The sequence below is a fragment of the Patagioenas fasciata genome, chromosome 19 (genome assembly GCF_037038585.1).
Source record: "Patagioenas fasciata isolate bPatFas1 chromosome 19, bPatFas1.hap1, whole genome shotgun sequence".
Classification (NCBI taxonomy): domain Eukaryota; kingdom Metazoa; phylum Chordata; class Aves; order Columbiformes; family Columbidae; genus Patagioenas; species Patagioenas fasciata.
In genome coordinates, this window is record NC_092538.1 from 12,721,283 (window position 1) to 12,790,245 (window position 68,963).

A 68,963-nucleotide genomic window follows, 5' to 3' on the forward strand; every position below is an offset into this window, starting at 1 on the left:
GTGGAAACTGAATCCACAGTCATTCCACAAGGCCATAATGAAGTTCCCTTATAGTCTATACGGATGAACCCACACAACCAGTGCACTGACGTGCTTATATTCACAAAAAGATGTCCTAGACCTGCAGTTATTCTTTACTAAGCAAACACGTCAAATAAAGCATGTACCTGATTGACTTATAGAACTTTGGGAAAGGCTATTTTAGGAAAACTTTCTATGGCCTCAGTGACTTGTTGGCAGCTGCCCCGTGGTCTGCGCCCGTGTCGCAGCGCAGCCATCAGCAGTGCCAGCGACCTCCGGAGCCGCTCACCCCCAGACTCCAGCCCCAAGGCTCTGGCTGGGCCATGGCTGTAGACCACCCCACCCGGAAAGGAACAGGGGCACTGAACACGTGTGACACCATTTTTATGCTGTTTTTAACCTCTGGACTTCCAGGCCCTTGTGGGATTTTAGTGTCTGCAGACACACAGATGGTTCTGGCTGTGTCACATTGCACATGGCGCCCTTTCCAGCGCCAAAATGTGCGAGGGGCTTGGCCGGAACCCTCATGCACAGCGAGGGGCTGCACCCACCAGCCGGGCCCTCACACCTCCCGGGGACCGGCCAAGCCCAGCACTGCCCCTGGCCCTTCTTCCTCCAGCGGACCGGAGCCGGGGGCTGCTCCAAGTTCCGACGTACCTGTGGGAGGGCTGAGAGGCGCCGACAGTGGGCCGCTGAGGTGGGCTGAGGCGGCAGTGGGGCCGCTGAGGTGGGCTGAGGCGGCAGTGGGGCCGCTGAGGCGGGCTGAGGCGGCAGTGGGGCGCTGGCGCGGACTGAGGCGGCAATGGGGCGCTGAGGGGGCCTGAGGCGGCAGTGGGGCGCTGAGGTGGGCTGAGGCGGCAGTGGGGCGCTGAGGTGGGCTGAGGCGGCAGTGGGGCGCTGAGGTGGGCTGAGGCGGCAGTGGGGGGCTGAGGCGGCAGTGGGGCGCTGGGGGGGGCGCTGGGGCGGGCGCTGGGGCGGCGGGGAGGAGCGGCCGCCGCGCCCCCTCGCGGAGCGGCCGCCGCCTGCGCGGAGCGGCCGCGGTGCCTCCCGCCCCGCGTCTCCCCGCCGTGCATGTTAACGCGCGGTAATTGCCCCGAGCGGGGAGGCGGGGCGAACCGCCGGCTGCCCGCCCTCGCTCGCTGCTGCTCCCCCCGCCGCCGCCTCTCCTCCCCGGCCTCCCTGATGCCGAGGAATGGATAGAGCGGCTGCCCTGCGAGCCGCCGGCATGCTGGAGAGGAAGGAGCGGAGCGGCGAGGCGGCGGGCGCGGGGCCCCGGGCGGCGCGGGGCTTGCCGGCCGTGCGGAGCACACTGCAGCAGTGCGGGCTGCTGCAGGACCTCATCGACATCTCGCTCTCCAACCTGCGCGGGCTCCGCACCAAGTGCGCCGCGTCCAACGACCTCACGCAGCAGGAGATCCGCACCCTGGAGGTACGGGGCTGGGCAGCTGCGGCGGGGCCGGACGGGAGCCCCGCTCGCCGTTCCTCACAGCGGGGGGCGGGCCTGCCCCTCCCGGGGCCCGCCGGGGCCTGCCCGTGCCCCCCGGTGCCGGGCCGTGGTGGGAGGGGCCGGGCGGAGGGGGATGCGGGGAGGAGGGAAGGAGCCCCGGCCGCGCCGCAGCCCTGGCAGCCGGGGCTCGGCCCCGTCCCCGGCCGGGCTGGCTGTCGCAGCCCCCGGCCCGCCCTCGCCGCTGGGCGGGAGCGCGGTGCTCACGGAGCGGGGAGCGCGCAGGTGCGGGGGAACCCCCGGTGCCGCGTCCCGGGGTCGCCCCGGGCGGCCGCGCTCCGCCGCCCCCGCCCCGCGGCCGTAGGTGTCAGAGCCCGGCTGCTGCTGTCAGTGCCGGGGTGGATGCGCTGTGAGCTGGGGACCAGCGGTGCCCGGGGGTCCCCAGCAGACGGTGGTCGCCGCACGGTGTGTGCCGGGAGGGGGCACAGACTCAGGCTCTCCCTCCGGTCTGTGGTGTTGCTGGTGGTTCCTGCCCTCCGCTCCAGGCCCGTCTCTCTATTCCTGGCTCAGTTTCGCTGATCTAATCTGCTCCTCCTTTTCGCTCCGTTGGTGTGCTGGACAAACGGCATCGCGGTCCAGGCTGGAGAGGTGTTTTGCTCTTTAGAAAGATTACTTGAAACTCTTTGAGCACCAAACGTGCTGTCATGATGCTTTCGAAGAAGGGCTGAACCTGTACACGAGTCTGCATAAGTATTTAGAAAGGGAATGTGGAATTATTTTTGCTTAGTTCATTTGACCTTTAGATACTTTAATGGTTCCTTTACCCTGTGTGCAGGTAGCGTTGCTCTGAGCAGTAACCAGCTCCCAATGCCCCTTGTCTGACAGAAGGTTCACGCGAGGGCTCATGGTCCTTTGGTCTGATACCGGAGGCTGTGGGGCCAGAGCACTGGGCCTTTAGTAAGAAAGCTCATTACAACACTGTAACTGTAGCAAACATTTATGCTGCAAAATCCATCAGATGAGACATGAAGGTTGGGAAAAAAATTGTGAAACAATAGATGGTAGGTAGCTTTGGCACAACCTCTTGGAAATCTATCCTTCCTTTTTTCTTCCTCTGCCTTTTTTGTGGGGTTTGTTTATTTGTTTTCTTTGGCGGGGCTTTTTATTTCTTTTTTTTTTTTCAAATTTGTAGCACTCATTTTCCTCCTGCCATCTCCAAATAGCATTCAAAGGGCTCTTCTTTATCAAAAATATTTGCATAGGCTTTTGGCAGCCCTACTGACAGTTTTTTTAATGCTCAAACAATGTCAATCAGCATCATTTTGGAAAATGATCGTCTGTATTTTGCTGGTGGACCTGGTCTAAAAGGAAACCTTTATTCACCAGGGATGAAGGCCTGCTACCATCCTCGGGTTTTTCTTAAAGCAACAAAAGCTGTTTCTAGTGATAGTTGTTGAGTGTGTGTGTGCATTCCTCTTAAACACATATCTGCTTAAAGAAATGGGTACCACATTCACTTGTGATAATAAAATTTATGATCAGAAAAAAATCTTAGCTGAAAAAATTCTCTTTGATGCACAGTCTGCTGTATGATTTCTCTGGGAATTCAACCAAGTAGTGGATCTGTGCCAGCACATGAAGCGATGGGCATGGATGTAGACTGTGCCCTTTGCTCTGTTCAGTTGCCTGCACCAAAATACGTGTTGTCAGGCAGGGCCTGGGCCCTGTGCTGAACGGTGCCAGGCTGCAGCGGGTTAGTCTGTCTGGTGCTGAACAGTGCCAGGCTGCAGCGGGTTAGTCTGGTGCTGAACGGTGCCAGGCTGCAGCGGGTTAGTCTGTCTGGTGCTGAACGGTGCCAGGCTGCAGCGGGTTAGTCTGGTGCTGAACGGTGCCAGGCTGCAGCGGGTTAGTCTGTCTGGTGCTGAACGGTGCCAGGCTGCAGCGGGTTAGTCTGTCTGGTGCTGAACAGTGCCAGGCTGCAGCGGGTTAGTCTGGTGCTGAACGGTGCCAGGCTGCAGCGGGTTAGTCTGTCTGGTGCTGAACAGTGCCAGGCTGCAGCGGGTTAGTCTGTGGTGCTGAACGGTGCCAGGCTGCAGCGGGTTAGTCTGTCTGGTGCTGAACGGTGCCAGGCTGCAGCGGGTTAGTCTGTGGTGCTGAACGGTGCCAGGCTGCAGCGGGTTAGTCTGTCTGGTGCTGAACGGTGCCAGGCTGCAGCGGGTTAGTCTGGTGCTGAACGGTGCCAGGCTGCAGTGGGTTGGTCTGAGCAGCCTGCAGGGTCTGTGTGCTCCCCCCGGTGTCGTTCCTGCGGTGCAGCAGGGGCTGGTGGGCTCCAGCGCTGTCTCAAGTACCAGGTGGCCTTGCCTGTGGCATTGCACGCTGTAATTGCTGTGCCTTGCATAATGTGTCAGAAATGCACGTGTGGTCGTACGCGTTTGCCTATCAGATCGCACCCGCAGAGGCAGGTGCTCCGGTGTTGCAGAGCCGGCGTTCCTGCTGGTTCCACAGCTCTGTGCAGACTGCAGGCAGCTCCTCAGGGCTGTCACTTCACCAGGAGCTGGACATCAGCAGTGCCTGCTGGGGTGCTCCGGGTGACCTGGGCAAGTCACCAAATGGCTCCGTGGATCCTGACGGTGGCTGCTAGTGGTATCGCTGCTGGGCCCGCAAGCCTCATCTGTACTCGAATCTAGATGTGTCTTTGCTTCTCATGCAGAAGCTTCTTCGTGGCAAAAGAATGACGAAAGCTCAGCTGCATCAGTATAACTGGTAAACTGTGTGACAAAACCACAAGGAAATTATAGAACGTGAGGTAGATAAAAGCAGCAAACTGGAAGCAGGAAGTACTAGTTTGGGAAGGGACGGGACCTGACTCTGGATGTTGAAGAAGTAGCTCCTGAGACCAAGTGTGAGGCGGCAGGTGTGGGATTTGAAGACAGTCAAAAAGTCAAAAATCAGTTTATTGACTTCACTTTTTGTTTGTATTCAAAGGGACGAGAAAGCAGGGAAGCTTCCATAATGCAGTTAGCACATAGCTCCTACATCTCTGAAAGTTCCCTGATGTCTGGTTTTGGTGTCAAAACCATGGACTCGGCAGGTGAGGGAGATGTCCCTGAGGACCGTGCTCTGAACGAGCGCAGCGCCGCCCGAGCTCCGCGGCAGCGCAGCAGCGCGTGCTCGTTGCTATTGCCAATCCCACGGGTAGCACGGCCCTGAAGTAAAGCTCGGAAGGTAGTTGTGATGTGAATGGAATCAATAGCCTAAAACACCAGTGCAAATTCATCTAAATGCTTCTGTTATTTTACTTTTTTACCCTAGACATACTAACTCGGTCCTTTTGGCACCACTCTCCTCTGTGCCTGCTCAGAGCTCGGCAGCTGTCAGGTACACCGCGTGATTCATGGTGTGTGTTTCAAAGTCAAGAACGTCAGCCTCACTGAAGGTACTGGAGTACAAGCTTTTGTCCCTCCCATTTCACTGAAGTGTTTTAAGTCCTTCCTCATTCCTCTTGTGTATGAGGTCTTCTCAGAATAAAGCACGTGATAGATAAGGATTTAAAAACGGACCTTGACAGGTAAAGATAAGCACTTGTGGTAGCTCAAATGGTGCAGGAGAACTGGAACACAGAGAGACGGGGAAAGGAAGGCAGTGGGAATTGCTCGCCACTCATGCGCCGAGTGTGGCTGTTACGTGAGCTGACCCTGTTTCACATGTGGGAAGGCCGCTTCTTAGAAGGGCAGGGAGTTTCCCTGTTGTGGAAAGTAGATGGTGTTAGTTTGGTTATTAGCAGAGCAGGTTTTCTGATGCCACAAGGTCTTGTGCTTTTTTAAAAAAGTTTTGTATGTTCTGCCAAATAAGCGCTTGAGTGTTTCTCTTTGTAGCCAATGCTTTGGTGTGTGGCTTGCTTTCAGTTCTGTCCTAGCAGGTTTACTCACTTCTCAAGTCGAGTACAAAACTGAAATGGAAAATAACGGTAGTTTTAACCTATACGTAAGAGAGCAAAACCTGGGTTGCCATGTGGTGAGCATCCAATGCTGCTGCAAGCATCCTTGGAAGGAAGCTACTCTGTCTATCTTTAGCACTGTCCCTACACTAATCCCTTGCATGACTCCTAAATTGGTTTTGCAAAGTTAGCAGCGTATTATTTGTAGCCATATATCTTCGTAAAAGCGGTGCCTTGCTGGATTCATTTCTTTGGAAGGAAGCTGATAATGGGGCTAGAGCTGACATCTGTAGTGAAGCACATGGAGCTCGTAACACGGCGGCTGGAGGGAGGAGAGCGCGGCCCGTGCGCCGGCACGGCCAGCATCCCTATGGTTCCTGAGTCTCCTCTGCTGCACACAGCGCAGCTGCTTTGGTGAACTGCAGGAGTCACCAGGCACAGTGGGCACCCTCTCCCCGCCACTTTTCACTGCAGCAGCGATGAGGCAAGACCAGGCTGAGCTGACCTGCGGTGCGTTCAGGTTGCAGATGCATTTTCTTTCGGTTCCTACATCACAAGAGCTCGCTGCGGTGCTTCTGGCGTGGAACCTGCCTCCCAGCTGGTTATGGTGGGAGTGTCAGGGTGGGGCGGTGGCACACACTGCTCAGATCTGCCTGCTCTTTAAGAAAACCCGTCCTTGTTGCTCCGTGGCTGGATGGTGACAGAGCCACTCTGGGCCCCGTGTGCACAGATCGCTTGGACCTTTTCCTCGGGCATGCCTTCTGTTCAGCCCCTCCAGAAAACACGCGCCGGAGCGGGAGGCCTGACCGGCTGTGCGTGTCTGCATCAGTAAGTCTGCTGCTCCACCAGTCAGTCTTTCACATTGGCTGAGTGATATCTCTGGATTAAATATGTTTGAACTTGCTTTAGCATTATCTTGATTCATTTGGCAATTTGGCTAGAAAAGGCTTATCTCTTACCAGGGAATCTCTAAGCAGAAACAAATGCTTTGAGAACGGGGGGGGGAGGCGTGAAAGGAGAGGAAGAGGCATTGCAGTCGCCCAGACTTGCACACTGGGAGCTGCCCGTGTGGTACGCGAGGGAAGGGAGGCCCTGTGTTCCTAAACTGGAAGTAGTGGGAGCAGTGAATTTTTCAGGCCAAACTGCAACCTGTATCCACATGTTCATGAGCCTTGTTCAGCTGAAAAGACTTCCTTTTCCAGCAGGTCTTATGCAAGACCTTATTTTCTTAAAGGTGTCTTCTTTTTTTGTAGAACTCTCTTTTTTTCCTAAATTTGCACCCATTTGTGTAAGGCAGGCTTCAACAGGGATTCTGTTTGACTTGGAAGGAGAACCACGTGTCATTATCAGGCCGACAGACTTCTTTTCTTTGTGACAATGTGTGTGTGTGATCAAAATTTGCACATCATAATGGAATTTAGCTCATCTCCTGCCGTTGATTTTGTGTAAGTGTTGACACCAATGTCAGCAGCAGTGTTCTAACTCACCTGCGGTTTCCAGGACAAGCTCTGATGGGTAGGTTATCATCAGGATGAAGATACAAGGGGCTCTCTTCACTTGTCTGTCATGGTCTGTATGTACTTCTCGCCTTGGGCTGGATTCTCCGATGCGCTGACTGGAAAGTAAGCAAGGAGGTGTCAGAGTAAAGCTCTGCGCTGCCTTTGTCTCCCTAAGGCTGCTTGTGTGACCACTGGATTGTGTTAAACCAGAATTATTCCTGCTCCTCTTCATGCAGAGTCAGCTTGGAGACCCTTCCCAGCAATTAAACCCCAGTGAAGAGGTCCAGCAGAGCTCGGAGCTGGGAGCTCTGTCCGTGCGTGCACACAGCGGAACCACGGTCTGTCCTGCCAGGGGAGCCTCAGCCTCTGCATACGGGTTCTGAGTCAACTGCATGTTCAGAACGGACCTAATCGGTCAAGCAGCCCAACGTGAACCTCAGCCTGGAAGAGGCATTGCGGTGTTCGGCGTGGTGGACAAAGCACACGATAGCAGAAAAATATCAGTGCTAGTGTGGCAAAGACTAAAACAGAACTCAAAGCCAGAATATTTACCCACTGTGTGTTTTAAAGGACTAACTCCAAGTCTGCTGAGACTCACCGCTGGGCTACACCGTGGCTGCAGTGACTGCCCGGGAGGCAGCTAAACAGTAGTGATTCTTTTAATGTCAGTGTAAGTGGAATTACAGATACCCTCTGCAGGACCTCCCTGGCCATGTGCTGGTAAGACTCAAGAACAGTTGCAGTGAAGCTGGGTGCCCATTAGCCACCCCGTCTGCCTCCAGGGCTCTGCACGCAGAGTTGGACCCGCTGCCTGTGTCTTGCTTTTGCTACCTTTGAAGTTAAAATATAGCTGTCTTTTCAGAATATATTCTAAAGTGAACAGAGGCTAGGTCTCTGTCATTCCTTTTCTGCCTAGAACAAAAGTCTAATTTGTAGTGTGTTCATCTTGGGGAAGCAGAACAACACTTACTCAGTAGGATAAGGAATCACGCTTTGATCAGGGCTGTCATCTGATCCGATGGTTGTTAGTTATCCCAAATGGAAGAGCTCTAATAGCAGGAGCTGTGAGATCCACGTCAGACGGGGAATGTCCGGGGGTGCGGCAGAGCCGGGCTCTGAGCCGGGCCGAGCTGGTGCTGCCGGCACAGGGCGCTGAGCAGGGCGCTCAGAACGAGCCGGGCGCCTGGGGGCTGAGCCCCTGCGCATCTTAAGGAGCCTTCTGCACATAAGCAAAGCACTTTCCTGCCCAGCTCTACTCTCCTTATGTGCTTCTAGAACACGGGTTTGTTGATTTATCAAAGAACTTTCACTTCTGTTTGAAGCAATCTAAATTTAGAGAGGAAGTCTCGAGCTGCTCGTTGCTGCTGTGTGGGGGCTCTGGTCGAGGCTTGCAGATTCCAGTGTGAGGCTTTATTTTTAGTTGGTAATGATACTGGATAAATTGGAAAGAAGAAACAATATGTTGCAGATTGAGAACCTGAAGCAGGCATCACCACTAAAGCTGTTCGGTGGGGAGGTAAAGGGACCTAAGTACGGTGTCAGTGCCCTTGGGCTGTCTGACAGTCCAGGAGAACCTCTCCAAACCCGTGTCCTCCCTGGCCTTACAGCACAGAGTTTTCTAGCAACAATTCCAGTCTTCCAGAGCCGTGTTTTCTTGTTTCACCTTTAGAGTAAGCTAGAGGACTAAATCCTGCTCTAGGACACGATTGCATAGCTGCACTGAAATAAGCAGAAGTAATATGTTGTTGTTGCTTAAAGCTTCCTGACTTTTTAAGACATCTCCCTCTTAAAAACTGTTTTTCATCTGCCAAGCAAAACATTTCCATTTACGGGCCTTTTGTCTTTCTGAGCAAACCGAAACTTTCCACAAAGTAAAGCATTTCTTATCAAGACTTTTAACTCTCCCACAATTTCTACAGCCGCAGTTCCGAGGGCCCGAGCCCAGCGCCAGCCAGCAGCATCACGCTCCCGTACCGCGTGTGCTGAGCAGATGCAGAAGTTTTTCCCCTCATTTTAGTGAATTCTGGAGGCGATGCCCTTGCCTGTTCTCCCTTGTTTGAAGGAGCCAACTGACTAAAATACACAGGTATTGTTATTGGGAGACTGATCCATCTGCATCGTCCTTCAGCCTGTTCCCTTTGGAAGAATCAAGCTAGTTGTTGGTTTTGTTGGGCTCGGTGTGTGTGTTTGTTTCCCGTTGGGCCAGGAAGGCTGTCTGTGTGTGCCCTGGAAGAGGAGCGAGCTCACGGTGGAGCGAGCCAGGCGAGCACGAACACCCGAGCCTGAGCCTTTCCTCACCAGCTGAGCCGGGAGGAACCCCAGGGTCGATATCAAAGGGCTTGTCAGCCCCGGTTGTACTATGTGTGTTAAAACTGGTTTGCTCTTGCTTTGTGGGTCAAGCATAATATCAGTGGAAGCACTGGCTGCGTGCTGCAGCCGCGATGGAAGCGCTGCTGTGCTGGCGGCGTTTGGTGCGGGAATAACGAGGCAGAGAGCTGTGGGACGCCTCTCGGCACACGCCGAATTCCCGGGCCATTCCAGTCATGGCCAGTGACTGGATTGGGGTCTGTGGAAGCAGGTTTGGATGGAGAAAAGAGCTGCCGTAAGCCCAGGCCGTTCGTACTGCACTGAAACGCTGGCTGGGTTTGTGCTGAGACCGCGGTTGTAGGAAATACAATCCTACTTTGGGGGAAGATGGGTTCTGTCCTGCTGGGCTCGCTGCCTTAGGCCGGGTTTGTCCTGCTCGGCTCGCTGCCTTAGGCTGGGTCTGTCTGGGCTGGCGCTGCCGCAGCCTCTGGGAGCCTCCCAGCGCCAGCCTGACTCAGCGGTTCTGTACAGCTCTGTTGCTCCTTCCTGCAGCTGTGAAACCGAGGTGCAGGGGAAGGGGAAACACGTGAGGAAACGCATGCTCTGGTCCTGCCCCTCCGCGCCTCGTGGATCCTCTACATAAACAGGCTGGCTCAGCCTTTTCTGTCTTCCTATATTCCTGTGAGGTCTCTTCCATACCGGGCAGGGCCCCTTTATGGTGCAAAGGATGAAGTCTCCGCATTCAGACTGTGTTTTGCAGGCTGAGTTAGCGGCGTGGCCGTTGTCAGCTCTCCCGACAGAGCCGTGTGCTGTGGGAGCGGTCTGGGCGAGCGCTGCCGTCTCCGCATTGCTGGGATTCTTGAGAGCTCTGACTGCTGAGCCCTCTGCCCCTCAGTGCAAGCAGCCGTGGCTCTGGGGTTGCACCGGCCCCAGACGTCGGGGCAGAGGACGTGGGGATGGTTGGAGAACCACCCTCGTGGGTGAGGGACTTTGAAATTTAGCAGTAAGAAAGGCTCGTTTCTTTGGGAAAAATTATTCTTCTGGGTGTCCGCTTTGCTAACTTTTTAAAAAGTACTGAGGGTTATATTGGAGCAGTGTCCGCTCAACTTTAGCTCTCAGCCCAGTCCCTACATTTACAATAACTCTGTTCTACTGCTCAAAAAGTCAGGTCCATTTAATTGTGCGCAGTGACAGGGACCCAGCCTGGAGGTGTCCATCAGTTCAGCCCAGACAGAAATAAGCCTGACTTGTAGGCCAGGGAACTTGTCCCATCAGAAGCTGCAGAGCACGTCTGCTGCTGCCTGGCTGAGTCTGCCCTATTTGTAGAGCAGGGTTTAGGGCCTGCCTTGTGACACAGCAGTAGTGCAGTCTGCTATAGTCTGCAACGTGCTGCAGTCTGTATTTATTAAGATTATAACATCACTCCTCTTTAATGGCAGCTGAGAGACTCGTTCAGACGTGAGGATGAGGAGAGGCACGTCTCGAAGAGATGAGCCTTGGTTCTACCCCGGGCTGCCCGTCAGCTGATGAAGAGGAAATGCCTTATTTTTTGGGTGGACCTCGCTGGCAATAGACAGTGGTGGGGAAGCACCATGCACGTGGTTCATGCCCTTCTTATGAATTGTACTTCATTGTACAGAGTACAAAGGTCTATTTTCTTCAGTAAGTTCTTAGTTTCCAAGCAAAACCTTGAACTGGGTGATACACATTTGAACTTTGGGGCCACTGTAGATTGATACTTAACTTCCTGATGTTGACGTACGTGTCTTCTGTCCTTAGCTGAGGTAGGAAATGGAACTCTTCTTCCTCAAAGGCTGAAAAGCATGGAGAACATTGCTGTCAGCTGTGTTCCTTTATCTAAAAGCACATATAATTTGCAGCAAGGTAGTTATTATGTTCCTGTAATGCGTTTTCCAACTATTCTTTGATCCGTAAGACATACCTTCCACAGTACAGCAGATACACAGCTGGAAAACTGATGGTCTTGCAAGGTTTTATAGCACTGGCCACCAAGCACTGGACTCACTAATGGCTCGATTGCTACCCAGAGTCCTCTCCAGCCTTTGGAAGAAGAGAGCCGTGTCTGTGCGTCCTGCAGGCCCTGACCTCCCTGTGCCTGATGCTCATGACTAAATGATGCACTGAACACTTTACAGCCTGGTTACCTAGGAGATCAGGGGCTTGCTGTCCGGGTGGCCCAGTGCCACTGCCGAGGACAGCCCGTGCCCCCGCTGTCACTGCAGGGCCAACCTGTGCCCCCGCTGTCACTACAGGGCCAGCCCGTGTCACTGCAGGGCCAGCCCGTGCCCCCGCTGTCACTGCAGGGCCAACCTGTGCCCCCACTGTCACTGCAGGGCCAGCCCGTGTCACTGCAGGGCCAGCCCGTGTCACTACAGGGCCAGCCCGTGTCACTGCAGGGACAGCCCGTGCCCCCACTGTCACTGCAGGGCCAGCCCATGTCACTGGAGGGGCAGCCCATGCCCCCGCTGTCACTGCAGGGCCAGCCCGTGTCACTGCAGGGCCAGCCCGTGCCCCCGCTGTCACTACAGGGCCAGCCCGTGTCACTGCAGGGCCAGCCCGTGCCCCCACTGTCACTGCAGGGCCAGCCCGTGTCACTGCAGGGCCAGCCCGTGTCACTGCAGGGCCAGCCCGTGCCCCTGCTGTCACTGCAGGGCCAGCCCGTGTCACTGGAGGGCCAGCCCCTGCCCCCGCTGTCACTGCAGGGCCAGCCCGTGTCACTGGAGGGCCAGCCCGTGCCCCCGCTGTCACTACAGGGCCAGCCCATGCCCCCGCTGTCACTGCAGGGCCAGCCCGTGCCCCTGCAGGGCCAGCCCGTGTCACTGCAGGGCCAGCCCGTGTCACTGGAGGGCCAGCCCCTGCCCCCGCTGTCACTGCAGGGCCAGCCCGTGTCACTGCAGGGCCAGCCCGTGCCCCCGCTGTCACTGCAGGGCCAGCCCGTGTCACTGCAGGGCCAAGGCACCGCGCAGGGGTGACCTCCAGGACAGCCGGCGTCAGACAGGTGGGCATCACCACAGCTCAGTACACAGAAGGGTACCTTTCTGCAAATTATTTTCTCGTGTTCTGATGAGCTTCTACTTGCCATCTGCCCTTTACACACTTGTCATATAATTATCTGGTCTTTCAGAGACAATTCAATTAGATCTTCTTTCAGTAGGTTTTAATCAAGCGTTATGGGGTTGCTGGTGAATTATTTACAGCTGTATCACCTGATGGAACACTTGCTCTGCTGAAGGTATCACGTAAGTGACGTGTCTGTAGCAAAACGCACAGCTGGCTTTAACTGGCGCCTCCTCTGTGTTCCTTGGGGTTATCCAGTTGACGTCAGACGAATGCTGGGTTATGCGAGCCCACTCTTTTACAGTAGTAGAAACTGAATGTGACTTGTGCTGAAAACAAGGAGTTGAAGCAGTTTAAAAACTAGGCCAAGAGCTGAATTTAGCTCTAGTCTCTGCTGGCTCACTTCTTTTCTAAGTGCCTTTCAAGGCTGAATACCTTGAACAGTGTGGCCTTGACCCTCCTTGAAGCTCCCGCTATTCAGCCAGCGTGCTGCTGTCTTCAGGCGTGCTCTGAGGTAGCGGGAGTGGGTCTGGAGTGGGCAAGGTAGTGAAAAACAACACTCAAATAGCCAAGGATAATGAACTGAGAAACTGCGTAATTTTAGCATACAGAAAGATCCTTTGCCTTATTTCACCTGCCCTTCAGGGTGGTGAAATTGAACAGCTCTAAGATGTCCTTTCTTCCTTTGTATAAAGATTCCATTTGTTCACACCTAGCTTTAAAATCACTGCCACTGAAAAGATTACAGGAATGCTTTAAATTCCAGTTACTCTTAAGTTCTTTCTCTGCATTTTTAAGAGCTTGAAGCTTTTCCTGAGGCTGATAATGCACTATTAGTATGGTTAGGAATCAAGAATAGCATGTGGAAAGTGACTGAGTGCAGATGTTTGACTTTAGGAAATGGTGTTGAGGGAGATCCTGGAAACCCCCCAAGAGACCAACAGGCAATTTAGCAGGTCATTGTATCTCATTGGAGATCATCATTTGTCGTGAGCCTTTTGTGGAGGAAAAGACTAATTTACAATCTTATTGTGTAGATTTACTGGATGTGTCAGCATGTTTTGAAAGGCTCCTCAGAGCGAACAATTGGGGTGAGAAATTGTGTACTCTACACCCCCGCCTTGCAATAAGAGGGACGCGGCCCACACTCAACCCATCCTCTTTATCCTTACTGCTCTCCAGAGTGACCAGGGACAAGGAGGGAGGTGTTTACCCACACTCAGCCCGTCCTCTTTATCCTTATTGCTCCAGAGTGACCGGAGACAGGAGGGAGGTGTTTGCGCTCTGAGTGGGAGCGGAGCCGGTCTGGTCTGTGCGAAGGGGCTGCCGCAGTCCGGCTGCCGGGAGAGCGGTGCTGCTGGCCCGTGGTGCTGAGCTCTCCGGGCCAGTCGCTGGGACAGACCCCTCGGAGAGAAGGTGCTTGTCGTGCTGACGGTGGCTGGTGTTGGGAGACGGGGCAGTGCGGCAGTCGGGATAACAAGGGACGTAGTGCAATGAAAGCGCAGTCGTGCTGGCTGTTCCAGATGGCGCGGATGTGAGACAAACGGAGCGCTGGCTTCGCTTATCTGGGTTGAGAGGCTGTCTGCTGGTCTCAAGGTTCAAGCTCAGGTGAAACTCTCATAGTTGGCTGTAGAGCCTGGTCCCTTTATGCTGCTGTGTACCCCACAAGGTTTTCCCTCTCTCCTCGCATTGTGTTTGTTCCATGTGCACGGTCAGTGCTCGGACGGTCCGTGCAGCCCCTGCAGCGTTTCCCTTGCAGCAGAAGGCAGGGTGCTCGTGTCACCGGCTCTTCCCCTCCCCCAGACTTGGCCATTATTTGTGCAGCGTGATCCAACCCCGCGTGGCTGGGAGCCGACGGTCCGGAGTTCATTTGCAGTTATTACTGTAGCACAGAATCAGTCTGGTTGGAGGTACTCATTTCCAGCACAGAGCGTATACCCTTTGAAAGCATAAACAAACTCCAGGTCACTTTTACTCAGCTTCATACACAAGTGTTTCAGCTAAACAGGAAGAACCAGCTGGAGTCGAGGCACTGCAAGGAGCTGGTTCAGGACTCGTCCGTACTAAACCAAGTGAGGTCCCTTCCACTGCGCCAGGAGCACTGAGCTCCAAACCAGCAGTGGATCCTTCCCTTGCTGGGCTCTGGAGATGTGTTAAGTACAGTTCTTAGCTTTGCCTCAGTCTGTGTTTGAACTGCTGAGCTAGGGCATAGCTGAATGAAACATGCAGAGCTGCCTTGCTCGGTCAGGCCAGACTTGAGCCAAACTCCAGCGTTGGAGCTGTGGCTATTCTGACTTCAATGGCCTGAGCAATTACAGCTGCGTCACAACCCTTGTGGTATGTGGGTGTAGCTACTGGAGTGCAGTCATCGCAGCTACCACTGACCGAGCTGGTCATCTGAACTGCGCTGCTTTATTCTCTTATTATCTAGGATGCCACCAGGAATCCTCCGCAGACAAGATCACCCCAGGCCCTGCCTTTGAAGACAGGCAGGTTCAGAAGTTGGCGTGGCCTTCTAGAGCGGAGACTAAAGAGGCTGCATTAGGTCAATGACTACACTCAAAATATGAACTTCTAGGACTGGAGTACCATCTTTGGTGTTTGTACAGTGCCAACAACAGTAATCCGGTTGTAACTACAGCCAGCGCAGCAGTGCTGAGTTAGCAAGGGTGCTTGGCTGCTAGCAGCGCGTTGTCCCTCGGCTGTGCTTTGTGCTAATACAGCGGGTTTTTAGATTTGAGGCTGGAAAGACGCTTTGTACAGCGCAGTGTCTGTGCTTGGAGGTGAGACGGTAATTCACCCTCCTTGCCTCGTTCCAGCAGGGATGTGCACGCCGCGCTGGGCCCAGGGGCAGGCGGCTCATGGAGGCAGTGGCTGTGAAATTCCAAGGCCAGGTTTATGGGGCAGCCCAGCCTGCGTGGGGCAGGGCTGCCTGGGAGCTGGGCAGACAGGTCACGCAGGTTTCAGACGCTGTCCCATGTGAGCGGAGCCCCGCGGGGCCACGATGCTCTCGGGTAGGAGCCACGATGCTCTCGGGTAGGAGCCACGATGCTCTCGGGTAGGAGCCACGATGCTCTCGGGTAGGAGCCGCGCCAACACTCCGTAAAATCAAAGTTTAGCAGAGTTGAGGCTCCAGCAAGTACTGGAGTGTTAAGCTTTGTTTAGAAAGAGTCCATCAGAATAGTCACTAATTTAAGTTCTTTACAGTTAATTAAATTCCTCCTACAAAGCACCACTGCTGTTATTAAGTCCACAGTTTCTAACCCAAGATTAACAGCTTCACTTTGCTCCTTGCTATAGTCTTTCCTTGAGAGAGACACCAGCCTGGATATCGTGATCTGACCGTTTCTGCCGATTTGGGGAACAGAGGTCACATCCTGCTCGGTGTCCATAGAGCCGGCTCCTGCTCTTCCTGTTGCCTCACTCCCTGTTGGTGTCCCTGCAGGACAGCAGGGAGCAGGAAGGAAGGAGAACTAACCCAGTACAAAACCCCGTTCAGCACACGGTCAGAGGAACCCGGCGCCTGAGCCGCGGTTCTGCGGCAGGGGCAGCAGTTCGCCTGCACACAGGGCTCACCTCGGTGGCTTCGAAGCAGAGTCAGGGAAAACGCAATAAATAGACCCTTTCTGCTTCACACCATTTCCCCACATCTCACATTAAACCTGAACTTCTTCAACTAGTCCTTCATTCTCATTACAACGACACTGACTCCTGGTCCTGCGGTTTCCGAGAGGATTTTCTACTTGAAATCCACTGCAGGAACGTCCCTCCCGTGTTTTGGGGGCTTGGCTGCCCGGAATGCTGTTCCCCCTTGTTCTCAATTGCATACAAGTAGGTTTCTCGGGTTGTGTTACATCTCACGGATCCTAAGCTGCCTGCGCACAGCAGAGTGAATACGCCAGGAGTGGGAGTGCTTGTGCAGCAGGAGATGGGGAGTGCTTGGAGAGGAGGCGATTCTGCAGCCCGGGATACTGCGGGCACAAGTGGAATATCTGGGGTCGTTTGCTGCAGCCTAATTGTGAGATGTGCTCACTCACCTGGCTGCGGGAGGGCTGGCGTGGGGAGGCTGGGTGCTGTCTGAGCACAAACAGCAGGGGCTGCAGAGCGGCCAGGGACACAAGCCAGGGGGTGCACACGGAGCCGGGGGGTGCACATGGAGCCAGGGGTGCACACGGAGCTGGGGGTGCACATGGAGCTGGGGCTGCACACGAGTGGGCTTGGAGAAGGAAAGGGCTGACTGGGAAAGCAAACTGTATGATTCCCACTTACTGATGACACACCAGCCCTAGAGAAGAGACCAGCTCACACAGCCCATGAGCGAACTGGAGATCCCTGATCCCCACTGCACGGCAGAACATGCCAAAGTTCTCTTTCCCTCTCAAAATCTGAAATCGGGAAGCTTGCTTTATGGGTTCAAAGCATTGTGAACAGGGCGGGTTTCAGTGTATTTTGTTCTTTTTGACAATCCCAAAATGTGATCCCGTAGCAGCTTGTTAAAATATTTTGCTGGTTTAAAAGACACTTTCAGATAATGTGGCAAATTGCCACATTCCAGTGAAGCAATTTCCTACAGTTGACATATTTTATTTATTTATTTTTAAAATCTTGTTTTGTCAGCCATCTCCCTCCTCCATTTTCACTGCCAGGAACAAAAAAGCCACCCCGCAACAGCGGTTTTGCCTCATTTTGCTGCAGCAGACTTCGAAAGCAGCTCAGTGATGGAATTGCTGGGCACCCTGCCCTCGCAGCTCTCGGGCGGCGAGGTCCCCGCAGCCGCTGCCGCGCTGGGTCGCGGGTGGACGCGTGGCCTTTGAAACAGGGTTTTGGCAGGTGCGCTGAACTGAGTAACTGACTTCAGAGAGCCTGCTGAGCGGTGGAACGGGAGGAAGGGCAGGCGAGTCCTCGAGGTAGCGAGCGATGCTGGAGCTTCCTGTTCTGGGTGGCTGTGCTCGCTCCTCTCCCTTCCTCCTGCAGCTGAAGAAGGCGACGGGCAGTGCTGAGGCTGCCGAGTCAGACGCAGCGTGCGGGGATTTCTGCAGGCAGGCTGTGCACTGCGCTGAGCACCAGACGGCAGGATGAGGACCAGCCCGGGCAGCCCGGCTGCTCGTACGGAGCTCCCAGATGCCCGTTTCTGACCCGAGCACGCGGCTCCGATGTGAGCTGCACTGCCAGGGCAACAGGCAACGCCAACAGGACCTCATCCTCATCCGTCAGCTGGGAAATCAGCGAATCTGGGAAATCAGTTTCAGATAACGTCAGTGTGCTTTGAATCGGGTCGCAGCTGGAACGCTAATAACAGTCGGCAGCACTTTCAGGTTTATACTGTAAACAATCTAGTTGAATTTATAAATTCCCTGTGCCAAAAGACAAAAGAGAAATGAGACTGTGAGAAAGGATGGAGGTAGAAAGTTTTTTGGTGTGAGACATTTTGGATTTAGAAGCTGGGTGCTGCTGTACTTAGGGAATCACTCGTCACGCGACGGCTGAGCCGATGCAGGTTCTGTGTCTGTGAGATCCTCGGGGCGGCTGAGCTTTGGAAAGAGCTCGTTCGCTCTGTTTTCAAACCACCATCTGCACCAGCTGTTAGGAGCACTGTGGGCGCTGGCTGTGCCTGAGCTGGGTGAGGTGTCTCAGCGCTGCTGGGTCCCTCCGGCATCCATGGGCTGCTCTGTGTTCCTGGCCCTGTTCCTCGGAGCAGAGAGGAGGAGGAATCGCTCCCTGCAGCGTTTGTATTGCGGCCAGCAGAGCTGGACTGAAACACCAGTGGCATTTGGAGTCTGCCTTGTGCAGGTGCCCTGTTGGTTTTCAAAGGCGTCCCAGGGAAGTCGGTGTTTCAGTAACGCCTGTCTCGGTGGTGTCCCTTTTGGAAAGATGAAGGTGAAGTGCTGTCAACGAGAGGAGTCTGGAAAAACACGAGCGATCTTTGCATAATGACAAGGAGTTGGTTGGCTGCAGTGGAAGGTCTCAAAGCTTAAGGAATGAGTTTGCATGCAGCACTCAGAACTATCAGTTCAGAGGCAGAAAAATACAACAGAGAATCCCTTTGTGTTTCCCCTGCTCCTTGGGAGGGGAGTGCTGCCATTACACAGCAGCACGCAGGCTCCTTACAATGGGTTTTTATTTTCCGTCGGCAGCCGCGGTGTCCTCTGGCTCCTGGTGGCCGTGGCCCTGCCGTCCCCCCGGTGCAGACCCCAGCCCAGCGCCCGCTCGGCTGCGGCTCCAGGGGGCAGGCACAGGCGATGCTGCAGGACCAGTGCTGTTTGCTGGATGGCCAGTTGCTGCTTATCAGTCTCTGTGTGTTTGTCCTCATACAACTGTTCCTAGGTCAGCAGCTCTATCTTCCTCCACTTTCTAAGCAGGCACGACATAGTTGAGATGGACATCCCGGAGTCACAAAGAAAAAATGTTCTTTGGTAGGGTGGGAGTCTGGATTCGGGTGTCTCCACTTCCATTTGTACCTGAACTGATGACTGGAGCCCCGTGGCTGCTGTAGGCGAATGTCAGCCGGTCAGACTGAGCCCCAAAGAGATTTGGGGAAAGACAGTGAGCGGTGCGCCATGGCAGCTTTCACACACGGCCGTGAGCAGAGAAACGTGACCCCGGACCGTGCCAAAATTGGTCCGTCCTTTCGGGCGGAAAGCTGATAATCTGGAGCATTTCACAGAATAGGATTCCTTAGCTGAGGTTTCCCAGAGCGAGGAGACAAAATGTCTTCAGCTCTGAGACCTGCAACCTGCTCCTACAAAGACTTCAGCTTTTCTGCACGAAGCGCTTCCCCAGAGCCCAAAGGGTGCGTGTGCGAGGGGGACGTGCGGCTCTGGGAGTGCGCAAATGGTCAAGTCAAACGGGCAGAGGACTTGAGTTTGTGTTTTGTTTCCTTCCTTTGATCTGCTAACACGTCCGAGTGTGCAGAGAACAAGCTGCCAATCTGCCATTACTCAGCCAGCACCCGAGGGACGGAGGCAGGAGGTTTGTGAATGGGTTTTGCTTTATCGAGGCCTCAGAAATAGAAATGTGTGAGATGAAAGGGAGATGGCTGGGAAGGCAAGGGGAGGAGAGTGTGAAAAACCCTTTGGGCTTAGGGCCAGTATCCTGGGCGGTACAATGCTCCGTCAGAGCCCCCGGATCCTTCAGAGCCGTGGGTCCCCAGCGTGCCGTGGGTCCCCAGCGTGCGTGGGTGCCGGGAGCGGGCAGGGTGCTGCCCGGCCCTGCGCACAGCTGGCTGCTCCGTACCTGCAGGATGAGGCTTGCGACGGGAGGAAAGGGAAGTGCGAGAGTATGATGGGGACCTAGAATTAGTCATTCCCTTCCTGACCTTGCTGAAGGAAGTGTCTGGCTTTATATTTTTGCTGCAATCTACTTCTTTATTTGTGCTGCAAGTTTACACATGCACAGGTTGTTGGTTTCCGTATTCTCGCCTCCCCCACCATACAATCAAATGCACTTGAGGGTTCTTTTGCAGATGTGTGAGAGTGGTCAGTGCAATCATAAAAATGATGGAGGATATTCTCTTGAGGGGCACTTGAAGTGTTGAATTTTACGAAGAGATCCATGAGTTGTAACAACTCCTATCCCCAAAACATGACCTGGCGTTTCCTCTCCAGATTATGAAGCTTTGGTAACCTCTGTCACTCGCTGCTTTCTGGCTGCGGTCATTCTGAAGCCGGCAGGGGACGTGGGGCTGTTGTTTTCTTTATGGGAGGAGAGATGCAATGGATTTGCCATGACACTGAATAGTTACAGGGAGAAGTATAGTATTAGTGTTATCACTGGGCTGCATTCATCTCTGTATAACCGGACAGGTAATTGTTTACCTGGAGTTGTATTAGGATCTGAAGGCCTCAGGACTCCTCCCGTTCCCAGCTCTCTCAAGGATGGTGGAACTCTGTGTGTGCTCTGTGTGCTCTGACACACTAGCAACGAGCCCTGAAGCCCACGGGACACAGAACCCTGGCAGCGTGTGTCCTGCGGGGCGGCCGAGCGTGCGGGGCGGCCGGAGCCTGGGGGGCGGCCGAGCGTGCGGGGCAGCCGGAGCCTGGGGGGCGGCCGGAGCCTGGGGGGCGGCCGAGCGTGCGGGGCAGCCGGAGCCTGGGGGGCGGCCGGAGCCTGGGGGGCGGCCGGAGCGTGCGGGGCGGCCGGAGCGTGCGGGGCGGCCGGAGCATGCGGACCCCCCGCTGGCCTGCGTTGCTGCGCCTGGGAGAGGCGGGATCTGAGCTGGGCTTTCCTAACTCCAGGAAAGGTTTATTCAGGGCTGCTCTTTGCTCCAGGCAGGGAGATGGAAGGCTCTGATTTCCTGAAGCTCTCCCAGTTTCTTTCAGTGCCATTACGCTGCGGGTCAGTGTCTCAGCCAGTGCAGAATCCCTGGAAGGGATCTCAGGAGATCCTTTTGCTGTCTTGGCAAAGGATCTGCCTACTCCATTTCTGACAGGTGCTTGTTAACTTATTGTTAAAGACCTTGGTTGAGGGCCAAGGCTGTTGAACCAGGCTTTGTGAAGCCTCAGCTGCTGCGGACCAGGTTCCACACTGACGGTGATGCTCTTCTACATGGTCACTCAGTGTGAGCGGGTTGAGATTTGGCTGCATGTGAACAGATAGAGGATCTGGGGATGCCGTGGGAGGAACTGAACGAACGAGGGCAGGAGGTGTGCTGTGCTCCGGCAGAGGAGCTCTGCACGGCAGAGTGAATCCGTAACCCTGCCAAATGGCACATGCGCTAATGTCGTGAGTGGACAGGAGACCTTACAGGTCTGGAGGCCAGTTTGGAGTAATGACGTCCTTCAGAAGGTGTCGGTGTTCCTGTGCTCCGTATGGAAACGGAGTGAAGCCGACTGGAGCGTGGCAGAGCTGAAGCAGCGAGCTGGTGCTGCAGGGGAGGCAGAGCTGGCGATGGGCCGTGCGCAGCACGCGGTGAGCGCGGGTCTCAGCTGGCAGAGCTCCGTCATTCTGTTGGCAGTTGCATGTCCTCAGGTTAGAAGGGAAGGGGGAGGGCTTTCGGTTTTGGTGTGCAGTGGGTGTGAAAGCTCTGCTATTTAAGCAGAGGACTGTTCTGCAGCTGCGTTAGGCTCGGGTGCCTCCCTGGGATGAAATCCTTGAAGAGAATCATGTTGTGGGGCTCAGGGAACCACTTGAGTGCAGTTTCATGCTCCCACTCCTACACTGAGCTGGGGAGGCCTCAACTGAGTGTTTACAGGTCTTGGTTGCTGGGATCATGAAAAAGAGAGGAGGGGAGAGAAAAATGGGTGGTATGTGGCCTCCAAGTGACCCAGAAATGATGCTATCTGCATCATCTGACAAAGCAGAAACACCATCCTGTAGTGTTTGGGCAGTGGCTATTGTGTCATCCTCAGGCATGACTGAGGGTTCAAAGGAAAATCCACCCATCTGGTGTTCATCTCGCCTTATCCCTCAGCCTCTCCGTGCTTTCATTTACTAATTTCTATTAAGGCTTTTCCCCCCTCCCAGGGGATATCTTGTCTCCAGACTTTTCTGCTGGCTTGTGCTGGGTCCTGTTTTGCAGTTTGTTTAGCAATGCATTGAGAAACTATTTCCTTTTCTTTATAAGCAAACCCAAAAGCCCACGAGTCAGCCCAGACCCAGGCCCTGCAGCAGTGTGTCCATGCAGCAGTGTGTCCATGCAGCAGTGTGTCCATGCAGCAGTGTGTCCATGCAGCAGTGTGTCCATGCAGCAGTGGTAGTGTCTGTGCAGCAGTGTCTGTGTCTGTGCAGCAGCAGCAGTGTGTCTGTGTCCGTGCAGCAGCAGTAGCAGTGTGTCTGTGTCCGTGCAGCAGCAGCAGCAGTGTGTCTGTGTCTGTGCAGCAGTGGCAGTGTCTGTGCAGCAGTGGCAGTGTCTGTGCAGCAGTGGCAGTGTCTGTGTCTGTGCAGCAGCAGTGTGGCAGTGTCTGTGCAGCAGTGGCAGTGTCTGTGCAGCAGTGGCAGTGTCTGTGTCTGTGCAGCAGTGTCTGTGTCTGTGTCTGTGCAGCAGTGTCTGTGTCTGTGCAGCAGTGTGTCCGTGTCCGTGTCTGTGCAGCAGTGTCTGTGTCTGTGCAGCAGTGTGTCCGTGTCTGTGCAGCAGCGGCAGTGTCTGTGTCTGTGCAGCAGTGTCTGTGTCTGTGCAGCAGTGTCTGTGTCTGTGCAGCAGTGTCTGTGTCTGTGCAGCAGTGGCAGTGTCTGTGCAGCAGCGGCAGTGTCTGTGTCTGTGCAGCAGTGTCTGTGTCTGTGCAGCAGTGTCTGTGTCTGTGCAGCAGTGTCCGTGTCTGTGCAGCAGCGGCAGTGTCTGTGTCTGTGCAGCAGTGTCTGTGCAGCAGCGGCAGTGTCTGTGCAGCAGTGTCTGTGTCTGTGCAGCAGCGGCAGTGTCTGTGTCTGTGCAGCAGTGTGTCCGTGTCTGTGTCTGTGCAGCAGCGGCAGTGTCTGTGTCTGTGCAGCAGTGTCTGTGCAGCAGCGGCAGTGTCTGTGCAGCAGTGTCCGTGTCTGTGCAGCAGCGGCAGTGTCTGTGCAGCAGTGTCTGTGTCTGTGCAGCAGCGGCAGTGTCCGTGTCTGTGCAGCAGTGTGTCCGTGTCTGTGCAGCAGTGTGTCCGTGTCTGTGCAGCAGCGGCAGTGTCTGTGTCTGTGCAGCAGTGTCTGTGCAGCAGCGGCAGTGTCTGTGCAGCAGTGTCCGTGTCTGTGCAGCAGCAGCAGTGTCTGTGTCTGTGCAGCAGCAGCCGCAGCGTGTCTGTGCATCCTTGTCATCGTGCTGATTTCCTCTGCTTTTCGGAAGCTCCATCACGGTCATTGCTGCCGTGATCTGGTGGTTAGATCAGAGGACTGAAAGTTAGGCCTTTTGTGACCTGTTTTTAGAACTGCTCCTTGACTCTGTGCACATTATTTTTAACCTTTCTTCCTCTTTCTTACGGCATTCCGAGCAGTGGCACCATTCTGCAAGCTGTCATTTCCAAAGGGGACGGTGCCTGTGGCCCAGCCCGCGTACCCAGAGCCTTCGGTTGCACTTGTATAACCAAAGGAGAGAGGGCAGGAAGCGGCCGAGGAAGGGGGTGCTCTGGCCGGTCGGAGCGGAGCCGGGCCTGGCGCTGCCGGCGGTAGAGCCGCTCGCTGCCGCGCCAGCCCGCTGGGCTGCAGTCGCTGTCAGTTCCACGCATTGCAAGTCGGTGTCCGACGCGTATGTGGGCTCCTGTTCTCAGATGCCATCTCAAACGAATGCATCTGCTTCCAGAGGTTTCTTTGTAATGTTTAATCTGCTAGTTTGGCCTTGCTCGTATGTGACTGGTGAAGACACATGTTGAAATATCATTCTTTGGTGGATTCAGCTCTGTTGTTTCTGAGGGCAAAACCATATGGGTGAGAAATTGAGTGATCTCATTTTTTAGGGTACAAATAATTCCATGAAATGTTTTTTGCTTCTTTTTGTCTGGTTTTGCATGGTGCACTTTGCTCCTGTGCGGCTGTTGTGCTTGCCTTGAGAAGAGCTGTTTGGATTCCGTGCTGGATTCGAGGTAGCTCTGAAGTTGGTGAGATTTGAGACTCCAGCTGAATCCTGCACCATCCGAGTGTTCTGGTGAAAGCACAGATGGGAAGGATGGGTTTCTCTGTGGTCGAACGAAATGTTCAGCTCACTTGCACCTTTTTTCTTTCCTTTGCCTGGATCAGTTCAGTTGCATCTTCATTTTTCCTTTTCTAGCTCAGATGACTTTGAAGACGGTGCCCTGCAGTACACCCGTCGGTGCTGGGCTCCGAGCGGTTGTTGAGATCTCTATCGGTTTCTCACATGGTTGCAGAGCATGACTTCAGAGGCAGATTTGGCAAGTCACATTCTGAACTTTCTGTGTTCTCTTCAGGGCTCAGGTTGCTTAAGGCTTTTTCTTGGTCTGGCTCAGGGTTTGGCTGTATAATGGCACTGGGGAAAATAGATAAGAGTCAGCTAAAGGTGTGAAGTGAATCCACTTTCACTGAATGCCTTAAAATGACTCATCTCACTTTCCCCGGTGTCCCTGCAGATAAACTCTGAGTTCGGGAGGTCTGTCCCGTGTTCCAGGAGGTCTGTCCTGTGTTTTGGGAGGTGGCAATCAATCAGAACCTGCTGCAGGAGGAACCGGTCCCTGCAGATCAACTCGGAGTTCAGGAGGTCTGTCCCGTGTTCCAGGAGGGGGTGTGCGGGTCTCCCGTGCGTGTGTCCCATGTCCCGTGTCCCGTGCGCGTGTCCCGTGTCCCGGCCGTGCTGCCTCGGTCCGTCCCTGCTCTCGTTCTTTCCCAAGCAGCGCTGTGTGTGCCGCGGCTTCGCCATTTGCCGTGAGTAGGATGTGCTGTTGGGCAGGCAGGCACTGAATAGGTTGCTGTTGGCTTTATCTCTCTGTCTCGTTTGTGGTTGGAGACCTGCATGTTGTTTTTGGGTTTTTCTGTGCGTCACTGAACCCAGAAGTTTTATTATATTCTCAGAAAAGGGTTTTGCAACAGCTCGGCTATTAAAGCCAAACCATGCAGTTTAGTTAGAAGTCTGGGCAGGAAATAACAGGATGAAATTCATCCTAGGGGAGAAGCGTGGTGCACGTAGGGTGGGAAGAGAATGCAAATGCACTATTTATAGGACTAGGGGAAAACAGATTTGGACTCGAAGAGTCAATGTGAAGGAATTATCAGGGGAAAACCAGACTGGGCAATCTAAGACGCTCAGATCTGTGCTGTCAGACTGCTTGTCCATTTTTGAGAGTTGCATTTTTGTTATATCCCAATGAAGACCCAAGGTTTGACACTGAAGTCAGTGCTGCAGAGAGCACCTTCCGGCAGCATCGCTTCGGGAGCCTGTGCTCTGGATGAGGCTTGTCGAGTGAGAGCACTGGAACCCGTATGTTTTTAAGCAGTACAGAGGCGGTTACGGCGGCGCTGCAGGGAGTGTGGGCAGCCCAGGGGGACATGGGGGACTCGGGGGCTCAGCTCGGAGCTGGAGCGGGGCCGCTCCCCCAGCCGGGGCCACCGGGTCCCACCGAGCGCGGCGCTTTGGCAGGACGTGGAAACCGGAGCTGTGCGGGGAACACGAGGGCAGTGACTGCGCCCCCGGAGCAGCGAGCTGTCCTGTGACACTGCCCGTTGTAACAGGGTCACCTGGGGCTGAACATGTTTGGTGCAGTTTCTTTTGCTTGTGATTTTTAGTTTATAAATAGATGCTAAGTCCACCTTGCCTTCCACTGTGGTTTTCGGAGCAGATTCTCACACTTTTTCTTGCTGCTGTCGGTACCTGCAGCTCCCTGCTTTAATACTGGGTCATGTGCTAATTTAAGGCATTTGCATCTAATTAGTGTTACATATAACTAAGCGTGGAGCTCTGGCTTTAGAGAGTGTGCTGGTATCTCCTCCTTCTTCCAGGAGAATAAATCTGGCCTGACGGGAGGTCCAACACTAAAACAGGGGACGACAGGCTGAGCCGAGCTGCCCCTCCTCCCCGTGGGCCTGTCCCGCCGGCCGGACCGCGTTCCAGTCACTGTGCAGACGGTCCTGCTGCTTTCCCGGGTGCTGGGTTCTGTAGGAACATTGCCCAGGAAGATGACGACAGATCCCATGGCACTTAACGGTGTCCTTTCTGGATCCCGCAGGTGAAGCTGATCGACTACATCCACAGGCAGCGGCAGTGCAAGCTGAGCGTGCCCCTGACCGACCGCACCGCGGAGCTCAACAGCTACCCGAGGTTCCACGACTGGCTGGACATCGTCAACGTGAGGAAGGAGGTTGTGCAGGTAAGGGGAGGACGGCGCTCCACACAGACCCGGCCCCACACCGTAACTTCAGCACTTACTTTTAGATGATAATAATAATAATATCATACCATGCTATAGTCTGGGTCCAGCAGTGTCCAAAAAAGACCAAGAGTTACAGTTTTGTGCACTGACATATCCAACAAATGGACAGAAATGTTGAGTTGCTACAGCCTAGAGTTTTCTTACTTCTAAAAGCATACGTGCCACAATTATAAATTGGTGAAGATCCAGAAATAGCCAGTAGCACTGTGTCCATCTAAACTTAGACTAGCCTAAGGGGTCAGAGTTCAGGGGCCTCACACCGCGCTCAGAGCGCACAGCCCAGCAGGCTGCGGCCAGCGGCGGGCAGGCGGGTTTGGATGCGTTTCGGCTGGGTGGGAGTCTGTGCTCAGAAACCAGGAGACTCGTTCATTTTATACACACCCCCTCCCTCCCCCTCGGGTAGCGTCTCTGGTTCAAACGGATCCCAAAGCGCATTGCATGGGTGTCAGAGGACGGAGTGCATAACTGCTGTGGTGGGCTGTGGTGGTCGGTGTCAGCTCTTCACACTTGCAGACCACGGCTCCTTCTGATCCTTACAGTTTAATTCCTTACATGCGGATCGCTGCAAGCCTCTGTACTGCACAGAATGAGCTCACACCTGTGTTTGAATAAAACTGACCAGATAAGCCATGGCCCCCGGCTCTTCTCTCTGACAGTTTTTTGGGTTGGTTGGGGTTATTCTAGTTTGGTTGGTTTTTTTGGAAGGGGGGCCTGAAGTCCCAGCCACGTGCAGGTGGCCGCAGGGAGCGCCGGGCACTGACGGGAGGTTGTTCCCTGCTCTGGACCGTGTGTGGCTTCCCTGTGCTCTCCTGGATGGAGACAGCTCCGTTCAGGGTGACGTTAAGGGCAGCACGAGGAGAGCTCTGCCCACTGGTGGCTGAACAAAGCAGAAAAGGCCTTTTCCATTCTTTTTCCCCTTCTTGGCCCTGCAGGCTGATCACAGTGTTCTCACGCAGTGTCCTTTGATCCTTACACAAGCAAAAAGTTTCTTTGACTTCAGCAGGAATCCACCTGAGTGAAAAATGCAGCAGATTTTCATGGAAGTAGTGCCAGCTTGGTCCTGATACAGCGGAGCAGATTGGGGTGGAATGGGTTGAGGACCAAGTTGTTGTTTTTATTTACTACTATTTACTGTGAACGCGATGCTGGGTGCTGCCGCCAGCCCCGCGGGCTTTGGGTGGCGCAGCTAAAGGTGCAGCAGTGACAGGAGAACAGAGAAGCGGTTGCTGTGGCCAAACTGCCGGGCTCACAACTATTGTTGGTTTCTAAGGTTACTGGAATTGCCTGAGCCTGGAAGAATGTCTTTGCAGCTCTTTTCAAATCCTTTGTGCTGCGGCGCGGGGGAAGGGAGGAGGCGCAGGGCGCTGGGGTCCAGCTCTGCTGGGGTCCAGCTCTGCTGGGGTCCAGCTCTGCTGGGGTCCAGCTCTGCTGGGGTCCAGCTCTGCTGGGGTCCAGCTCTGCCGGGGTCCAGCTCTGCTGGGGTCCAGCTCTGCCCGTCCTGCGGGCGCAGGAGCAGCGAGCGGGGGCTGCCCCGGCGCTGGTGTCACCACAAGGGCGGCCGAGCTCGGGTTTGGTCTAAGGCAGTAAGAACAGGCTGCAACAGCTGAATATTTCATTCATGCTCTCTTGCTGCCCTCTCCCAAGCAGTGACCAACGTAGTGAGCTGTATTCCTTCTGTTCTCTGGGACAGAAATATGAGGTGTACAAAGCGTTTAAATTCCTCTGTGATTCTGAATGCACCTATTTCACGCAGCTGTGGGCAGCTTCTGCAGCATTTAGAGTAGCTGCACAGGATGGGGCCATTACAATTGGTTTTGAGTAGGCATGTTGGAACAGGCTGTAATCTGGGGAAATGGAAATAGCTGGGCTAATAAACCTGCTGCTTTGCTCTTGCAGTGATATTTGTGTGCGTGGGCCCTGTTATTTCACTGCTTAGCAAATAGCGATGCAGCCCCTGTTGATGCTCGTGGCACGGACACCAGCACAGCGCAGGGGACGTGTGGTCTGCGACGGGTTGTCTGTCAGAAGCGTTACCGGTATCGTGGGATCGTTCCTGCTGGTGCTCAGGTTTTATACAGGATGTGAACCGCGAGCAGCTGTACGCTTTCAAAATGGAAATCACTGACAGAAGGAGCTTTCATAGGTTGGTTATTAGGACTATATGATGTTTTCCCGTAGTGCACACCACCTGTGACGTGACGGGAGAGGGCGGTTCGGGAGCCTTGGCAGGGATGGCTGAGTGGGTCAGACAGTGGCAGCGGGGACGCTCGAGTCCCATCTGGTTCCGTGGCTGTCACACAACACGCACTGGGGAGTGACTTTCCATCTCCAGGACACTGTTAGCTCACTGTAAACCTGAAATAGCCATACTGGGCTTCCTTCTCAATGCATCCAAAATGTGCTACGCAGAAGCAGCAGCCCTGCAGTGTGTGCTGTGTGTTCATGCTGGGCATGGGCCGCTCTTCCGGGGTCTGAGCCTCTGGGGCTGGTTGGAGAAGGTGCGAAGGGCTGGGGAGCGTTGGGGCAGCGGGTCCGTGATCCCCGGGCCATTTCCAGTGCTGCTGGAGGGAGCACCAGGGCTCTGCTGAGGAATCTGTGACATAACACCTTTGAAAAGCAGCCTAATTGCGAGCAGGTCCTTAGCTGGGTTAGCGGAACAATGCGCCTTTTCTATCTCTCCTCCCCTCCCCTCTCTCCCCCAGCCCTCTCCCAAATAAAGCTGCCACGCACAGCAGCTCCGGGCTCCCCGTCAGAAATAGAGCACCGGCTCTAATTTAGAATATCTGCTGACTCCTCTAGTCCAGAGCGAACACTATTTTTGCTCAGTGACTCGCTCTAGACATCGTGAAGCTTGAAAGCTCTTGCTGTTACAATTGCTGTCTTGTTGTCAGGATCCTTTCTTTCTTTGAAAACCTATATTTAAAACAAGAATAATGACTGCTTGTAAAATCCTTTAGTTCTGGGAGAGGTTGTAGTAACAACAATGCACTGTTTATGGCGTTGGGCAGCAGCGAAAGCTCCCGCGGAGCTGGATGGGAGTCAGCCGGTGGTGCTGCGCAGCGTGAGGGGGCTGTGGTGCGCGGAGCTGCCGGAGCTGGAGGTAGGTGCTGAGCACGAGTGCCTTCGGGCTCCTGTTTGCTCTCTGCGAACGCAATTCCGAGGGGTGAGGAAACTTTGAACCCACCCCAACTGGTGCTATTTCTGTTTCTTTGTCATTGTTCCTCTAATCAGTTGCCAGGCAGATTTTTGTCGGAGTAGGGTGGCTGGTGTGGAGGGCTCTGCGGTGGAGCTGGGCTGGCATTGTTCTCTAACTTGCTTTTTAAGTGTTTTTCTAGGAAATGCTGGAGCCCTTGTTTCTGGCACAGAATCCTAGAGATCGATTAGCACTGTGTACATGTAGTGTAATACCGTAAATGAGGCATAAATGGTGAAGTATCATGGGCTGAAACTAGAGAAGGAGATACCTGAACTGAGAACTACAACAGGTAGGACAAGGAACCACAGACACAAGGTGTCCATCAGCTCTGTAGTGGTCTCCGGTGGATTGTCCTGCGCGCCTTGAGAGCCGGAGTCAGGAGCTGGGGAGAAGGAGGGGAAGGCGCTGCGGACAGAGCGCTGTTCCACTCCTGGGCTGATGGGAGAGGGCTCTTGGTACTGGGTTCTGGGCTTGAGGCTCGTCTGCCAGAAAAAAGGGGTTAAACATCTCTATTGGCTTATCTTCTTTAGCACAGGAAAAATTCCTCTTTGCCTTCACTGTTGTTCTTCCCAGAACCATAGTTATTGTATTTGTTCCCACATATAACTTGTCACCATCTTAAAAAGTAACTTAAGAACACAGTCACCATCTTCTGGAACGTGTCAGAGCCAGCCCCGCTCCCCGTGCGGCAGGGGTTCCAGTCAATCACGCCCGGAAGGCTGTTTATAGAGCCCGCCGACCCTGCCCGGCGCGGCTGCGGTGGCAGAGCTTCGCCACCACGGGCCCTGGGAGCAGGTGCCACAGGCCTGTGCTTGGTCTTCTTTATACCCCTTCCATTTGAGGAAGGTATCTGACTCCTGATACGTCTATATATGTATATTTTAATACCTCCTGTTTGCTTGTGAAACTTGTCTCGTTCCCCATGTAGCATTGATGCCCGGGACCTGCTGTGCTGTGAGCCGTGGAGCGCGGGCAGCGCTGGGCACGCGGGGAGCGGAGCAGGAGGGGCCGGTGTCCTCAGCAGGCCCTGTGCAGATCTGCGGAGGGTGCGGTGTTGGCGTTGGGCTGATCCTGCGAGCCCGAGCAGATGGGTGCACGGTGTGGACCGGGCCCAGCTGGCAGCAGATCCCGCCGGTGAGCGGGTGCAGGAGCGCGGGTTTGGGCGTGGGCTGGGGTGCAGCAGAGGCAGACCTGCCCACGCCTGTGGGCTTTCCACAGCTGTACCCCCTCATCTTTTCCGTCCGCATGTCTCCAGGAGCAGAGCGGGAGGGTCCCGGTGGACAGCAGGATGACCGCAAAATCTCCAGAAATTTAACAGTACAACAGCTTTTCAGTACGATCTTCAACGGATGCCAGAAAACCAGAGCAAAATAACAACTAGCAGGCACAAGATGTTCTTAAGAGCATCCTTACACGCCTTGCTTAGAGCTATCAGTGGGAATTTAAGCACCTTATGTAATGGGCTTTCTTGCATCTGCAGCTTTACGGGAGGATGGTTGGGGAGGGCACGCGTTGGTTTAAGAGGGGGCGTTCGGGGCCCTGGCGGCTGCGGGAGGAGCGGCCGTGCCCGCTGGTCCAGGAGCAGAGAGCAGCAGCATTAGCGCCGTAGGCTTATCTGCAGGGAGAAATCTCTATCAAAAATAACCCATCCACTGTGCTAGATACCGGCATTTTTGTCATGTTTCAGGGATTTAAGTTGGACACCAGACAAGATTAAAGACCTTTTTACGTTATTGTGAACTCTTCACCCCGACTAACTGAGACTAACCTTTGGATGGCTTCTGGGACGCGCTGTGGTTTACTCTTCTCTCGTTTAAACCTGTCCCACGAAGTGCAGAGTGGGTGGCTGATAGCAGGAAGGCTTTGTGGAAACGTCCTCTTATCTGCAATAGAGAGGAATAATTTCTTATTTGGGCTTTTTAGCATCACTTCTGCTGAGCAGCGTGTGGTGGGCAAGGCTTGACTGTCGGTGGCAGTTTTGAGGTACTGAAAATTGAAAGCAGGTTCTTTCTCCTGCTCCTTTTTTAATCTGACGTTATTGTTAGAGTTGTATCTGAATATCCCTCTGTAGCCAAGGCAAGCTGTGCCCAGGGCCGTGGTCCTTAGCGTGGCCCCAATGCCAGCCTTTGGGCTGTGTTTTTTTGTAAGATGCGTTATTTTGAAGCCACAGCACCCCTGAGGAAGCGGGTACAGAGGGTCCTTTGGGCCGTTCCTCCCGCTGGCAGGGCGGGTGCTGAGCTGGGGAGCTGCAGCCGCTGTAGGAGCCGTCGTGAACCAGTGACCCTCGTCACCGCCGCGCTGGCAGGGCTAACGCACAGAGACCACGTCAGGCCAGTCTCGCGGGGCTAACGCACAGAGACCACGTCAGGCCAGTCTCGCAGGGCTAACGCACAGACCACGTCAGGCCAGTCTCGCGGGGCTAACGCACAGAGACCACGTCAGGCCAGTCTCGCGGGGCTAACGCACAGAGACCACGTCAGGCCAGTCTCGCGGGGCTAACGCACAGAGACCACGTCAGGCCAGTCTCGCAGGGCTAACGCACAGAGACCACGTCAGGCCAGTCTCGCGGGGATCAGTTCACCAGTTTTATATTAAGCCACCACATATGTGTAGCACATGAGTGGCTGTTTAGAGAAAGCCTCTTACTTCCCCTCCCTCCCCGCCCCCAAGGCTTATTTCTTTTGTCGTGTGTCATGGGGGCTGGCAGCAGGTTCGCAAAGTCTGAGCTCTCCCAGCTCAAGGTCGTTGGGATTGTTTAAATGTAATCTCCTTTTCTGTACTTATACTTTCCTACAACTCGCTGTTCTGTCTTTCTAAAATTAAACCGTGGAGCAGAAGAGCGCACGGGCGCTGGGGCGCAGGCCGGGCCGCGGGCAGGAGCTGGGCCGGCTGCACCGGCACAGCCACCAGAGCTCGGTCGGGGTGCGCTCACACCCCCGGTTCTGCCTTACTGACGGAAAGCGAAGCACACAGTGTATAGGCTGAGTTCTGTCAGTCCAGAGGCCTAATAGCCCCTTTCTTACTCCACTGAGGACTAACAGAACAGGTTCAAGAGAACCTGACTGCATCCCGGCTGCTCGAGACGGCACCGGCTTTGCTTTCCCGGGGACATCTGGGTCTCTGCCACTTTACTGATTGACTTGCTAATAGCTCTAATAAGTTACTGGTTACATTTCTGTGGTGCGAAGGATGGGGAGGTGAGGTGATACCGGGTAACGTGACTTGGTGGCTTATACTGGGATCTGGAATGGCGCTGCTGCCTAAAGCAGGGGCTGCGTCAGCCGGGCCGGGGGCAGGAAATGTGTCGGGAGCTCAGGACGGCGTCGCAGTGACCCCGCTCGCTCCAGGGCCGTGGAGAAGTGAAACATGGACTAAGTGTTTTCATAGGAGACATTGGCTTTCCCTTGTGCTCTACGCTGCAGAGCACGCGGTCGGAGCCCCGCGTCCATCCTGCGCTGTCCCTCGCCCTGTGGCTGCTCCCCCGGTCACCGTCCCTTTTAGAGCTGTTGTGTCACCGCGAGGCCGATGTCCTGGTCCGGAGCCACCCTTGTGACACCGCTGAACAAAGGTGGTTCTGTGTGAGCTGCTGCTGTAGCAGTGGTGCTGCTGTAACCCCGCGGGGCCGGGGCTCTGTGCAGCGAACCTGCCCCGGCCTGGTGCTGGAACACTGCGGCTGTGGAGGTGCGCTCCGGTTTCAGCTCAGGTGAACTGAACCCCTGGGGCTGTTTGTCCTTCGGAGTGTGATCTCGGGTTAGGAGTCCAGGAGAGCAGACGTTGCCCTGCGTTTCCACTGCCTTTGTGCCTCCTGCATTTTGTGCGTGTGGAATCATTCAAGAACAGGTTTTTGGGGCAGACCTACTCCTGCGTCTTGGTGGTGCAGGTGTGCCGGGTGGGATAGCTGTGCTTTTGTTATTCTGCTGATTAATTATAGCAGAACAAGACAATTCACCCAGACTTCGCTGAACCTGGCTCTGTTGCGGACCTGCTTTGCGTTTGCCGATCATTTAAACTCCCGGCCCGTCCCTGAGTCAGCTGTGGTTTGTTTCATCCGGCTCAGGGCCCGTGACAGAAGATGCAGGATGCGTTTCTTAGACTTCTGCCCTTCCTTAATTGGTTCTTTTTCTTCGCTCCATGCAAGGTGCAGAAGCTGACGCTCTGTGTCCCCCCAGCCCCGCGCTGGGGCTGTTGCTGGCGCTGCCACAGCCGAAGCGCCGCGTCGGAGCTCAGCGCCGCGGGCCTGGATTCAGGAAGATGTGATGGTTGAAGGACACCCAGCCACATTCCGATTGCATTTCTAGCTGAAAGTGGGGTTTATTATTCTAGAGGCTTTCAAGCTTTTTGTTTCCAAACAGTGAGACGCACTTTTGCGTTTCCCCTTCAAATAACAGTTGAAACCCTGTATACAGCGTGATTCCAGGAGGTGAAACCTCAGGAAAGAGGCCAGATATTGTGCAATCTGTGAGCTCAGTGCGGAGCAGGCAGCACCGAGGTTTGTTTAGGCAAAGCCTTCAGGGAAATTCCTGGGTATCTGGGCTAAATATCCTGGTTTTGTTCATTAACCACAATTGCTGCGGACTTGCAGTGGACACTGGAATGGGGAGGAGGAGGAACCCCGCTCGGTTCCGTGTCGGGAGCACCAGATCAGCTCGTGCTCCGCAGTCCCTGGGATCTCTTGTGCCTGATCCAAACCTGAGCACTTGGGCTTCGCTCCATTAAGACACCAAGGGGCTCTGCACAAATACCTTTCCAAGCACGATGTGGTTAGGGCTGGTTCCCTAACGAGGGGAAGGAGGTCCCTATCTCTTTGTCAAAACATTTAGTTTTGTTTAACAGAATAAGTCATTTTCCTCACTGTTTTTACTTTTCATTTCCCTGCTGAAAAGCCAGACATCTTTACCAGCCATCTTTTCAGGTTTGAGACTGGTTTGTTTCCGACTGCCGTTTTTAATGAAAAAGTTAAGCCTTCATTAGTAACTTTTCAAAAATACCAACCGAAAGATTTCCAGGAGGGGAGAAGGGTATTCCCATCAGCTCTAACCCGACCGCAGTCCCGTGGAACATGCCGGTGACACAGACACCGGGACACGGGCCTGGGCCCCTGCAGGGCCGGTGCCGACCCCGCCACCTCGGACAGACGTGGCCAAAATGAGTGAACCATGAGTCAGAGCGGGCGCTGAGACCGTGCCGCTATTTACAGCGCACCGGGTGACACCCGTATTTATATCTGTGGATTCAGAACCGCGTATCATCCTGTTTGTGTGCAGAGAATACCGGAGGAGCTGACCTTAGATGCCTTACTGGAAATGAACGAGTCCAAGGTGAAGGAGACGCTGAAGCGCTGCGGGGCGCGAGACGAGGAGTGTTCGCGGCTCAACGGGGCGCTGAGCTGCCTGCGCAAGGCGACCGAGTCCGGTACGGGCGCCCCCTGCTCCCTGCCCTGCGGAACCATCCGCACAAACCCCTCGAGACTTGCTTTGGGCGTATTCTGTAACCAGTGTCGGGTTAAGCCCATCTTAGAACGTAGGACCTGGTTTTAGCCTTGGAGATGCCATAGCTACAGATGGGAAAGGGGTGGTTACTGCCATTCTCGTTTTTAAGGTTACTTTAGCTGATGGGGGTCAGGGAGGGGAAGCAAGGTTTACACCTTGGCCAGGCGCAACGCTGGGAAAACAAACCCCTTAGAGCCTGGAGCAGCACGATGTGGTACGCGTATTTACCTTGGCCTTTCTCTTTCTCTTTTGTTGTTGAGCAGGAGGGGAGTTAAAGGACGACGTGCTGGTGAATCTTGCTGAGGCTCGGCGAGAGAGCAGCTCGAGCACTGCGGCAGAGCCGCCCTGCCCCTCGGCGTCCCCGGGGGCCCCCGCTGCCGTGCCCCCCCGGGGCAGCAGCCCCCAGCCGCGCTGCGGCGCCGCAGCCACAGACTCTCCTGCCCCCGCTCACGGACCTTCCATCTATGCAGAAAACCTGCTGGACCCGTTTGCGTTCCCCGCGCACAGCGGCAGGTTAACCCCCCGGGCTCCCCACAGCGTCACCGTCACCCCGCCGTCCACTCCTCAGGCCAAGCGGCGGCACAAGCTGAAGCCCCCCCGGACTCCTCCTCCCCCCTGCCGCAAGGTTTTCCAGCTGCTCCCCAACTTCCCGGCCCTCACCAGGAGCAAGTCCCACGAATCACAGCTGGGAAACAGGATCGATGAAGTTCCTCCAGTAAAGTAAGCAAGACCCTTCCCTTCCCCAGGGCAGGGGCTGCGCTGGTACCGAGGGGCGCTCGGTGCCCGGTTCTGACTCAGACAGCGGTGCCCATTGCCTCCTCGTGCTTTCCCTGGCATCTGTATCAGTGGGACATTCTAAGCTAACTAGAAAACCTGTTCTTAATAGTGCACTTCACTTGAAATGCATTTGAATTTATTTGAAATCGCACCTGCCGGGGGTGTCGGGATGGCTGCTGCTATTGAAGGGCCCCAACCAGTTTTTCTCAAGCATCTCGTAGCCAGTTCCATATACTGTAGTTCTTTTCTGTCCTCAGATGTTCCTCCCAGTTCAAGTGGCCGGATCTTGTTCTGTTTCTCTCTGAGGACGTGTACCAGCAGCTAGCGGGAGCTTTCAGACTCTCCTGTTACAGCTGCTCCGTCACACGAACGTGAACGTCTGAACCAACAGTTTGGTTTTTCTTTCTCTCTAGGTTCGGTAAGAGATTCTTACAGGGCTGTCCTCGCTTCATTGCGCAGAGGGAAGAACGTGTCCTTGTCAACTGTCACATCGTTTTGTAAAGTATAAAAGTCCCAATAAGACATTATAGCACCACATATATACATAATGCCCTTTAAAACAAAAATCCCAGGAATGACTTTCAGGAATGAAAAAGTATAGAAAGAAAATTGTAACATGAAAAAGCAGGCAGAAATCTGAGCATTTCTCTGTGAAGAGTGATAGCATTTGTGCAAAAAATGAAATTGTATTAGGATGAATTTAACCAGAGCCGAAGAATGCTGGTGTTTCTGTGCAGACAGTCACATTGTCTGTTCTGAAGCCGGTACTGTGGGCTCTTGTGAGTCTCATTCAGTTCCAAACCTCGTTGCACTCGTCAGTGCTGCTCAGGAAGGGTTTGGCCTCGGTGACCGATGCTGGCAGCGTCCGAACGGTCGCGTTCTGATCAGCTCAGCTCACTGTGCGTTTGGCACAGCAAATGTTCCTGGGAAAAGCCGCTGGTCATCCCAGCCCAGTCCAGGGCTTTGGAGGCCACAGACGCCTCTAAAAGCTCGCTGGAATAACGATAGAAAAGCATCTGGTGCCCTCTAGGGTCAAGGAAGAGCCCGGCTTTTGTGCGCGGTGACGGTCCCGCCGCGCTGCGCCCCAGGTCTGCAATGTGGCTGTGGGCTGAATGCAGGAAATATGCCGAATTCTTAGTATGTGAGAGTATTTGGACCGGGCTTTGAAATCTGAGTCTCCTTAACAGCTCGTTCAGCGATGTCCCATGAATCTTTTTATTCTGCTGGGTCACACTGGCCCTGTCTATAAAACGGAGATGATAATTTTCAGTGTAAAAGCGTGTTCTGAAGTCTAGTGACGCTGCATGAAAACTGGGTGACGGTACTTGTGGTAAACCGATTGGGAGTAAAGTCTGACTTTCCACTTTGTTGAAAGAATGGCCTAGACCTAATCAGATGGACTTGTGCAATCTCTAAATGTAAAACGTGGTGATTTAGCAGGAAGATGGGAGAATTATGAGCCTGCCACCAAATCTTATCTTGCACTGATAAACAGATGTTGCCGTATGAACACAAATAAGCGAGCAGGATGTGGTAGCGTCCCAGCAGAAGGCAAAGCCATCCCAGCTGTGCCACCAGCAGTGTCACGGCCACCAGTGCTGTGTGGCGGTGGTGGCTTTGGCTCTGTCTGCACTGCACGGCGCCGGGGAGGGACGCTCCCCTAACCCCCGCTTTGTTCTCACCAGAGCTCTCCCAGGGATCCCCCCAAACGGTACGAAGAGACTTTGGCCTGGCCGTCACCCACAGGTGAGCGGGACGCGCTGGGCGTGGGGCAGCCCTGGCGGCTCCAGGACGGGCTCCGGATCCGCTTCCTTCAGACACCAGTTCACGTCTTTCCCCTCTTGTCTCTGCTCAGGTTCTCTACCAAGTCTTGGTTATCTCAGATTTGCCAAGTCTGTCAGAAAAGCATGATGTTCGGGGTGAAGTGTAAGTACTGCAGGTGAGCGCACAGCGATGGTCTCTCCCAGAACTTGGATGTGATTCATTAACATTTGCCGTATCACCCGTCTCCCGCTGCCACGCGCTCGCAGCGGTGGCTGCGTTTTCCCAGCAGCGGCGAAGGGCGCGCGGGCGCCGCTCGTACCGGTAACGCGTGGAGCTGGCACGGGGATGAACCACGTTCACCTCCCGCCACGGGCTTCCCAGCTGCTCACGGGCGAATCTCGTGGGAGCTGGACGCCGAACAGAAGAGGCTTTTAGCTTTTCCTTCTCCGCATGGCTGGTTAGTTCAGAGCGCTGGGAAGTTTGTTAGTGCTTCAGTGTGAAGGTAACCACAGCTGGGATGTTAGTGCTTCACTGTCACTGCCGTCAGTGAAGGTAACCACACGAAAAATAAATCAGATGCTAAGATATGTATATGGCTTTCATTAGCCTAATGACACACATCACGGGATTCTTCAGATGAATGCTGCTGCTCTGGGGCCCCAGCGCTCAGAACTCCCTCTGACATTACCATAAGAATTACAAATTAAGGGTAGGCTTCCTCTTTTTGGGGAAGAACAAGTCGCTATTTAACACGTAATGTTTCTCTTTCAGATTAAAATGTCACAACAAGTGTACTAAAGAGGCACCTGCTTGTAGAATATCCTTCCTTCCCAGTAAGTGATTTTCTACGAATTTTTGGTATTTCAATGTAATTGATGGTATCACAAGAACAAAAAGTCTGATTAGAGCTTTTTTCTCCCTTCAACCTGTTTTTTCAGTAGCAAAAATAAGAAGAACAGAGTCTGTCCCTTCTGATATCAATAACCCAGTGGACAGACCAGCAGAACCCCAGTTTGGAACCCTTCCCAAAGCACTAACTAAAAAGGTACGTGTGGCTGGGTCTGCGTGTGCTGAGCGGAGCTGGCGGGGCAGAGCGGCACCAGGAGCCGGCCCTGCCCCTCAGTGGGGCCGCTGCCTGCTTGCAGAACGCGGGTCGTGCCCAGCCCGGCCGGCTGCTCCCCGGCTGCTCCCCGGCTGCTCCCCGGCTGCTCCCCGGCTGCTCCCCAGCTCCTCCCCAGCTGCTCCCCAGCTCCTCCCCGGCTGCTCCCCAGCTGCTCCCCGGCTGCTCCCCGGCTGCTCCCCGGCTGCTCCGCGGCTGCTCCCCAGCTCCTCCGCGGCTGCTCCCCGGCTGCTCCCCGGCTGCTCCCCGGCTGCTCCCCGGCTGCTCCCCGGCTCCTCCCCGGCTGCTCCGCGGCTGCTCCCCAGCTCCTCCCTGGCTGCTCCCCAGCTGCTCCCCGGCTGCTCCCCGGCTGCTCCCCAGCTCCTCCCCAGCTGCTCCCCGGCTGCTCTGCGGCGCTGCGCTGCCGGCTGGGGACAGCTTTCCTTGCTCTGCCGCTCCGGAGGCATCCGCGGGAATTCCTCCTGTTTCTTGGTTCTTCACAAGTGACTTTCCTTGCTTTGCAGGAGCATCCACCAGCAATAAATCACCTGGACTCCAGCAGTAATCCTTCTTCCACAACCTCCTCTACGCCGTCTTCTCCAGCACCTTTCCAGTCTTCCAACCCTCCCAGCGCAACTCCCCCCCCAAACCCGTCTCCTATGGGCCCGCGGGACGGGCGGTTTAACTTCCCAGGTAAGGGCAGCTTTGCCAGACCAAGCTCAGGAAGGCCTCTGTTCCTGGGGCTGTTGTTTGATCAGACGTGTGGTTCCTGGGACTGTCGGTCGATCAGACGTGCGGTTCCCGGACTGCTGGCCGTTCAGACGTGCGGTTCGCGGGGCTGTCGGTTGATGCGACGTGCGGTTCCTGGACTGTCGGTTGATCTGCCGTGCGGTTCCCGGGGCTGTCAGTCGATCAGCCGTGCGGTTCCCGGACTGTCGGTTGATCTGACGTGCGGTTCCCGGACTGTCGGTTGATCTGACGTGCGGTTCCCGGACTGTCAGTCGATCAGCCGTGCGGTTCCCGGACTGTCGGTCGATCAGCCGTGCGGTTCCCGGACTGTCGGTTGATCTGACGTGCGGTTCCCGGACTGCTGGCCGATCGGTGTCTCCTGCCGCAGGCTTCCCCAGTGCATGTGCTGGAACCCGCCCGCACCAGGCTCGTAATCTACTAATCTGTTTCCCAGCAGCGCGTTGGGACTAATGCATTGAATGCACACGGGGCGCTTCCTGACCATCCTCTAACCTGGTTTTGTTCTCTGTTTGTTTGTTCTTTCTCCTGCTCATTTTTTTGCTGTCCTTCTTTTAAACAAAAAAAGCTGCCTACTACATTCAGCATAGACAACAATTTATCTTCCCAGGTGAGTGATTGTTTTAAATCTACTAACCGGCTGCTGCTGCCCGAAAGTAACTTGTTTGTAAACTTTTGCATGCTGCCCAAGAACAATAATTCTGCTTAAAAATGTATCTAAACCAATTAAAACTGTCTCTTGCCTCAGTACCTAATTCAGGCCTCTCTCCTAAGATGAGGTAGTGGCAGGATTTAGCTCCTAAGGTGAAACGTTGAATGCTCAGCAGCTCCGCAGAGTGAGCGCGGCTGCGCTGGGCTGCCAGGGACAGGGGGGTTGCTCTGAATCGTGGAAGGATTTGCGACCCAGGCTGCATTTCCTGCGCACCGGTGACGCTGGACAGACCGGGTGTGGTGGGAGTACATGACCTGCAGTACAGAGCAATTTAAACATCCTGGTTCTGCGTGGATTTAGGTGTTTCGGGTTGTCCAAGGCAACCTGAAGGCACGTGAGCAGTTGGGTGACAAGGACTGAGCTTGAGAGACGTGTCAGGGAACAGGTGAATGGGAAGGAGACCAGGCTGGGGCCGTGCAGGAAGGACAAGGAATGATGAGCATAGTTTTAAATGAACAGAAGTATAAAATCATCTGGTCTGTGGCTGAGTTTATTTTATAATTCCGGAGTAAGAAGCAAATAATCACTATTGCAATCTTAAAGCTTACACTCTGTAAGAGACTGAAGAATAAAACGTGTATCACAAATGTTTCTGCTTTCCTAGAAATTCCCAGTCCTGCGCAAACAGCACATCCTCCGGAACCAGCTGCAGACACTAAGTAAGTGCAGCTTTAAATCGGTTTATTCGCACAGTGTTTACCCGGTAACCCTGCGGGCAGCGTGGGAGCACCACGGCACGAGAGCTCCCGGGGTCGGCTGGGTCGGCAGGGGCGATGCGGTCACCCCCGTCTGGAAAGCTGCGTGGGGTACTTTAAATGGGACAGGAGGAAGTCAGCACCTTGGATATCGAGTTATGGTTGCGTGTGTTCCCGGGATCAGAAAGGACAGATGAAGCAGAAGTTATGGAGCTCTATGTTGAAAAGAGCTGCTGCAAACACCTCTGCAGGGAGCTGAGCAGCGGGCGCCCTCGGGCCGGTGTCGCCAGCTCTCGCGGCGCCTCCTCGCCGTAGGTGTTTCGGGGTAGGAACAGGGGTGTCCCTGTGGAACACGTTGCAGTAATGCAGCCGCTCCCCTGCCAGATCAATGCTGAATACTTAATAGCTGAAGATCGCTTCAACGCCTTCGTCCCCCAGTTGCCAAAGATGAGAAAGCCCTTGTCTGTTAGGTGGAGCAGTCATTGTGTTTTTCTCTGATCTGCTCTAATGATATCAAGATCTGTTCTCTGTTGGTTCCTTACACTCCGCTAATGGCACACGTGGATATGCAGACGTTATTTTCATGGTGATCTCTCTTCTCTCGTTAGTGCCGATCAGCAGCCGGACACGGATGGAGTTGACTGTGAAGCAGAGGTGGGTTTTCTGCGTTGCTGTTCCGTACAGTCAGAAACGTTGTGTTGAAACGCAATAAAAAGTTGTGGCCCTGGAGGCCAGCCCTCCTGGGGGACCGCGGCTCATTTTCCCTTCTCCGTTTGTGAACAGGTGGAAGAACCAGAGGCTAATAAATCAGAACCTGAAGATGACGAGGATGAGGTGGAAGATTTGCCAAACAGGCGGCCACACTTGCAAGGGATGATTTACCGCAAACCCAGCCAGACCAGCGTGTACCTGCAGGAGTGGGACATCCCCTTCGAGCAGGTGGAGCTGGGGGAGCCCATCGGGCAGGGCCGCTGGGGGAAGGTGTACAAGGGCCGCTGGCACGGGGAGGTGGCCATCCGGCTGCTGGAGATCGACGGCAACAACCAGGACCACCTCAAGCTCTTCAAAAAGGAGGTGATGAACTACAGGCAGACCCGGCACGAGAACGTCGTCCTTTTCATGGGAGCGTGCATGAACCCGCCTCACCTGGCCATCATCACCAGGTACGGGTAGAGTCTTAGGATTTTTTAAAATGTATATATATATGTATATATATATATTATATATATATATATAATATAACATTGAGATAATACTTAGTTCTAATATCTAAAAAGAAACCTCTCACTGTAGTCAGGAGGTGGCAGACATGACTGCAGCCTGTGTTACCAGAGTTTGGGATTCTAGGGCTGTCTCCTTTTAGGGAACATATCTTTTTTGGCAATTTTCTTTTTATTTTTGAATTCTTAAATAGTACAATTCAAAAAGCAGGAGGAAAAAAACAAAATAGAAACGGGCTGTTCCTGTGTCATCTACCGCCAGATGGTTCCAGTTCAGCCAAGTGGCAATGAAGCGAAGTGTGCAGTTCCCTGCAGTGGTGCCCAGGAGCAGCCGCGGCCGGTGCTCGAGCCCTGGGGAACCGAATGACGGGGCCCTGGGGAACCAAACAAACGGCGGGGCCCTGGGGAACCAAACAAACGGCGGGGCCCTGGGGAACCAAACAAACGGCAGGGCCCTGGGGAACCGCACCAACGCTGGCCGCGGGTCCCGAGCACGCAGGAGCAGCAGCTCTGCTGCACGTGTGGGCCCCCGTGCTGCTTCCAGAGGGTGTTTCCCAGCGGTGGAAGCGGCTGAGACCATCAGCACGATAAAAAAACAACTGAGCATCCAGTGTCATGTTTTGATTTTCCTCCTGTATTTTAAAGACCTTTTAAGAGTTGCTGTTTCTTCTCTCCTGTAGCTTCTGCAAAGGAAGGACGCTTCACTCATTTGTACGGGACCCCAAGATATCCCTGGATATTAACAAAACCAGGCAGATAGCGCAGGAGATCATTAAGGTGCGTGGTGTTAACGAGATCGCATCCTGGGCAGCCCGGAGCCTGCGCTGTGTCCTCACGTGCAATTAATTATCTGTGCTGGAGCAGTGGGATGAAACGGGCGCTGGAAAGCAAAGCACGCCCAGAGTTAGGGGCTTGGGAACAATGAACAACCGTTTCCAGCTCTGCATCTGTTTCGCAGGGCATGGGGTACCTGCACGCCAAGGGGATCGTGCATAAGGATCTGAAAGCCAAGAATGTTTTCTATGACAACGGGAAGGTTGTGATCACGGACTTTGGATTGTTTGGAATTTCGGGTGTGGTTCAGGAAGGAAGGTGAGTGGAGGCTTCAGTGTTTGGTCCACGTCTAGAATGATAAATAATAATCGAACAGGGAAACACTTTGCTGCCTTGCCCGGTACAAGTGAGCGCTGTTGGCTGCTTTAGTGCTTACACACCTTTTTGGAATATGCACGTTTTCTTTTTTTTCTTTTCTTTAGCAGAGTTCTTTCTACAGTTCTGGGGGCACTTTGGGGGGAAGTTATGTGTGGAGTGAGACTCAGAACTAAGAAAACTTTAAGCCCAAGAGTGAGCTGGAGAGTCGGGCTAACACGTGTATTTTTTAGTATGGCAAGAAAATGAGAAAGGAAATGTCAGCAAAAGCAGTAGAGTAAATAAAGACGAGGCAGCAGGCTGAGCACAGGTCGGTCCCCGCGCTGCCCGTCGGGTCGAGCAGCAGCGCTTCAGCACCACTTTCTTTTGAACCCAGGAGGGAGAATGAGCTGAAGCTGCCCCATGACTGGCTGTGCTACCTGGCCCCCGAGATCGTCCGTGAGATGGCCCCGGGGAAGGACGAGGACAAGCTGCCTTTCTCCAAAGCTGCAGATATTTATGCCTTTGGGTAAGGGTAACGCGCTCGCCCAGGGAGGTGGTTCCAGACCTGGGCCCTGCGAGTCGCTGGTTCTCCAGGCTCGGGATTCCGGCCGGGACGGGGTTTTCTCACCTGCCACAGAAGTCGGGGCGGGAGGTGTCGGGGCGAGAGGGACGTGCTGCACAAGCCCAGAGCTTAGCGGGGGTTGGCACGGTGTCCGGTTGTGTCTCTGGAGAGCGGCAAAGGCTCGACCTGTCTGTTGACGTTGCAGGACTGTGTGGTATGAGCTCCAAGCAAGAGAATGGCCCTTCAAGAACCAGCCTGCGGAGGCGCTCATCTGGCAGATCGGCAGCGGCGAGGGGGTGAAACAAGTGCTTGCGACTGTCAGCTTGGGGAAAGAGGTCAATGTAAGCACCCAGCTGCAGGAATCCTTCTGTAGGGCTGTTGATCAGGAAAAGAGGGAGCTGCTTAGAGAGGAGATTTCTTTTACTCTGATCATAACTCTGAAGGGCGGGGGAGAGAACAGAGCACACTGGGTTAGACACTGAGCCTGTGCACATAGCGGCTGCATAGGCACGGCCGTCCCGGGGCCTGCGGGACAGCGCGTGACTGCGGGGGTGTCGGACGCTCCGCGGGAGCTCCGGCTGGGCTCGCGTGGGTCGCGGAGCTCGGTCCCTTGCCTGGTCCCCACAGCTGAGCCCTGAGCTGAGCGCGGTTTCCTTTGCAGGAAATTCTGTCAGCGTGCTGGTCGTTCGAGCGCAGTGACAGACCCAGCTTCACCGTCCTCATGGACATGCTTGAAAAACTGCCAAAACTGAACCGGCGGCTCTCCCACCCAGGGCATTTCTGGAAGTCTGCTGAGTGAGTATTTGCTGCTGTTAAGAACATTTGTGCCACTGGGAATTCGCTAACTGATCATTTCCGAGCTTTATTTTGCCTTCCTGGGGGCTGCCCAACCTCTGGTGGGGCAGTCCCGGTGTGCTGCTCTGCTTTCCCAGTCACCACGAAGTGACACCGTTAAACCTGCATGCTTCAGCCCATTAGCTTCCTACTTTATAACGTATTCACCCCCTCCTTCAGCAGTTCCTTCTCCAGCCGTATGGGTGATTTCCCTCCCCGCGGCCCGGCGCTGTGCGTTCCCGTGCAGACGGTCACGCCGCGTTGTCCTCGACGGAACTGCAGGTTCCGCTTCCCATCTGGGCAGCCAGTTCTGAGAATGCTCCATTCCAGAGCAAATTGCCAAGTGATTATTCTGGATTAGTGTTTCCATAGGGAGCTATTCTTGAACAGCTTGTGGAACTGCAGAACGATGTGTTGGTGCTGCCCTAATTATTTGTCCCTGGGCAGACGGGCCGACATCCCCTTCGCCCCTACAAGTGGCTCCTGTCAGTTTCTGTACACATCGGTACTTTTTCTCTGCTCAAAGCACTGAACAGGGCAGAAGTACTTTAGTGTCAGTATTAATGATCAGCCTTGACAGCTGAATTGGTGCTCGCGGAACGGAAAGCGCAGGCAGCTCGGCTGTTCATCCCTGCCCAGCGCTGTGTTCGGGGGCACTGGCGGCTCTGCAGCCGGACCTGCTCAGCTTCAGAACCCCCGCCACGGCCACAGCCCCCGGTCACACCGCCGAGAAACCTCGCACTAACCCCGCGCCTTATCCTCGTGTCAGCTTTGTAATCCGTAGTTCTCCAGGGCTTGCTCTAAGTAACTCAAAACTAACTCTCACCGTGTCTTTTTCCCTTCCCTCTCCTGTTTCTTTGTAGGTTGTAGCTACTGGTGCAATAACGGGCTCCACCTTGCATGCTTCCATGTGTTGTATCCTAACCGGCAACTTGGACAATCACCTTCTATTTTAAAAAGCAAAAACAAACCACGAAATTAACCCACGGACATAATCAACACTTTACCCGAGATCTCATTTTCTGCCTTTTTCCGCTTGGTGTGGGCTGTTAGCTTGAATAACAACTCCTGTCTGCAAGAAGTCACTGTCTAACAACACGGCCACCCACCTTTCACCCCGATCACCTCCGAGGCTGCACCTCCAGGCAGGGGCTCCTGGTTGCTCTGACTAAGGGGTGCTGGGTGTCCTGCAGGTCCGGGGCTACCGCCCCACGTTGTGCCGGCACCGCCAGCGCTGGCCCGGCCGTTGCGGCTGCCGGGAACGGGCGCATGTTCCCGGCACAGCGGGACAAGGTCAGTCCTGGCACGGCGGGACGAGGTTGGTCCTGGCACGGCGGGACGAGGTCGGTCCTGGCACGGCGGGACGAGGTCGGTCCCGGCACAGCGGGACGAGGTCGGTCCTGGCACGGCGGGACGAGGTCGGTCCTGGCACGGCGGGACGAGGTCGGTCCCGGCTCTGCTGGCGCCGCTGCCCGGCCCTGCGCCACCGCGGGGCCAGAACCACCAGCTGGGCCCGGCTACAGTGCTGGGTGAGAGAGAAGCAGTGCAAGAGCTGCTCCTCCCTTGCACAGCTCCTGCTTTCAATGTCATCATTTACCTCTGTTTACATCTCTTACTTAGCACAACGTCTGACTTAACACTGGGGGCTTTACGGACTTGTAGGTACCGCAGCAAACGTGCCTTTTTAGAAAAGGTCTTTCTTCATTCTTTAGCAGTTCACGATTTTGAAAACGATCTTGTTTTGGAGGGGAGAGGAGAGGGATGGAGCAGAACGGAGATCCGGGAACCGGGGGGGCTGTGCCGCCTGCAGGGAGGACGGACGCCCGCGGTCGTGCTCGCGTTCCCAGGCTGCCCCGCCTGTGTGGGACGGCAGTTTGGGGTCAAAAAGTTTCAAGCTGTGTTAACAGCTTAAGGGTGAAGGAAAAACCATCTTTACGCACTTGCTACAGTCTATAACGAGGAGCAGATGGGTTTGGTTTTCTTGGGGGGCTGTTTTTTAATCAATTGATGCACCTTGTCAAAACAGCCCTTCGTCTTATGAAGAAAATCCTGTAAGTCGTTTTCTCCTTCCCTTTGACTTCAAGGAAACCAAGTGCCTGTTGAAAACAAGCGCTGGGCAGATCCTTCTGCCCACTGCGGGTACCTATGAGAACCTCTTGCTTCTCCAACTTGAGGCAAATCAGATTTGCGCTGTATGTTTCTGTTACCATAGATAAGCTCAAGTGTTTGCTGCTTAATTACTTAAGCCTCTTTTCTCAGTGATCTGAAGTTGGATGAGATCAGAATCCAACTCAATTTAGTTCCTTTTCTAGAACTGTAGCTTCGTGAGAAAAGCTAAGTAACTCTTTTCCCTCCCTTCTGCTCTCCCTCCCCACTCTTTGCAGCATTAACAGTAGCAAAGTTGTCCTGCGTTTTGAAAGGTTTGGCTTGGGAATCCTGGAACCGAGCAACCAAAAGATCTAGCCCGGGGTGTAGTTCTTGTGCTAAGTGGCCTGCTCAGCACGCATCGCGCCGACGTCTCCCGGCTCCGCATCGGGCGCAGCTCGGCCAGCCCCGCGTCGGCGTTCCTGAGCCCTGGATTCTGCCCGGGCACCAGCGGTTATTCCAACAATGTTTACATGATACTTCTGTGTGAACTATATTTTTTTAAACATAATAAACCGTGAATCCAGTTGAACTACAGCCATTCTCCAGTAGCACTGAGAAAAAGAACCATTCTAGTTCCTCGGTGGTGACCCGGAGCTCCCTGCACCGCTGCCGTGCAGCGTTGTTTCCCGAGAAGGGAACCGGCTCGGTTCAGGGCGGCCGGTGCCTCTGGTACCGGGGCTGGAGCTCCAGATCCAATTGTCCTCTCACTGAGGTAAAAATCCACCTGTTGCATCGTGATTCGCCCAAACCAGCCCCCAAGCTCTGGGTTTGTTCTGGCAGGTTGCTCCAAGCTCAGGGTTACCTTGAATTGAGTTACATGAGTACAAATCTACTTCTGACAGGAGAGTTTCTGACCACGTAGCTGTGTCTCTGTGAAAGACTCAAGCACCCTTCTACGCAGAACTCGCAATAAAAGCCACTTGTTAAGACTTGCAGCCCTTTATAAAAATAAAACCATGACTTCTTACAGCGCGGCACATGGGGCCCGATTCTTCCCCTAAAGCTTTAGACACAAGTTCTAGTCCCTTAAACAAGCAGCATTTCTGGAAATAAAACAGTGACCACCCAGGCTTGGCTCTTCCTGCCCCAATCACCGTCTCACTTGTAGAAGAAAAGGAGGGGCAAGAGAAGGGAAAAGCCAACACAGACACACTTCATTTTGTGGAGATAGTTCATCAGGGCTCTCTGGAGGTCGCCCGGTTTCATTTCTGCAGCAGCAGAACGTTCCAGCACCCTGGGCTGTGCCGGGAGCCCTGAGCTCTGTCCCGCGGGACGGGCGCTCGCGGCGGCGCTGGAGGACGGTTCTGTGGAGCAGGGCGCTGCGCTCCTGCCGTGCCTTCAGTTCTGTTCTCTTACGAGTGTTTTCGCACAGTGACTTCTTCAATGTGTCTCAGATACAAGCACCAAAGGGGTTTGGCAGTAGCCTGGCGTGGCCCCGCGGTACTGTTGTGACCTTCCTCTCCAGCTCTGCAGGGCAAATCAAGCCCCTCCGTACCCCGTGTGTTCAACCCGCACCACTCGGGTCCTTCGGGACTCGCCACTGTTCTCAGTCATTTTGTGTCAGCGCTTTGCAGCAGAAGTTGCTTTCCCAGCAAATACTGTTTCAGTAACAACAGCACAACACAAGCCTGAAGTGGGGAGAAACGTGCTTCTTTGCACCCGAAACATTACGAACCCATCGGCCAAACCCTCCACGGGCCGCCCTGTGGGTCTCGCCCTGCAGAGCTGCGCGAGCTGCACCTGGAGCAGCTGGAGCAGCCACAGCTGGAGCAGCCACAGCTGGAGCAGCTGCCCGGGGCTGCTCCTCACCATCCAAACAAACAGGTCCTGAAAGCCGGGATGCCCAAAACTTCCTGTGTGGAACCAGTCACCCAACTCACAAACGCACAGCGTTTCCTTGCTGCGCGAATGTGCTGGGAAAGCAATATATTCCCTATTTCTTTTCTAATCAAATGACTGGCTAGGAGGAGGACAGGCAGCCAGATTAAAACAAAGTCATTTTAAAAACCAACAAGCGATCACGGGTTTTCCCAGCTCTGAGGCAGGGACCCTCGGTCCCTCGTGCGGCACTTCCAGCGAGCGGAACGCTGCTGGGGCACGAGGGGCTTCAAAACCCGCCTAGAACAGTGACATTTGGGATTCCAGTTCAACCTGACCTTGGGTTTGTGCTTAACAGCCACAAACTGCTCGTGGACGCAGCCCCTCCCGCAGCCCGTGTGTCGGAGGGGACGCTCCTGGCCCTGGCCCTGGCTTCAATGGCCGGTGTGGACGGGCGGAGGTGCCACCCGGCCTGTGCCCCCGGGTGACGCTGGCTGGACGATGCTGCTACAAAAGCCACACGTCAGTACTGAATGTAAACCGAGTCTGGAACGTGGTGAAAATGGACACGTTTTCTTTTCAAATGTGATGTAAACTTTGTACAGTAACAAAGTTTTTTTTATATTTTCTATCAACTGAGTGTCTTCCAGAATTGCTATTAAATTAATTAAAAATTGTTAGTATTAACAACAGTTTCTGTATTAGTTTATGCAACCAGCAAAAAAAACAAAAGAAGAAAAAAGAGTGCAGTCTATGCTAACGAAACTCTGGATGTGTAGGAATCTTTTCAGTGAATAAATCTTCGCTCTGGATAAAGCAAACGTTCCACAATTGTGGTTTCACCTTTTTCCCCTCCATCTCCCTGTAGCCAGACTGCCACGAGCAGGTTCCCGGTGCAGGCCCCACCGCGCTCTGGGACAGGCAGGTCCCCCCACATCTCAGAAAACACCTTCAGAGAGGAGAACCTCTTTGCACAACTGTAACACAGCATTTCCATGAAAAAATCATTTCAAAGAAAGCCTCTCCCCTACCTGAACTCCTCTGGCTCCCCGCAGAGCTCCTGCAGAGCTCCCGCTGCCCCGCTCAGCTGCCCCTCGTCACCCCATCACCTGAGCAGCCCCAGCTGGGCCTGCAGTCACCCAACGCAGCTCAGCTGGGCCGGAGCTGCTCCTCTGTCCACCCACAACCTCCTTGCCCTCAAGGAAGGAGCTTAAGTTAATAGATGTTACTGAGAAGTGATTACTTTGAAAAGACACCCAAGGTACAAAGAAAGCATCCTGGCCAGGAAATTCACCTCCATGTGCACAGAGAACGGGTTGTGCAGCACACGGAGCGTATTGGCACTGATAACTACGGAACTCAGCTCTTCTGTTTGCTGCTTTTGTTGGACTCATTTGAAGCTCAGGACTCAGTGAGCCCTGGGCTTACTGAGAACTTTCTTCATAGGAAGTGCAATTGCCTTGTTTGATTTCCACTCTAAAACCCCAGTTAAGCACAGTCTGCTCTGACGCCCGGGGTTACGCGCTGGGTGCCCATCAGGACCGTCCTCTCTGTCCTTGTACCTGTTGTCTGATTGCTCCTGTTCTGCCATCACTGTCCACTCTCCTCCATCTGTGCTGCATCCTTATCTTCTACCTAAGGCTGTCCCGGGGCACACGTGAAACGCACTGCGATACACGGCTCTGTTCACATTGGAGCCTCAACTCCTCTTTCATCAGACTCCAGCTCCTGGAGACAAGGATGACAAGAAAATCTCACCGTAAGCTTTTTTAATATGACCATAGAGCCCTGGCAATTCTAGAGAAAGAACTAAAAGCTGTGACAGAGCTACGAGGCATAGAAAGAGCCCAAGTTAAAATATAACCAGGGCAAAATATACTGCTCCCATTGCTCTTTTATATTCTCGCTGTTTGCAAACCAATCTCAGTCCCTGGTGCAGATTCCCCCTGCCAGGCACGAACCTCTCGGGACCCCTGGAGCGGTGGTTGGAGCCCAAACCCACTCCACCAGACCTCACGTATTTAATCCACGCCCACTTGTTTGTCTCAGTATAAAGGCATCTTTTATTAAAAACAAATCAAGTACATCAGAGCACAGAATTCAAATGTACAAAGTGCTTTTGAGTTTTCTGGACTGTACTCCATAGGCTCTGTAACAATTCAGGTCCGAGTACCCGAATCACACAAAGCAGAATTCAGACGCACACCGCAGGGTGTGCAGCACGTACGGACACTTGGGAACCTTTGTATTATTATCTTGTTTGCAAATGTTGCTTCAGATTCAATAAGGCGTGTGACCGTATATTTCCAAGTGACACAACCATGCGTTCACTCACTTGAAAGTGAAGATAACATGCAGAGTAAAACAATCTGATATAAATAAATTCAAAGATAAACAGTGCATTTCAAAAATAATTCAGTTCTAGCTTACGTAGTAAAAAACTCTAAATTTTCTTTGTATTTACAAAAAATAGTAGATTTATACTAGAAGAAACAGTATTAAAAATAATTTGCCTCTTAACTACTAAGATAATCTATTAAAAGAAGTCTCAGAATAAATAGCAGCAAAAGTTAAATTTAATATTTTTTGTAATTAAGGCTGAGGTTTAGAGGTCAAATTCTGCAATCGTATACATGTGTGTGACGTCACATGTATAAGAGAGAGGATTTGACCCCTTGTCTTTTGAAAATAACAACAAATGTGCAAGCGCTGTCTAAAACGTAGGTTGATTTGTTCTTGGACCACTTTTGACTTCAGCTGGGAATACAGCCCCGAATATGTCTTCATGGTATCGCTTCTGGCTCTGCAAGAGACAAGGAGGCCCAAGAGATGAGTCAAGAACTCTCTCTTGCACCCCAACCGAACAGAAACTGTGCATCTGCAATCATGGCGGGTGGACTAAGCTGATCACTTAAAGCTTTTCTCTCACGCGTTCTGCTGAGCAGAAGCTCACGGCAGCCCACAAGGTCTCGAAGACTCGTGTGACCCGTCCTGGAGCACCCGCTGATGGGCAGAGCGCCCTGCGTACCTTCAGCTGGAAGAAATACTCCTCTGCCTGCTGCTCGCTGAGGTTCAGCTTCTTCGCAAGCATCCCTTTCAAAGTCTGAGCAACGTCCCTGGCCATGCGCACGTCTCCGCAGACATACAGGTGCCCTTCCTCCTTATGTACGAGGTTGTACACTTTGGTCTCCAGCTTGCTTTGAAGAATATCTTGAACATAGACCTTATACACAGAAAAAGGATCATTAGGCAAGTTTTCTTAAGTGCTAGTTGGGCTACTGTTTTTTCTAAAAAAGAACATTGTTAAACAGCCGAAATCTTCACCTCAGGGAGCATTCTGAAAGGAGCCAGCCCTACCTTAGCTTGGCCAGGCTGCCGGGAGTAGGCTGTGTAGATGTCTTTCAGGACTCCCTTCCTCTTCATTTCCTCCGTTTCTTCTTTGTAGATGTGATCCACGTCTGGCTGCCGGCAGCCGAACAATAAGGTCATGTCACCGCCTTTGATCCCTGAAACCAGCAACGGGAAGTTTTTTGTCTCTCCTGGTCAGGCCTGTGATCTCCAATGACTCTTCCCATAGGGGGCCCCGTTGTCACACAGCTGTCTGTACAGCTATTTTCTAGTTAGCCTTTCCCACCAGAGCCCTGAGAAGGAGCGTGTGTGTGTTTGTGTGTGACGGCTGGTGATCTGAGGGTCTTGCAGTAGGACTGAACCTGCCCAAGTCCTCGGGGAACTCTGTGGAGTCACCTGCTGGAGCAGGTTCCACAAAGGGGCTGATACGGGCAGGCTGAAGCGTCTCCTCTCCATCCTGCAGCCCCCGTGCGGGCCCGGGGCAGGCACTGAGCGTACAGGATGGACAGGGACACACAGGCTGCTCCCTCCAAGTGACCGAACACCCCGAAGACCACCAGAAAGGTCTGGAGTGGGATGGATTAGCTGTTTCAGTGCTGTCCTCAGTCGGCCTTGGGCTGACCAATCCCTACAGGTTTGCTTGGCCAATGTTTCTGGTGCCTCCAGCCGCGGGTTCGGTTTGGAGGACCAGGGCCGTGGCCTCCCCGGGTGCCCATGCCCACCAGTACCTTTCTTCTCCATGTCGCACAGACGCTGCAGCCAGAAACTCCTGAAGGGAGCGATTCCTGTTCCTGGGCCGATCAGAATGCACGGCTTGCTTGGCTCCTCTGGGAGCTGGAATTCATTAGCACTAAAATGCAAAAATATGTTAATTAGGTCATTAGTCTAGGACTGATACCTCAGTGTCAGTTTCTTGAATGATTTGGAGCAGCACAGCCTAAGTTACCAATGAGAAAACTGATGGGGCTTAACTTGGTGACGGTCGCTTCTTGTTTCCTCAGCTGGGGCTGCTCCGCATCCCGACAGCGGGGACGGTGCCATGAATAGAACTCATTCAGAATTTTCTAACGAGTTATGATCTCACTCGACATAAGACATGATAAAGGATCCCATCTCTGGAAGGCACGGAGTTCCCTCTCTTCCCAAACTCAGAAATTCCAACCTGCACTCACCAATCATTTGAAAATGCTATGCAAACAATGGAGAAACACTGAAGAGGCTGAACTAAGAACCCCCATTATTTGTGTTCTCATACACTCACCTGCGTATGAAGCACGGAACTACGTCATTGAGAGCTATTGTATTCAGCCACGTGCTGCAGACTCCGTGGTGCAAAGGCCCTTGTCCATCTAACCAAAGGAAAACACCTCTGTCAGGATTCAAAAGCTCCCAGGTTTTTTTAAAAAACACAGTTTAAACTTAAAATTATGTTTTTAAATAAGTGTATACCTAGTAATGATCTATAAAACAAGGATACCCTGATGAAGATGCAGGACTTTAGCAAGTCCTGACACGGTATGAACATCTGCACTGCAGTAAGCGATTCTGCAGGTATCACCACACAAACTCTTTTATCGCAGATATTCTCCATGCCAGATGGCAGACACCGTTTTTCTCTGACCTACGATGCAGCCTAAATATCATCGAATTAAGAGAGAAATGAAAACCAATTCATTACCCCTCGTCCTGTAGCGGACAACCGCGACGGTCAGGTGGATCTCCCCGGGCGTCATGTCGCAGGAGGAGCTGACAGAATAGTACCTGGGCTTCAGCAGCGGCAGCTGCGCCAGCAGGAAAGCCGTGGAGACCTCGGCAGAGGGAAACTCCTCCAGGACCTCCAGGATGTTCGGGCTGTTGTGAAACTTCCACTTGTTGTATTCTTCCGTGCTCTAAAAGCCAAAGGCCACCACCGCAATGTTAGCATCAGTTCAGGAGAGCAGGGATATTTGAAATGTCACATATAAATAAGATTCCTGCTTTACATTGAATTAATTATGCAGGAAAATCAGCAGAGAATTCACAAAACTTTGCCTAGACTAGTACTAGGGTTTCCTAAGGAGTTTTTTACATTTGAAACCAGAAGTACAGAAGAGCTGCTGTGATTGCCTCGGCCACCAGCTCTCGGTGAGGATGTAGAAGCTGAAGTAGAAGGTGCTCCTCAGCCCCTTGCTGTGAGACACCCACAACACTGCACGGGCCCAGGTCCCAGCACCTCCTGAAGCCAACACCAGCCCTGCGAGTCACTGAAAGCAACATCCCTCTTACTCCCACGGTACCAAATTTCTGCAGCTCCCCTGCAGCCCTCCATCTGCCACCTCAGGTCTTTTAGTCTCGTGTGGGCAGAAACCCCCACGAGGCAGCCGAGAGCAGCGGGCAGAGCGACCCACCCAGAACCACACAGGAACCACCAGAGCTGCAACCCCTCTCGACTCCCACGGCCACGCCGAGCCACAAGCCCCCCCTTTCCCTCGCTCTGCTTGCTTTCACAAGCACGAACAATGTGCAACAGAGGGATAAAAATCAAGCGCCATCACTACAAAAATAGCTTCTGCTACTCAATAAAGGGCATCGGATGGTCCAGTATCCAGCACTTCCAACACAAATGTAGCTGGAACACCTGCCTGACACAAAACTTGCAGTCTCTGCTTGTCGCCTTCCGCTGTCACCAGCTGGGAGAGGTTTCTCAGCAGCTGTTGGGAGGGTGGAGTGGTGATATCCAGCAAGTATGTCAGAGCCTCGGAGAGCGTGCAGGCCGGAATCTTTCTGTCACTTGTCCAGTAGCCACCTGGAAATGAGGGAAACAAACACTTGGCAATTCCTGTGGCATTTGACAGCTGCAGGGCTTTGGGTGGCCTTCAAAACACGACTTCAGGCTGGGCTGCAGCGGGTCTGGAGCACGGGGCCTTTCTGAAAAGAGGCTGATGTGAGGCTTCTAACTTTTTGTAAGGGGAGGATCTGATGCAGAGAATTGACTGATAACAAAGCACCACCTTAAAACAAAAAGACTTTCATGTGAGGAAATCTTTCTGTGTGTCAGAATCCTATGGCTTAGCAGATCTTTCCTAATAAGATGGAAAACTTGGTCATGATGTGTAAGTCTATTTTAGGACTCTGATATGTAGCAACAATAAGCAAACTCTGTTGATTAATTTAATTGTAGTCAATGGCCAATTTAACAACTGAATCACAAACAGTGTCAGCCTAGGATAACTCCATGAACACTGGTTTGCCAGAGTATGCAAAAGCAGAATTGAGAATTATAACTAAAAGCATCAACAAAATCCTATTGAAACCTAAAAAAAGGATAATGGGGCCAAATTCAATCTATAAAAATCTTCAGGAATTTTAAGAGAAATCTGTCACACATCCTCTGTTATTTTGTCTAAAGAGAACCAACTTACCAGCCTTGCAGGTTTCCAGTCGGACAGTCTGGCCAGCCGGAGGGGCATCCTTGACATGTGCAATGAGGCCACTGACTAATTGTGGCTGGTTGCCTGGGAAAATCCCGATATGTTCTCCGGGCAGGTAGCGCACTTCCCGACCGGCCTCGCAGGAAAGCTTCACCAGAATGGTCGCTCGACTGGAGAGGGAAAACGAGATCAGACAGATCTTGGTTACGTCAACGGGATTTCCCTTGGACTGCACAGACAAGGAATAAATCTGCAGTGGCAGCGGGCAAGGGCGCACTTGTGTTCATCACCAACTACCACACCAGCCTAGTGCTTCACGGAGACCTGAACAAGCTATAGCCCGGATATGTGGAGTACTTGTATCAAAGCAAACGAGGTGCCCAGGAGCTCCCTGATCTGCCCAGTGCAGAATGGATGTGCCTGTGATCAGCCCACCAAGGAGACTCGGTAGCTCACATCATCAGCCGTGAGGAATTCCCATCCGAAAGCTGCATTTAGAGCAGGGCTGGGCCACACCTGCCAGGGGACGCTGCAGAGCCCTTCCAGACGCTGTTTCTTAGACAGCTGTTGGCACTGACCGTCCTTTTGTACTTCTTTGTGTACCGCCTGCTCCCTGCTCTGCGTACAACCAAAGGCAGCAGCTTCTTGCACTACACCTTTTCCTTTTTTTCATGCTAAGGGGCAATTTTTCCCCCAGAAGAACTTAAACATTTGCACAGCAAGCAAGGGAGAGGGACCATCCACCTGCCCCTCCACACTGAGGAGGTATCGACGGGCCAGATCACAAAGTTATTTAGTTCCTGCACTCCTAGAGACTCTTCTGGGAAGTCAGCTCCCCTCTAAGCCAGAGCCAAGAGTGTGCGTGTTCTTACAGGTTTGTGATAACGATTTCCTCTACTAACAACGGCACAAAATTCACATCTATTTCTTAGTAACTGCACGGAGCAGATGTTTATAAGCAGGCATGTCAGATGTTTAAGCTTTTAGTGAAATGTAGTATTGCAATATTCAAAGAACGAGGTATTGTACCTGGATTTTATACTTTGAAGATTCCGTCTGAATTTCAGCTTCATGGGAATTACATCCTTGGCGTGAATGTCTGCAAGCGCTGTTGAGAAAAGAGGACGTGACTCGTGGCAGTTCTGTGATGACAGTTTTTAAATGTCTTCAATCAATATGCAGAAAAGAACTGCCCGTGCTCGCCTAGAACGCGATATGGCTTCAGTCAGCTCTGCGTCCTACCCACTGCCCTCCCGGGCCGAAAATAGCTCATCTCAGCCTTTGTCTAAGAGAACGCCAGTTCTGCTCTTCTGATGTTACTGCGCTGGAAACGATAACGATTTATGCAGTGCAAACCAATGTCTTTTTTCCTCTGACCACTGTATTATATGGACTCTATCAGCTAGCAGGACCAATATCACTTTTAGAAACCTTTACAGTTCACACCTGTCTGAAGCCAATGGACAGCGGGAGGTAAATACCTTTGGTCAAGTCCATGGTCTGAGGGTCATGCACCACCCTGTAGCTCTTGGGGTCCCAGCGGTCAGCGCGGGTGTACAGCTCAGGCAGCTGAATACTGGTTCTCCCACGGATGTTAAAAATGTCACAGGCAGTCTAGAAAAAATGCAAAATAAGGCTATTCATGGTAAAAATAATATTCTTAGCATTGTCATAATCCTAATGGGAGGTAGCAAGTTCCCAGGTAGTACTGTTTATTGGTGCTGTCGAGTTCACTGCTGGCAGAGGGGGCCAAGGCGTTCAGGAGGGTTTCACTCTATGGCTGTGTAACTGAAAAAACTGATGTGCTTCAAAAAATTCCGGTGTCTGACGCCACCACCCCAATTCACACTCTGCACCCGCTCTCAAAAGGTTTTACTGAACTTCATGTGAACATTAAAAAATGACAGGAAAGGGGCCCGATTCCCCCTCACCTTAGGCAAGCAGTAGAAGAGAGGAGTTCAAAATTCAGATATAAATCCACATGTTTGTTTTCCTTCATTTTCACCATTTTTATGGGATGCTGGTGAATACTGAAATAAAACAAGTGAATGAACTAAAATCTGAGCTAACCTTGAAGGCACCGACTGCCCACGTGCGAAAGGCCTCTTCTTGCCCGTTGAGCTCATCTCCTTCCCCTATGGCCGTGAGCTGAGCAGCCCCCAGCTGCGCCAGCTTTTGGTCAATGTCATGAGCAAAGGCACAGAACTCCGGGTACATGCTGGAGCCCAAACCAAACACAGCGTATCTGCGGAAGGAGATAAAAAGAAGACGACTGTGTTATGCTAAATGAAATGCAAATGGACTCACTCACATGCAAACCAAACAATAAAGTGTTTTTACCTAATTTTTTTCCTCAGCACTTTCAGATTGAGCAAGGAGTTCTTCAAGGTCTGTATAAAATTCATAAAGTACTTCAGGTTAGAAGAATACTCTGATTTAAGACAAGAGTGAGACCCTGCGCCATGCCGTACTCAAGTACATGGGACAAATTACTCAAGTACATGGGACAAATGAAAGGCTTGTCTTTGGTCTCAGGCTTTGAGCTGAGCCTCACTTGAGGTGAGTATTACCTTGCCGTTATTTGGAGAATCTCCATTTCCAAAAGTGCTCGTAACCACTAAGAGAAGGGTTTCTTCTTCCAGGTCACTGATGTTGTACTCATCCATGCACAGAATCTGGAAGGTAGAAAGTTCATGAGAAATTGCTAGCAGACATGAGAACAGCACCAGCGCTGGCTGTGTCGTCAGATGCCTGCTGACCGTTGCGGGGGATTCACCCGTCCCTACCTTGGTGCTGAAGGCGCGGTTGAACAGGCTGCACAGGTTGTGGGCCAGTGTTTCCGATTTCCCGGTCTCTGTTGCATAGACTACAGTCACCTTGGGCCTGGTTGCCATTGTTCGTCGCATGAGTGAGGATGCGAAGAGAACGGCCCTGGGGAAAAAACAAGCACAATATTTTTAATACAGCTACACAGTCATTCAGACTGATTCACAAACAAGCTGAGGAAAACTGATCTTCAGCACGGCTTTTCCTTGGGAGATTGTTCAGAGGCAATACGCTATGGATAGCCCTGAATAAGAACCTTAGATAGGAATATTACTTACCTGGAGGCAGAATTGAAACGATTCAAGTGGTCCCTACTGCAATAATTATTCAAGAAAAAAGTGGAACCGAAACACCACAAGAACAGAATAGTTGGACAAAAGCAGGAAGGCTCTTATTTCAACAACTTACTTTGCCAGGATGCTAAACTTTATTTCCTTTTTCTTTGGCCGCCGGGTCTCGTCATGCCAGATATGTGTTTTCCATGCGTCCACCTTTTGAAAAAACAGAACAAAAGTTAAGCTCTAGGTAAGAAACTTAAAATACCAAATACACCATTTGCACATCTTTGAAAGAGCCAGATGAAACAGAATCTGTAACACAATCCACTGTGTACAAACACAGGATCGGTCTCCGTAGCATTAAATGGCATTTTCTGTGCAGCTGGAGAACTCAGCAGCACGAACAGAGCCCTCGCAGGAGCACGGACAGTGCCGCCCCCTCTGAGTCTCCCGGGGACCCTTCATTGGCCAGGGCTTTCCACTCAGACTTCCTCAGGGCCCACGTTTTCATCGGCACTGAAGATGTCGTCTACTAGAACCACATTTTTTTGGGATCGCGTGTACCTGGTAGTAATAGAAGGGAGTGAGGACATAGTTGAGCATCTCCTGGTGGAACACGGGAGTGATGCTCCCTGACATGGGGGGCACGATCCACACCCAGTCGGCCGGGCAGCCTCCCCGCGCTCGGTACTCGCTCTGCATGTACTTCATGAAGGACTCGGCAGCTGAGTGGTGATCCATGATAGTCACGTTCCGTTTCTAGAATAATTGCAAAAAGAGAGACGTACACTAAAAAGACCATTCTGTTCCTCTTCCTGATGTGAAGTAATCCTTTTGCTTCAGTTAATATTTCAAGGACTTTATATACTGCTGGGAAATAATTACTATCAGCAAGATAGATACAGATCAAGGTGGACCTGAATAACCCCACTGGAATCCCAGTGATAATCTGCACTGGGCACTGGTCCACTGGCACTGTGCTTGTATAAAGCCGTTAGAAGTGAAAGGAAAAGGGACAGACAATATTCAGCGTCTCCCCGGGTACCACACTCTACTTACTTGGAAGCTGTAAAGCACAGCCACATTTATCTCTACGACAGCTCGGTCTTTCCATAAGGATGAAAGTTTGTTTGTTTCCAGACCCATTCTTCTTCCTACCTCCTACACGTGAAACAGAAAAAAGGGAAAAGCAAGTTTACTATGTGGGCCGTAGACCTCATGATTTCTCCATCTCATCACCTTAATATGCAGCAAAAAGTATTGTGGAAGGGGGAAGAGTCAATCCGGTGCTGGGGAAAGTGATGGCAGCAGAAATACTTGGGATTAGAGATAAACTCCAGTTAGGGAGTTCTGGTTCTTGAGGCTATTCTCATTTGGTAAAGCGGGGAGTAGTTCTCTCTTGGAATACATGGTTTAAAAAGTGGCTGTATCTGGTTATAAGCCATCCTTATTAATTTGTACTGGTGAGGTGACCAAGAGCTGCAGCCAAACCCCAGGACTCCACTGCCTTGTCAACAGTGCACTGGCACCAACCAAAATACACCTCAAATGTACAGGCAGAGAGCAAAAGTCCCGAATCAGCAGGATTCAGGGTAAAATCGCAGGAGAATTCCCTTTGGACAGTTTTTGTTTGTTTGTTTCACAGTTGCAGTTTCCCCATTCCGTGCAGATATTTGGAACAGGGGCTGTCAGAACACCATAAAAACAGCCACACAGTCTGGCAGTCATGATTGTGGCAGGATATTGTGTCAGGGTAGGGCCGAAGCGTCTGTGCGACACAAACACCGCATCCAGCCCCGCGCAGACCGACGGCGGCTCCTTCCGAACGCTGCGGCCGCCAGGGCCGCTCCGCCGCCCCACGCCCCGCTGCGGCGGTCACCTGCAGGATGTTGTACCGCTGCACGTCGCAGAAGTCTCGCACTCCGATCTCCGTACCCATGTACCAGCCGTTGAAGGGACACGCCGTGAATTCCAGGCCTCCCACCTCAAGAAGCATGTTGGCAACAGCCGGCAGCGCGTACCACTTCAGATCCAGCTCCTTAAACCATTCATACCTGTTAAACGAGCGTTCGGATTTACCACTTTATGTGTCTTTCCTCCTTTAGGTGATAACCAGAAAAGCCCAGGAAGATAAAGAACATTGACTCTGGGGCCATGGCCCACGCAGCATGGGCTGCAAAGGCTCACAGCAGTTTCCGTTTACAATGCAGAAACTGGGAATCGCCGGCTAAAGAAATGGCAGAGCAGCGTTGCAGGGCAGCGTTGCAGAGCAGCGTTGCAGGGCAGCGTTGCAGGGCAGCGTTGCAGGGCAGCGTTGCAGGGCAGCGTTGCAGGGCAGCGTTGCAGGGCAGCGTTGCAGGGCAGCGTTGCAGGGCAGCGTTGCAGGGCGAGCTCTGCGATCCTCAGGCCAGTCCCAAAGCGAACGTGAAGGAAAAACCAGACAGAAAGGCAATAAAGGTTTTGTTATGAGCGCAGCCCGTTTTACACGTGTATTACACTGGCATAAGAAGGGAGGATGTTTAAAATTCTGAATATAATTGAAATGCAGATAGGGAAAAGAGTATTTCCAAGAAAAACGCTTTTGGCTTCCTTAATTTCAATCTCATTTCGTTGTTCTAACTACCATTTTATCTTTCAGGACAATTTACCATAATTTTATCTTAACAAAGAACTCATCAAATGACTGCCGGGGCGCAGGCGAACAGCCGCCAAGGTGAGGCAGAGGCGGCAATGCAATTACCCAAGCCTTGTGCGCTTACTTTGGATGTTCCATTGGCACTTCAAGGACAATTTCTGGAGGGATTTCAAATATTTCTGGGTCCTGGCCATTTGCTTGAAGAACAAGTGGAACTACATCAAAGCGGCCGTACTTCGGCTTCCACCCAAGCTCAATGCACAACTGTAAGGAAAGCAGGTTTCAGGGCATTTTTTAGGATTTTTTCCCCCTTGACTTGAAGACAAAGAATGTTCACCCTCTCAAACCTGCTGAGGTAAATTCTCAGTGAACACCAGCTCTCCCATTCAAACAATGCCAAGACACGTTGTTCAAGGGCTGACTTTGTCCCTGACTTAAGGGGAGCATTAGCTCCCCCTGTTCTGAGATGGAAGGGAATAGTTTATAGCAGGATGGTAAGAAATTGTTGCTTCATCCTGCACCCAGAACCCGCGGGCGCCACATCCCATTCACTCCTTACCGCCACACTTCCCTTCCACTCCGCAGAAACAGAACAGAGCAAGACAGACGGCAAGCAGCTCCGACTGTGCCCTGGGGCTGTACCTGTGTGAACTCCACGCTGGCCGGGTCTCCCACAACAGACCCATCTGGCATTTGGTAGCCGGCGTACCGGACCAGCTGGCTGTTCCAAACGCGGAAATCGTGTTTCCCGTCAGTCCTCTGGGGGAAGACGGTGATGGCGGATCTGCCAGAGACAAATCCCGTCACACCACAGCAGCACATCAATCGCACTCCAGTTATTAGGACGTAAATTGTTACCAACAGCAATTATCTTATCGTTCTAAAACAAACATCAGTAGAAATACAATGATTCATCCTCTCCACCCACCTCCTTAATCTTCAAATAATCTATTTCCCCCAAGAATAATGAAAGGTTTTGCCACATCAGCCATCAAAGTTAGTACCAGGAGAACTAAGAGCAGAGATAAGTTGCCAAAATATTTGGACTATTTTAGGTCCTAGGTAGAGTTTTGAACCCAGATCTGGATGTGATTTTTGTTGTCTAAAATTGAAATGAAATAAAAGAGGCCTACCTTATGTTTCCATTGTTTGTGGCGTACTGAATGTGACGACAGAGATGCTCAAACATTTCCTTTGCTGTCTTACAATCACGTGCATCAAATACCTACGTGTTTCCAAAAGACATGCAAAGAAAAACACCCATTTTGAAACAGCAACGTAAGATCATTATTTTCCTTATGCAGATAAGGGAAGATGAAGGAAAAAAGTGAAGTGAAAAATCAGTATTTCTCAATTTACTTGTAGCTCCACTAGGAAAGGTTCATTCTGATTGTTCTTACATGTGTCATTTGCACACATAACACCCCTCCAGGGACCAAGACATGCACCTGGTTCCTATGCTAGCACTCCTACATGTGTTTTAAACCAACTATGAAGTGAGGAACTACAAAAAACTGTTGATCTTCTGCTATGTGCAGGAGGCAATAGCCCTCGGTTGAAGCAACTGGCATATTTTACCAAGTACAGGATGTTGCTCTGATTTACAGCAGATGAGTATCTGGCCCATAACGTGGAGACGGGGAGGTTACCTGCAGGTTGGACCACTGGATCCTCCCGATGCACCTGGGCGCGTTCCGCCAGGCCTGCTTGGCAGCGAAGATCAGCTCGTCCTTGCTCAGCTGGTAGGTTCCTGTTGTTTCAATCTCCTTGGTCACTGTTTCCAGTCGGGCCAGGTGTTCTTCTATTTTTGGCCTTTTGAACAGGAAACAGCCATGAAAAGAAACAATGAGCATTTCAATAGTTAGAACTGATCTAAGTTGCAGGCATTCCCCTTGTGTTCTGGGTCAAGAGGAGCACCGGCGTTGCTGAAGCCGTGAATCTTTTGAGCATCCCCCTGCACAAGCAGACTTCTGTGCACATTGGGATTTGACCTGCCAGGGTGCAGGGAGACTCCCAGGGAGGGGATTAGCGTCTCTGCTGGCTGAGTCATGGCAAGTCCTGATAAATACCGCTAAACCCGGCCCTGTTATAAATCTACACTCTCTGAATTTGAAACAAGTCAACCTAAAGTACTCTGTGAAGTCAGCAGTTTCAGCTGGGAGCAGGTCACCGTCACCTGCTGCCCCACGTCCTGTCCCCAGCGCTCAGCCGTCACCTGCTGAGGCCGCCTGGGCTCCCGAGCTCCAGCAGAGAGCCCTGGGTGCTCCCGGTAAAGGGATGAGCCCAGTACATCACACTCTGCTGGGGACTGCCCAGAACTCTTCCCAGCATCACAATTTAGCAACGACAGAGCTTACTGGTCTAATGAAGAAACGAATATACTAGGAAGTTACGTAGTGACACCATCCTTTCACCACCCAGCACATGCACGGATTGATCACAAGCTTTCCTGTGTAAGTTTTCAGTTTCAATTTGGATTTTCTAGATTAGTTTGGGAAAAAATGCCAAATTGCAAGCAAAGGAAAAGCAGAGAACAGGCTAGCTCCGGCCCAAGAGCAGGGTTATAGTCACTGGCCTCTCAACACTCTATTATTTCAGACACACAGCTCTTCTGAGCAAAGTAAGGAGGATTTTGGTTCCTGAAGGGAGTGCTGAGCAGTTCCTTCGTCAGAGAAACCAACTCTAAAATTCTTTACTTTGATAACAGAGAACGAAGTCAAAACATTAGGAAATATTTATCACAGCACAGACAAAAATGGTTTTGTTGGCTTACAGGCAGACTGAAAACAGCCTGCACTGTCTGAGAGTTCACATTTTCAACAGGATGAAAGATCAAGGGCAGGCATGTAAGATAGTGTGGATCAACGGGATCAGACAGCCATGAGCAGAAGCACAGAGCTGCGCACAGGTAGCGCACCGGGGGTGAGTACAGCCTGCTGTAAGACAGACTCTCAGCAAGACTCACGTGGGAGGAAGCTTTGTAGAAGAGTTCAAAGTGTCTAAAGAAGTAGCCATTATGTGACTGAGTCCCTTTGAAAGCCTGATAATGGTTCACAATGGGATGAGCAAACATCGAATTGTCACTTGAAAGTTGTCATGTGAAAACTGTCCCTGCAAACTCTTGGACCTCAGCCGGATGTTCCAGCTTTTCTTGCAATGAGATGTCTCTGCGCCACATCCATCTTTGGGAAACACAAACCTCATTCTGCAGCTAGAGCACCCCTCTCAGCATGCCCAGCAAGCTTATGTTGACAGGACAGAGCAAGGTTGAGAAGCAAGAGCCTGGCCTTCCAGTCTTTGGCTAAAGCCTTGAGAGTCAAAACAGAGAACAGAAGAACACAAAGATACTTGGAACAGCACAAACAAAAAGCATTGTCCGCGTTATTCACGTCTGAGGCCGAGCTGAGCAGGAGCCAACCCCCTTAACGCCCGCTGGTAAGGAAACAGGAGGTCACTTTCTGTCAGGGTGTCCTCACCAAGCTGCTTGCTGTGAACATACTGGGATCAACACACCCCGAAGGGACGAGGCTGAGGAAAGCCCTTTACACTTCTGTATTCCCAAGAGCTGGGATTGGTGAACAGAGCACGTGAAGTGCGGTAATAGTTTGATTTACCTTTTCTGAACGCCTGTTATGTATTGGGATAGTTACCAACAACTGTGAGGAAACTGAACACTCCTGCAGTCTCCCAGACAGGCGGGTAGAGGACGTTTATACCCAAACGGAAGGTGAAGTCGCTTACTCTTTAAATGAGCTGTAGTACTGCTTGACAAAGTCTATCGCCTGAGGCAAAAGCTCTTGGGGTGGAACCGGCCCATCTCTGGAACCTTTCACCAGGCCCTTGGGGGTCATGAGTGCCCCTTGGCAGGCTTTGGTCCGGCAGTTGATAACCTGAAGAACAACAACACGTCAAACCCGATGTTGCGCTCCGCACCTTTTCACAGGCATGACAAAGCACCCTTCAGGTCTCCGCGTTTACCTCCTTTGCCGTCAGGTGCAGTGTATCGAGAAAGCTGGACCCATTCTCCAGGTTTCTTACTTTCACATGTCTTGGACATCCTGAAATTTGGTTTGAAGTTTTGATCCCATTTGAGGGTGGGTTCTGGATGGATAAAAGATAAAAATACTGTCGTGAGACCTATTAAATATCTTAAAGCTTCATTTTTAATTTTATTTGACCCTTAAAATGCTACAAATTAAATTCAAGAAACTAGGTATAAATGTGATCTTATCTGATGTGTGCTTATTCCTTTGAGTACAAAAGTATGGAGTCAATGCACAGTCTGATATCAAATGGGAAAAAAGGTATTTTTGCAATGCTCAAACCACATCTAGCACTGCAGACACCTCTTTAGTTGCAATAAGGTCTCTCAGTGCAGAGTCTCAGGAAAGCCATGAACCAGACAGTTTTAGGGAAAGGCCATGTTTGTTACCAGAGGCTGGGTTTTCAAAGACGAATGAAGGAATCAGGCACTCCAATCCCACACCTCTTTTCCTTAAGTCTTACCAAAGCCTCTTGTTCAGAAAAGGAGTTTCACACAGAGATGGTGCAAAGTCCTACCCTCACGTAACCCGTTAGTCTGCACACGAGCACTTGGCCAAGCTGTGAGCAGCGAGCACAGCCCGCATGAACAGCTATAGCGTCGAACAACTCCAGCAACGCACCTCTCTGCCACCGCCGGCCTTCGCTGAGCTGGGGGTGAGCAGCACCTCTGTCTGCTTCTTGCTCACATCACACAATTTGGTATCATCGTTTTCTAAGCTTTAAAAGAGAGAAAGACAATTCGGTGTAAGGCAACAGTCAGCTTTTGTTCATTTTACCTCCAGCAGCAGCAGGGAGATGCTCAGAGCTGCCTCTGAAAGACGCGCTGTGTCAACAGCCACCCATTCACACCAGTGCGAGGGCTGGAGTGCACTGGGAGTCAATCGCACAGCTACAAGCACCCTCTCCACGTCACTATGCGGGAAGGAAAACAACAGGTACGGCCTGGGGAGGTAAAGGCTGAGTGTTGTTCCTGGAAGCCAAACAAAGGCCGACTGTACAGTTATGATCTGGCCAGAACGTACTCAGAGGAATTGAACAAAAGTTGAAATCTTCAGGGCAATGTGTGAAAATCTCAGCCTGGCCCAGTCTACAGCCCATTAAGTAAATAACATACTTTTATATTCATTTCCTTTGTATTCTGCTTTGTCTTACTTTCTGAACTCGTACTTTTTAGTTTGGATATCAGGTTTCAGAAGCTGTTCAAAACACCCAAGAGGCGTCCAGAGCACAAACTCCAAACAAACCCCCTTTGAAACCATTGAAAGACAAAGATCTTACCCATGGATCTTCCAGTGTTTCTCCACGTTATTGTTGATATCATGCTCTTCAGAGAACTGGTTCTTGGCAGCACGAGGTTTGAAGACAAACTGCCATGGGCACATCATTTTGTAACGTTCTACGTGTGACTTGAGTTCAGTGCTGAAATCTCCTGTGTGAGGTGGGAACTCTGCTGAGGATGAACACAGAACAACACGGTCAGTTTTCAACTAAGGTGGTAACTCCCCTTGAAACTCCTCAGAAACTCACCAGACCAACTGATCTGACCTAATCAATTTCCTGTGGTTAAAACCAAACATGGCTTGACTGTTAGAGCAGCGGCACTGCAAATGCCAGCCTAGTCAGCGCGGCGGCTCGGCCGTGCCGTAGGCTAAAGGACCGGCAAGAGAATTTCACACGTCCCCCAGGCACCTAAACCAGCAACATCAGTGTCTAAGAAAGCCACACGCATGCTTTACTTTTTTTTTTTTTGCTTTATTTCTATGAAATACGGGCCCTGACACCGGGTTGGGTTTGGGTGGTTTTTCAGTTCTGTGTTCTTCAGAAGTTTGTGAAGTGTCATTAGGTGTTATCAAGCGTCCCGTCAGTCCCCATCACTACACATCAGCAAAGAAAAAGGTGAAGAACATTCACAATAACGAAAAAAGTATTGGTCTGTAAACTAACCCAAGCATTTTGCCAGGTATTCACCTGCCAGAAACAAATGCAGTTCTGACATTCTGAATTCTGTATTTTCGAAGATATGTATACATAGCACATATTGGGATGTAACATACAGCATTTCTGTAAGAATGGACAGTTTGATGCTATTCATTGTAACAGACATTGTCTGCTAACATCTGAGGTTTCCAAGAAAATAAAGAAAATCTACATTGCCACACATTCCTGATGTAAGTTCAGTATTATGTGGGGTTTACATTGCTTTTTCAGTGGAAGTACAGTGCACATTGCCGGGCTCCCAGGACGCTGTCTGCTGGAGAATCACGCAGGAAATCCACCCAACCACCTGGGCAGGAGCCGTGAGCTCTGAGAACTCGCCGGTTACTCCATGTAAAGAAATAGCGTGTAATAAGCATTCTCTACAGTTACAAAACAGGAACAAATCTAAATGACCACCCTCAATAAAAAATGCTGCAGCGTGCCTGTATAAAACACAAGGGAAAGAGAGAAGGAAACAATAGAGAGAAAGGAAGAGAAATAGAATGAAAAAAAAAAAGAAAAAATACACAAAAAGAAAAAGTTAAAAATAATAAAAGGAAAAATAAAAATAAGAGTAAAAAAATTACGAACAAAAAAGAAAATTAAAAAGAGGAGAAGGACATCTTCCATTCACTGGCATTCAGAGTAAGAACTTGCTTGCTTTCCACATTCTCCACAGCAGGGTTCTGTAAATAACATTTCCAATATTACCTGGTAAATGCACGAACCTCTAAAGCAGCAGAGAGAGCGACGAGGTTTCCGGAGCAGCGGGACAGCCTGGACCCCAGTGCTTCACTCCCGGTGCGTGTGACCCCTGCTGAGCTCAGCTGAGCTGCGCTGGGGACCGGAGCTGCGCTGGGGACCGGCGCGCGGGCAGCGCTGCTGTGCAGGGTGCTGCTGTGCACGGTGCCGCTGTGCACGGTGCCGCTGTGCACGGTGCCGCTGTGAACGGTGCCGCTGTGCACGGTGCCGCTGTGCACGGTGCCGCTGTGCACGGTGCCGCTGCGGATGCCTCCTGCCGCGCGTCTTCCTCGCGCTCCCGCTCTGCATCCCTCCCGGGAGGCAAAAGCGTTTTATAGTCCAGGACCATGTATGCAAAACAGCAGATTAAGGCTACCCATGGATTGCAGACAAAGGGGAATCCCAGCCCGCCGGTGTTTCTTTCAGAACCGGAGGGCGTGTAGCTGATGCGCGGCTGATGCGCTGCCGTGTTACACAACCTGGGAGCGAGGGAGAGCTGCAGCCGGTTCTGAGGTGACGAGCATCCCCTGCTTCCCGCACGCTGCGCTGCAGCCTCCGTTCCTGCCTGCGCAGCAACGGGGACAGCGGCGGCGCGGGGCAGCTCCTGCAGCCGTGCACGGGATCCTAAATAAACCAACGAAATCCTCAGAGAACTCCTCCGGGTTCGATCCCTGGATGGCCATTCTCCTGTGTGTTACACCAGCAGCTGTAAAAGACAGCAAGCAACTGGAGGAGGAATTTAACAGAACCACAGAGCTTTAGGATATGGACCAGTAAAGGACTTTAACAGGCGATTCTAACTAAGGACAGGTGTTTCAAGTTTAATGTAAATACATTACTTCCTTGCTTTTAATCAAGTATTAAAAGGATCTTTCTCAATAGAGTATTTGCATAATTTCTTCCTGTCCAGCGCTCCGTGTTCTATCGGTTCCTGCCCGTGAGGTTTGTCCCTCTGTGCTTTTCCAATGTACTAGAAAAGCTGGCAGCAAACGGCAGCTCCCTGAAGCACAACCTGTTCACACCGTGCTGCCGGTGCGAGCGCCACAACGAAAGCTGCATGATCGAGATGAGATTATTGAGCTGATTTTCAATTTTAGACAATGCGGACATTTCCACGCTACCATGGCGGGTGTCTCGGTGCGGGTGACGCACAGGTGGCCCCGGCGCTGCCCGGCAGCCCCAGCCCAGTGCACTCCCCAAGGCTGCTGACCCAGTTATTTGCTTATATCAGCTGTAACTGTTATAAGGCAACTGTTTAGAACTGGTTTCAAATTGAAAACAATTCTTACATCTGCTGATTGACACAAGGTCAAAATTGTTAGAATGATAACTAGAGAAAGATTTATGGGTGCTGATCAAAGATCTACAGAAATAGAGCACAAGGCTGCAATACAAACAAGGAAACACACATTCTCTCTTTATCTGCCACAGTTTTACCAGACAAG

At 52.5% G+C, this 68,963-nt stretch overlaps 2 protein-coding genes across 5 annotated transcripts; one reads left to right on the top strand and one right to left on the bottom strand.

The window, feature by feature from the left end:
• Positions 1-1,089: 1,089 nt before the first annotated feature.
• Positions 1,090-49,090, top strand: KSR1 (kinase suppressor of ras 1). The gene is made up of 20 exons (XM_065852953.2): positions 1,090-1,450; positions 25,864-26,004; positions 34,528-34,675; positions 35,016-35,472; positions 35,943-35,947; positions 37,215-37,275; positions 37,385-37,468; positions 38,065-38,126; positions 38,232-38,338; positions 38,917-39,085; positions 39,708-39,749; positions 40,456-40,510; positions 41,155-41,200; positions 41,330-41,709; positions 42,447-42,543; positions 42,725-42,858; positions 43,292-43,423; positions 43,665-43,800; positions 44,121-44,254; positions 46,678-49,090. Exons 1-20 carry the CDS (start codon positions 1,214-1,216, stop codon positions 46,754-46,756), a joined length of 2,706 nt encoding a protein of 901 aa, XP_065709025.1. The 5' UTR covers positions 1,090-1,213; the 3' UTR covers positions 46,757-49,090.
• A 1,218-nt stretch (positions 49,091-50,308) lies between these two features.
• NOS2 (nitric oxide synthase 2) lies at positions 50,309-67,776 on the bottom strand. Of its 4 annotated transcripts, none has more exons than XM_071817185.1 (27): positions 67,506-67,776; positions 66,079-66,247; positions 65,421-65,517; positions 64,735-64,857; positions 64,498-64,646; positions 62,406-62,568; positions 61,890-61,981; positions 61,399-61,540; positions 60,881-61,020; positions 60,001-60,175; positions 59,181-59,282; positions 58,686-58,880; positions 58,252-58,334; positions 57,804-57,948; positions 57,588-57,692; positions 57,358-57,407; positions 57,088-57,262; positions 56,499-56,631; positions 56,047-56,125; positions 55,009-55,187; positions 54,229-54,392; positions 53,286-53,496; positions 52,869-52,956; positions 52,336-52,457; positions 51,617-51,765; positions 51,288-51,482; positions 50,309-51,062 (listed from the first exon to the last, which is right to left on the bottom strand). In XM_071817185.1, exons 2-27 carry the CDS (start codon positions 66,183-66,185, stop codon positions 50,973-50,975), a joined length of 3,453 nt encoding a protein of 1,150 aa, XP_071673286.1. In that variant the 5' UTR covers positions 66,186-66,247; positions 67,506-67,776; the 3' UTR covers positions 50,309-50,972. The 4 variants fall into 4 exon arrangements, with proteins under 4 accessions (XP_071673286.1, XP_071673285.1, XP_065709117.1 ...); XM_071817184.1 differs by having other exon boundaries at positions 66,079-66,250; XM_065853045.2 differs by having other exon boundaries at positions 66,079-66,250; positions 67,489-67,776.
• Between the last annotated feature and the right edge of the window lie 1,187 nt (positions 67,777-68,963).

Coding starts and splice junctions, on each gene's coding strand:
- KSR1 (XM_065852953.2), top strand. CDS start 1,214: ATGGATAGAGCGGCTGCCCTGCGAGCCGCCGGCATGCTGGAGAGGAAG. Junction 34,676..35,015: donor GCGCAAGGCGACCGAGTCCG/GTACGGGCGCCC, acceptor GTTGTTGAGCAG/GAGGGGAGTTAAAGGACGAC. Junction 39,086..39,707: donor CGGGCGGTTTAACTTCCCAG/GTAAGGGCAGCT, acceptor AAACAAAAAAAG/CTGCCTACTACATTCAGCAT.
- NOS2 (XM_071817185.1), bottom strand. CDS start 66,185: ATGATGTGCCCATGGCAGTTTGTCTTCAAACCTCGTGCTGCCAAGAAC. Junction 62,569..64,497: donor TACTACAGCTCATTTAAAGA/GTAAGCGACTTC, acceptor CCTGTTCAAAAG/GCCAAAAATAGAAGAACACC. Junction 51,063..51,287: donor AGTATTTCTTCCAGCTGAAG/GTACGCAGGGCG, acceptor TGTCTCTTGCAG/AGCCAGAAGCGATACCATGA.